Source organism: Mytilus californianus, unplaced genomic scaffold (assembly GCF_021869535.1).
Source record: "Mytilus californianus isolate M0D057914Y unplaced genomic scaffold, xbMytCali1.0.p SCAF_5, whole genome shotgun sequence".
Lineage (NCBI taxonomy): Eukaryota > Metazoa > Mollusca > Bivalvia > Mytilida > Mytilidae > Mytilus > Mytilus californianus.
The window spans coordinates 53,213,977-53,286,065 of record NW_026262701.1 but is presented as its reverse complement, the minus strand read 5'-3'; the positions used below and the strand labels follow the sequence as shown (position 1 = coordinate 53,286,065).

Genomic DNA, 72,089 nt, shown 5'->3' with positions numbered 1-72,089 from the left:
AAGATGGGCACTTTTGAAATTAAGTTACTAAGCAAATTCAGACGGACCTTATCTCGATGTAAACATTGAATGTGAATAGATCGAGAAGACCGCAAATACATGTACAAAAATCGAGACGACATTTTTTTAAATTGTATAAAAAATAGTAGAAATATACCTACTTTATAAGAATAGTTATCTTTAATTTCTTAACCCGCACAGACCGACTTTTAAATTTTTATATTCACGAAAAGACAATATTTCTTTTTTGAATGTACATGTGAAAAGAGCAGACCGGTGTGCTCGATAACTTAGGTGTAAAAAAATAAGTATACTTTAGGAAATTGTAACATGCTAAGGACTTTGTGGAACACTCCGAAAATTGGTGACCCGAAAGATCTTTAGATTTTGTATGTACAGGATTTTTTCCAATTTTTTTTATCAATATGTAGCAAAGATTGGCATTTTTTAAATTTCAGTTTCACAAGCTTCTTATGCAATTACATGTATCTCGATAAATACTGAACATAAAACATCGTGTATTTGCATGTATATTTCTAATAACACAGTTTAACAAACTTTTTTTTTAAATGTACAATTATTATTTGGAAATATATTTTGATCGGTATTGTCAACGGCATTGTTTTATTATTGACTTTATCGACTCTTTCATAAGAAGAGTGAATTTCCTTTTGTTTTCCGCTCAATAGATTTTCCACTGTTTACTGATTGATTATATTGCTATTTGATTTTCATAATAAAGTGCAAATACGGTCAGTTTTGTTTGATGCGGTCAAATAGTTTTGTTAAACGAGCCAGTCTGAGATATGAAAACTATATATACTGATGTTTTGTGACGATTCAATATTTTGAATAAAAAGAGGACATGCTGGCATTCTTAATTAATGCAGAAAAAGAAACAGTAGTTATGTGGGCACTCTGAATTAAAGCCGACCATAAATGATAGTAACTGTACACCAACATTGCTTTCATTTATCATGGTTATTTTATACAATATATGTACTCTGCGTTATTGCCATTGCTAATCCATTCTATATGAAAATCAAGTTTTTAAGATTAATGCTACATTTTAAAACAGATCAGAACTTAAACATTTTATATAAAATATAAACGACTTGAAGAATTGGATATGTATTGAAATATATATTCAATGCACGTAAGCGGTGTAACCAATATCGTTTCGATTTGCGAAAAGACAGACCACGGAGAAATTTGTATAACAAGCAAAGTGTTATGGGTACATTATTTACAAATGAATTTAATCTGTATTGTTTATATCAAGAAACAAACATGACAAAGAAATAGTTTAAACTGTATCTATGTCCTCAAATTGTGACTTTGATAAACTAATAAAAATAGAAAGAATAAAATTTCTTAAAAACTAATTTTAACAAGTTTGACAGTTCTGTATAGATCTTTTATTCAAATTTGGTGCCCAAGCACAACTGTCTATTACTCATTATATATTCGCGTATGAAATAAAGATGTCGTTTGGTGGTTTGTAAGATCGGCTGTGGTTTAACGTTCATTTTACACTTACATATTCATGTTTTGTGTTTATAGATGCCTATTTTATTTTCTTTGAACTACGGGTTCGTGTGCACTGAATCAGTATCGTACTTGTTTCCGTTCTACGAAACACCCCATGACAACGTCTGGACAAACAAAAACCACAATTTATGAAACTGAAACTTATAAACAGAACATGAAGAAGCTCTCGTATGATACCACTGTCCAATAAGACTTCTGGAACCAAACTTATATAAAGGTCACATTTTCGAACGATTCTGTTTTTAAGTGAACGGCAATGTTATTCTAATCCCAATATTAAATAAATATGACAATCCGTTCATCTTAAAAGTTATTTCCATTATACTTATAGGTATGTCGGACATTTTGTCGGCGTTCAACCAACGGGACAATAGATGTGTGATTATGGATACAACCCCTATCAAACAGATAAATAACACTAGAAATATTTTATAGCATTAGAATGACAAATCCGTCAATATTTTCACGTTCGTTTAGATAATCCATATCTCATGATGTTTGACTTTTTTCGAGCAAACTTATAAATCAAGACATGTTCACTTGAAGTTGTCGTCAACATATAAAACAATGCAATTGATAAATTTTATGTTATATACCATTTTATACAGGCACCTTCATTTTTAATTAATACACACCTTGTCGAATATTCTTCAAAAACAGTATGCAAGCAAATGTTATTCCGATAAGTAGCAGGAAAACTGCCACAGTTGTAGTCAATGCTACCACCACTGAAAAATTATCAAGATACATGTCATTGATTATTTGAAGGCCATTTAAAAATTATCATATTTCGAAAAATGATTATTGTCTTCTTTTGGTTTGATAAAACATGTAAAACAGTGTTTCAAATGATAAAACCTGACACACGCCAATGAGAGACCATCGAGGCAGTAAATAAAGGCAATAGTAGTATACCGCTGTTCAATAGTCATAAATCGATTTAACTGAAACAAATCTGGGTCACAAACAAAAACTGAGGGGAAAACATCAACTATAAGAGGAAACAAAACGGAACAACAGAAACACTGAATTGCTATAAAAACAAACGCCAACATACATAGAAACGGACTATGTGATAACGACTGCCATATTCCTGACTTGGTACAGGACATTTCAAGAAAACATGGTGGGTTGAACTTGGTTTTATGACTAGCCAAACGTCCCGCTTATATGGCAATGTTAGAAATACCGCTAAAATGACAACATTACGTGACAGGAATACAGTACAAATAAATGCAAGAACATTCAGGACAGAGACATACTGTAAACCAACTAATTTTCGCGGGCGATTTATTTTCGCGATTTCGCGAGTAGAAAAAATATCGCAAACATGAGTCGTCGTGAATATGTTAAACTTGGATTTTTCCTTACTTAACTACATCAAGTAAATCCGAGAATCGCGAAATTAAATCGCCGCGAAATGGGCTAGAAAGGGCTAAACGTGAAATAAAGTATCCGCGAAAATAACTTGGTTTACAGTACATAAATAAATAAAATAATAGTCCATTTCAACATGTAAACCACATAATAACAACGAAAACATAAAATTAATTTAAGACAGAACACCAATAAAGCACAATAGAATAATGAACTGTGCGTCACACCTAAACTACATAAGTGTCCTTACAAACAACGGTATATTGCTGGGTCTTCCAAGTGCTAAACGAAACCTCTTTCTAAATTATTAACATCTATTTTATCAGCAATCAAAGCCGGGCTCCAAAGTTATTGTGAAACTGCCTATTCTAGAGGTGGCGTGAATCAGATGTGGATACTAAAAAATTCCAAAGATCTTTTAGAGTACATACAATCTAAGACTCTCTCATCTTGCAATAGTATTAAAACATTTGACTTTTCTACACTTTACACAAGTATTCCCCATTCCAAACTAAAAGACAAATTGAAAGAGTTGGTATTACTTTGTTTCATTAAAAAGAATGGCGAACGTAGATACAAGTATCTTGTCTTGGGGAGGGATAAATCCTACTTTGTAAAGAATCACTCTGATTCAAAAAAAAATTCTCTGAAACTGACATTATCAAGATGCTTGATTTCTTGATTGACAACATATTTGTTACGTTTGGAGGACGTGTTTTTCAACAGACTGTCGGAATTCCAATGGGAACCAATTGTGCCCCTCTTCTTGCCGACTTGTTTCTTTATTATTATGAGGCTGACTTCATACAGGCCTGAGCTTCTTAGGAAGAGAGATAAGAAGTTAGCAATATCCTTAAACTCTACGTTCCGCTATATAGATGAAGTTCTCTCACTAAATAATACAAAATTTGGTGACTATGTTGAACGAATCTATCCCATCGAACTAGAGATAAAGGATACTACAGATATAGTTAAGTCTGCCTCATATCTTGACTTACATCTAGAAATTGACAATGAGGGTCGGTTGAAAACAAAACTTTACGACAAAAGAGATGATTTCAGCTTCCCAATTGTGAACTTTCCATTTCTATGTAGCAACATTCCAGCAGCGCCTGCATACGGAGTATATATCTCCCAATTGATACGATATTCCCGGGCTTGTGTTTCCTATCATGATTTCCTTGATAGAGGATTGCTGCTCACAAGGAAGCTATTAAACCAAGAGTTCCAAATGGTGAAGTTGAAGTCATCCCTTCGTAAATTTTACGGACGCCATCACGAGTTGGTTGACCGTTATGGAATAAGCGTTTCACAGATGATATCGGATATGTTCCTTATGTCGTAACTACAATACCCTTCCCTTTTCACGAATGTGACTTACCGAATTAGACTATTTACCGGATTTGTAATAACATAAGCAACTCGACGGGTGCCACATGTGGACCAGGATCTGCTTACCCTTCCGGAGCACCTGAGATCACCCCCAGTTTTTGGTGGGGTTCGTGTTGCTTAGTCTTTAGTTTTCTATGTTGTGTCATCTGTACTATTATTTGTCTGTTTGTCTTTTTATTTTTGGCCATGACGTTGTCAGTTTGTTTTCGATCTATGAGTTTGCCTGTCCCTCTGGTATCTTTCGTCCCTCTTTTCTAATGTATCAACGCCACAAAAAGTGACGTCACAGGCAAATTTCTAAAATACAATATGAAATTGGGATTAAGTTTGTAATGGTGTTATGTTGATGTATTTTCTTACCATTACAAGAATATTAATATAGAATTGTGTTAGTAATGGTGTAATTATTTGTATTTTATAACCATGTTGGTTTTACTTCTATATCAAACTGTGTAAAAACAAATAAATCCTGTGCATATAGTTGTTTTAAACTAAAAATCATATAAATGAACTAGGTAATTAATATCTTTACTTTTACATACATATAGAAAATAAAATTAGAATTAAAACCACAAACGATAAGACATAAAACAACATCCAACCATAATTACAAATGGAACATCATAACTAAAAAGTTACATGAATGTTGGATGTACAAATACCGAGACACGTAACACTTTTGTAAAAGAGAGGCGAAAAATACCAAAGGGACATTAAAAAAAGTCGAAAATAAACTGACAACGCCATGGCTAAAAAAGAAAACGACCAACAGACAAACAATAGTATACAAAACACAACATAGAAAACTAAAGACTGAGCAACACGAACCCCACCAAAAACCGAAGGTGATCTCAGGTGCTCCGGAAGGGTAAGCAGATCCTGCTCCACATGTTGCACCCGTAGTTATTCAAAAACACATTTCAGTTTGTTCTATGGGTATATATATGTAATGCACTATGTACGTCTATTTCACCCAACCAACTAACATGGTAGCGGTTAATGCATGCATAGCAGGAAACAAATATTTTGTTAATTTGATATTATATCCTGTACATTCATTAGGGGATTAAAAACGAAGGACTTATGACAAAATTATGTCCTATTTATTCAAAACACCAATCAATCACCAATAAAGGCATCAACATGAGGATTTGTACAATAAAACTCCTTAGCTAATTGAATAACAAGAACGGGGATACGAGATTGGTTTCTTTATTAGAAAAATATATTCTATTTTAATGACTGACTCAAGACACACTTCTGGTAATGAAATAGCAAATGAATTTGAAGACGACGGAAGACACAACAAAGATATTTCCTTTCATCTAAATGGTATATGTTATTGTTACAATGAAACTCAATTGAAATGGACAACATGCTATATAAAGTATTGGTATATATTGTAAATGATGTCCTTTAAGTTCTGCCTACAATGTACTGAGGTGTTTGTTGATACATAGAAACGTATAAATAATTTCGGGCACTGCAGAGAAGCACAATTGGAATTTAAGTCCTATCCAAGAGGTCTACAGTATATCCCTACCAGCAAGTTGCAGAGCCCTTTATTCATTTATCACCTGATCATGTGTAAAATCAATGTTTATAAGGAGATGGTGAGTTATCGTCAATAGAATAACTACCCAATATTTCAAGCGAACTGTACCACTTGATACAAGTATCTAATTGTTAACATACATGCTTAAATGGAAAGGTGTCCATAACATATTTCAAGTATTAAATCATAAGTTTTACAATTGATATTATAATCAAAATGATCCTTCATAGTTCTGACATTAACACTGGAATTGTAGTGAGAGAAAAAGATTTTTCGGCACTTTATCCTTTTCACTAATATACCCTTGCCACAAATACTAGAAACGCCTACGTGAATTTTCAAGGACAACAATAAATAAAACCCACATATATTTCGGTGTCAATTATTTTTGTAAGACTTCTTTGAATATGTAAAGAATACGATTTCCTACATTTTTCAAAACGTTTTGGTTTGAGATTCAATAATAAACTTGACTAATTCAAACCATAATCAATTTAAATTGTGGTTGTTAAAATAAAACATCATTGCTGCTTATAGATAATGTGTTTGTAAACACAATATTTTGGATTCAGGGTGCTAGAATGGTTGCTATGGGAACAAAGATGTATTATTTTTGCTCTTTACATAGAAATATGACCATGTTTAAAAGATCTTATTAAATGTAAAATATAGTGAATTCATATGAGGTGAAAAAAGTTGGGAATTAAACAATCCTAAGGTCGAAAGGTCATCTAGAATCATGAACTTTGGCTGGGAGTATTTTATTTTATTTTTTTGGGGAATTTTGTAATTGATAGAAGTAAATAATAAATTGGAATCATGTTCAGGTCGTTATTAAGCTTATATTTGATTCAATGGTAAGAGGTCAAGGTCATGTCTAAAAAGGCCAGCAACCAACCTTATTTGATATAAAAAAAACTGGTAAATTATTGAGTCAGAGATTTTGTTACCACAAATTAATTAAAACCTTTGTCAAATTCTTTCGTAGATACAAATATTTGGTTAGAAAGTTTGACCAAAACTGTAGAATTCATCATAAAAAATGGGATAGAACATCACCATCCAAAAAGGGAAAATTAACAATAGGGAACGAAAAATCGTCCCCTTTGTCGTAAATTTTAGTGTGGAGTTTCCCGTGTAAAACCGAAATATCTAGATTTAGGAAAGGACAGTTGTTACCGTTTAAATTTGATTTATTTAAAGTAAGTTCCTTTGGTTAAATTTCGGCAGTATATTAAGAAAACTCTTGATTATTTAACGAAAAAATATCATCAAGATAACGGTAAGTGTTGTTGAATTTATCAATTAAATGCAATTAAGACAGGTCTTTACTGAGTTTGGTCATAAACTGTGATTCATAACAGTACAAAAACAATTATGCTATTAAAGGGGCGCAATTAGTGCCCATAGGAATACCTACAACCTGTCGATAAACTTTGCTGCCGAAACGTACATTTCTTACCGATATAACATGTTACTTTTTTTATTCTTCCCTTAGTTAATTTATTTTGTATTCAAAATTATTTATTTTGTAAAAATATTTCCTTTCTCTATTGGTACTGTACAGGTATACCTAACAACAAAATTATTTTCATTTACCTGTGTTTAAAGTTATTGCAAATGGATGGTATTTTTGTTCGAGCATATTGTTTTTCTTTAATTGTTTAACATTTCTTACCGATGTAACATGTTACTTTTATTATTCTTCCCTTAGTTTATTTATTTTGTATTTACATTGTGTCATAGGTCAAATTTATTTGTTCAGTGTATGTTCAATGGTGTTAATATGTCCTTTGATTGAGTTAAGCTATTTCAGTTGATATTTTATAGTGTGTCTTTCTATGTTGTGATGTTACACTATTGTTTCAGAAAAAGGGTGAAGGTTTGGTACCATTAAAACGTTTAAACCCGCTGCATTTGTTTGCACCTGTCCTAAGTCAGGAATCTGATGTTCAGTAGTTGTCGTTTGTTGATGTGGTTCATAAGTGTTTCTCGTTTCTCGTTTTTTATATAGATTAGACCGTTGGTTTTCCCGTTTGAATGGTTTTACACTAGTAATTTTTGGGGCCCTTTATAGCTTACTGTTCGGTGTGAGCCAAGGCTCCGTGTAGAAGACCGTACTGTGACCTATAATGGTTTACTTTTTTAAATTTTTACTTGGATGGAGAGTTGTCTCATTGGCACTCATACCACATCTTCTTATATCTATAAATATTATCAAGGAGAAAATTAACAGCTTCAATCATCTCATCACACCTCAAGTAAGTATATTTAGCATATTTACCTTTCTCATTAGAGAAGAAGGCTTTAAATGAGTTGCAGCAAATATATTTGCATTCCGATTTACCAAACGACCATTTAATTAAATAGTCAAATTTTTGTTTGATAAGATTGTGTGGAAGTGTAGTGTAAAGAGTAGAAAAGTCAAAACTGTCAACAGAATCAAAAGGACCATCAAAAGCACGTAATTTATCAAAAACATCCAAAGAGTTTTTTACACTCCAAAAATAGTTAATTCCACTATTTTCATATATTTTATTGCGAAAGTTTATGATAAGCTCTTTGATAGTAGTTAAGGAACTTGTTAAAAGCACTGAAAGATTAGTTGTAGAACACTTACTAGAGGCCGAGATGAAACGATATTTTACTGGTTTTTTGTGTAGTTTAGGTAACCAATACATAGTAGGGACCTTCAAATGTTCAGAAGAAGCCTTAAGCTGTGATGTGGTAATGATATGTTTGTTAACTATATGACTTTCTGTGGGGCGCATGGACTTGAATGCAGATGAATTTAAAATTTCATTCTTAAGAACGTCCGTGTAGTATTTACGGCAAACCACCACCACATTGTTGGCTGCTTTGTCGACCGGTACAAACACAAACCGCTTTGAAAGTTCTTGAAGTTTATTTCTTATTCTAGAAATAGGCGTATTATGTACTCTATTATTTACTTCTAAATTATTTTGAAAATGTGATATTCTATTATCTACCACATTCATACATTTATTTAAATAAGAATCAAGAGATTTTTTATCAGATTTTCCCCGTTTACACCAATTTTTACAAAACGAGGAAAGAGCATCTTTGGTGACCTGACGACACTGTTTCCAATCTATTTTAGATGAAAGACGATATTTTGGTCCTTTTTTCAAAACGTTTTTAACCTCTTTGTCCTGGACGATATTGAGGTCCCCCGTAATTACATGGCTATAGGGAACATATCTAAACTTCGACGATTCACAGTTTCAAGTTAAAGGAGTATTATTTTCTACATTGACGTCTGATGTTACCGGCGTATTATAGTTAAAAATTAAACATCTGCTGGGTTTTTTGTATGTGTATGAAATAATAGGTGGTTCTGTGTTATCAAAATAGGGAGGTATGAAGTTATGAACGGTATATTCATTAAATATACTAGATAAGTTAATAAAATCAATACCTCTGCTAATATATTTATTTTTTAGAAAATGACGTTTATGATCTTCAGGTTTGTCGATACGCGGAAACAGCCTATGGTGGCAAAAAGCTGTATACGCGAATATTCATACAGCGGGCTAAAGAAAGAGATGATGTCACACTCCTTGAAAATATCATGAAATTTACTAATTGTTATTTGACCCAGTTTACATAATAATTGATGCCTACCATTGTTTTTAAATATAGATAGGAGATTACCAAGTGTATAATTTATACGATGATTAATTCGTTGATTTCGATTGATACGTTTGCCATGGGACCTATTATTTCGTTGTCTTTTATCCATAATATTCATGATATCAATAGAAGAAGTTGTAGATATGTTCCCTTGTCCAAGTATATTGTCATTTAGACCCAGGGGATAAGCCGTTTGAAGTAGTTTAATCCAAGACAGTTCGATAAATTTACAGGAATCTTCAAATTGTTTATGCAATTGCCCTTGTTGTTTCTGGGTCGTTTCGAGCGGTTGAAATCTAATAAATTTAATATTGTGGTTGTGTTTACCTAAATGTTGATAAATTATACTTTTGGATTTCTTAGGTTTTCGGAAGCGGTATAGATGTTCCTGTGTTGTTTAAAAAACTCCCGTCCTGTTTGTCTTACATATTGTATACCACACTTTGGCTTTGTTCATGTTACCAGATAAATGAGGCTTTGGGTTTTTCATGTAATGTCACAGAAAAAGGAAAGCGAAAAAGCTCTTCCATTCACTGTTGACCTTACAGTATTATCAGAAGATAATCTAGATCAGGTTTGTCATTATCTGGCATTGCACGGAAATATTTGTGGATATCCACGTGCATTTTTATTGAATAATCTGGCTGCAGCAGCATTGCCACCTTTGACACAATTATAAAAAGTGTTAAATTTAGATGGGGAATTTCGATTGACGGCGGTTGAATTAATATTTGGAATGAGGTTTTTAGAGCACGTGAATATCCTTGAAGGATTATTGTTTAATGTTTTCTTTCCATTTCGTAAAATCATGATTAATTAAAGTGTAATGAGAAGAATAAATGAAGCCGAAAATCATAACATTGAATAAGAGTTACAATAACAGAAAATATAAACAATTTATAAAACAGTCGAAGAATTCTTATAAAAACTATATTGAACAGCCCGACAGAATGACGTCAGTAAAACAAGACAGACATATAACAAACATTGGTCCGAGAAAACAGTTATGACGTAGTGAACTTATCTAAAACAGAAAACAACAAAAATATTTTAACAAAAATTAGCACCTGCTCTATCCAAAAAATATTTTTACAGTGTAGTGTATTAATATTGGGACACATTATATATCAAAATTATAGAAAAGTAAAAAAACTGTCACTCAATTTAAAGACAATTTTAGGTTATATCATGTTATATATAGTCGGACAGATTCAGATCTAGACATTCAAATTTTTGACCTTTTCTAGATCAGAACACTAATTTACCTACACGTAAAAAAAAAACTGTTTATACATGTAATTTAAACTCCATATTACTATATTATGCATAAAATATAAGGAAATAAAATTGAAATGTGTATGAACAAAAAGTAAAACACTGTCCGCATTAGGGACTATATTCGTAGACAACGAAAGAAGGACGGTCCCGGACATATTAAAAGACAAATACAGGAAAATATAAGAACTCTCAGTAAAACCATAGAAGGGGGCAGGATAAAAATACAGTAAAAGAAATAGTACAAAAATCATGATAATGGAATATGTAGACAGCTCTCTCACAAGCCATATTAAGACAGCTTGATCCTTTGAGTAAGATTTCTATAGTATACAACGATTTACATGTACCTATGTATGAAACATTAAGATTTCCACCATCAATATGTATATTCTTGTCTAAAACAGCATAAGTCTTGTTCGTTGTAATTTTCTGTTGAAATACTGCAAATAAAATAATGATATTAGAACATTGTGTAGAATAAGAAATCATTGCATTGCTTGTCATGCCCTTTTTGCCGTCGAACTTAAATAACTATTGAATATCTTATTTTCTTTGATAAAGTTGGAAAATTCAGCTATTTGAATATATTCTCTTATGATTGTAGCCTGTTATTTATTTCCGGCTCGTAGAGATATTTCTCGCATTGCACTGAACGCAGTTTTTTTATAACAAAAAAATGACAAGATAATGTATTTGTCAGTCAGTGCGGTTTTTCTTGTTTTTTGTTCAAATAGAAACGTCAACATTTTGTAAAACAATGTGAGAAGTTGTGCAATGTATGTTACTAATGTGTTGTCAATGTTAAAATTAATTTAAAAAATACTTGTTTAGGAAGCATCAAATTCGATTGTAGACATAATGATAATTTCAAAGTTCTATCGTCGAACTTCGAATATTCGAAAACAAATATATATATATATATATATATAGATTGCCTAACAATGTAATTTTAACACACTATTTAGTATGTAAATATAAGAATGTTTAAAATATTTACAAAATGATGAAAATAAACGCAATATTTCGCTAGACTAACTAGCTTTATCAAGCGTGCATCTATCCAGGTGAAATCGGATGTAGATGATAAGAAACTTTTGCAGCTCAATGTATATGTTGCACTTGAATTTAGCTGCCTTGAAAATAATACATAATTTGGATGAAGTTCAAGATTTTTACAAAATTGGTAGTTGAAGTTAGCAACGTCCATTGGCCAATATTACAGGATTAAAAGGACGATGCTGTGTACTAAATTATTCTTTATCTTTCCTGTTTCTTTTCTCATCTTTTTCGTTAAGACCATCAGGTTCTAAAGTGTGGAGTTGGTGGATCCAAAAATTTTCTCTTCTCCTTCTCGCCGTGGTGTCCCACTCGGTGTTGACTTCTATGATTTGGAAGGTAACATTATCAAAAGAATGTTTCGTTGAACGAAGATGTCTTGTGAGAGGACAGTTTTTGTTGGTTTTGTACCATGAACGATGGTTATTGAGCCGAATATTAAATTTGTCCATTGTTTCTCCCACATACTGAATGCCACATGTGTCACATGTTAATATATAAATTGAGTTCTCCGTTTTACAGTTGGAGTTTGAGTAGATGGTATAATTTTGTTTAGTAACGGAGCTGATGAAAGAACTGCTTGTATTGGCAGCTTTACAACACAAGCAGTTCCTTCGACCACATTGTTTGTAGCAACCGGGAGATGGAGTAGGCTGCTTTGCTAATACAGATGTCACTAATTTGTCACGGATGTTTTTAGGTCTTCTGAAGGCCATGACTGGTGGTGAGGAAAATATTTTTTTAAGATTTGAATCATTTTCTATAATTTTCCAATGCTTCTGAACAATGGAAGACACATTTTTAAAATCAGGATGGTAAGTGAGTACAAGGGGTGTTCTGTTAGCTGCTTTATTCTTATCTTTGTACTCTAGAAGTTCTTGGCGACTAGTTTTGTTTGCTCTTTCGAAAGCGCTATCAATGATGTTGTTATTGTATCCTCGAACAACTAGATGTTTACGTAGTTGTCCAAGTCTAGCATTTTGCGTATTTTCAGTAGAGCATATTCTCTTGATTCGCAATGCCTGGCTGAATGGGATGCCACGGGAGCAGTGTTTAGGATGGCAACTTTTAGGATAAAGGAATTGATGTTTGTCCGTTTGTTTGGTATGAAGGTCCGTTATAATGGTTCCGTTCTTGATGTAACTCGTAGTGTCGAGGAAGTTTATTTTCTCCATAGATGATTCATATGTAAATTTTATTGAATGGTGGAAAGAGTTACAGTGTCCTAGAAATTCATTAAGATGTTCTTGTGAATCTGTCCATTTGAAATCAATATCGTCAATGAATCGGAACCATGATAAGGGCTGGTATGGAGCACTAGCCAAGAGGCGTTTTTCAAGTTGGCCCATAAATATGTTGGCATATGACGGGGCCATTTTTGTGCCCATACTAGTACCGTCTATCTGGAGATAATGTTTTTCATTGAAAGAGAAGTTGTTGTTCTCTAGCACTAGTTTCAGAAGTGTAACAAGGCACTCAGTTGGAGGATTTTTTTCACTACGAGTGTTCCATACCTCTTCACACGCTGCTATTCCTTCGTCTTGTGGAATGTTGGTATATAAAGAAGACACGTCCATGGATGCAAGTATAGTATTGCTTGGTAGAGGATTGAGGCTTTCCATTTTCTTTAGATAATCAGTCGTATCTTGAATGTAAGAGGGTAGTTCTTTCACATGAGGTCTTAGATGATGGTCTAAAAATTCTGATATCTTTTCAGTTGGATGACTATTTGCTGAAACAATTGGTCGACCTGGATTGCCCGTTTTATGTATTTTAGGCAACATATAGAATCTTCCGGCCTTTGCTTCGTTCTCAAGAGGTCGGAGATAATCAAAGGTGTCATTGTCTATATGCTTTTTGTCGAACATCTCTTGAAGGATGGTGTTGATCCTTCGAATATTATTTAGTGTTGGATCTGTGGTTAATTGTTTATAAAAAATGGAGTTTGAAAGTTGGCGATTTCCCTCTGCTATGTAATCTGTTTTATTCATGACAACCACAGCGCCCCCTTTACATATGAATCATCTATGGAGAAAATAAATTTACATATGAATCATCTATGGAGAAAATAAACTTCCTCGACACTACGAGTTACATCAAGAACGGAACCATTATAACGGACCTTCATACCAAACAAACGGACAAACATCAATTCCTTTCTCCTAAAAGTTGCCATCCTAAACACTGCTCCCGTGGCATCCCATTCAGCCAGGCATTGCGAATCAAGAGAATATGCTCTACTGAAAATACGCAAAATGCTAGACTTGGACAACTACGTAAACATCTAGTTGTTCGAGGATACAATAACAACATCATTGATAGCGCTTTCGAAAGGGCAAACAAAACTAGTCGCCAAGAACTTCTAGAGTACAAAGATAAGAATAAAGCAGCTAACAGAACACCCCTTGTACTCACTTACCATCCTGATTTTAAAAATGTGTCTTCCATTGTTCAGAAGCATTGGAAAATTATAGAAAATGATTCAAATCTTAAAAAAATATTTTCCTCACCAACAGTCATGGCCTTCAGAAGACCTAAAAACATCCGTGACAAATTAGTGACATCTGTATTAGCAAAGCAGCCTACTCCATCTCCCGGTTGCTACAAACAATGTGGTCGAAGGAACTGCTTGTGTTGTAAAGCTGCCAATACAAGCAGTTCTTTCATCAGCTCCGTTACTAAACAAAATTATACCATCTACTCAAACTCCAACTGTAAAACGGAGAACTCAATTTATATATTAACATGTGACACATGTGGCATTCATATGTGGGAGAAACAATGGACAAATTTAATATTCGGCTCAATAACCATCGTTCATGGTACAAAACCAACAAAAACTGTCCTCTCACAAGACATCTTCGTTCAACGAAACATTCTTTTGATAATGTTACCTTCCAAATCATAGAAGTCAACACCGAGTGGGACACCACGGCGAGAAGGAGAAGAGAAAATTTTTGGATCCACCAACTCCACACTTTAGAACCTGATGGTCTTAACGAAAAAGATGAGAAAAGATACAGGAAAGATAAAGAATAATTTAGTACACAGCATCGTCCTTTTTATCCTGTAATATTGGCCAATGGACGTTGCTAACTTCAACTACCAATTTTGTAAAAATCTTGAACTTCATCCAAATTATGTATTATTTTCAAGGCAGCTAAATTCAAGTGCAACATATACATTGAGCTGCAAAAGTTTCTTATCATCTACATCCGATTTCACCTGGATAGATGCACGCTTGATAAAGCTAGTTAGTCTAGCGAAATATTGCGTTTATTTTCATCATTTTGTAAATATTTTAAACATTCTTATATTTACATACTAAATAGTGTGTTAAAATTACATTGTTAGGCAATCTATAATTTTATTTGTGTAATTGAATTAATCTCTGTACTGATTAATCCACACTCCCATAGATTTGTATGTCATGTGCTGCTATTTATAGGCACTTATATTATTATCTTCAGTAGCACGCATTTCACAAATGTTTGTGTAATCCATTCAAATCTATCGCTATCTTTACAACATGGATAGCGCACAGCATTTCAAGAAATTAAGATCTTTAACTAAAAAGAAACTACAAACTGAACATCATTTATCAAACTTAAAAAAATATATTCAAAGTAGAACTGTACCAAAAGGTTTAAACATCAAAGTGAGTCCCCAGGCACCGGGACATAAATCCAAAAGATTCATGAGCCGTTGGAATGAAATTCTGTTTAACTGTTCAATACAGCTACTTCAACTGTTACTTTCTTTTACAACCACAAATTACAAACAAATTGTAAATGAAATATCAGATATCATCAACAATAGTAACATTTCACGTGACGATTTACCAATAATTAAACGTCGCCTCGCAGATATTGAAAAAATTGAACTATCCAAACATAAAGAAAAACAAAGGAATAAATTTCAAAGAGATAAAATTCACACTGTCTATTTAAATCAGGATATGAATGATATCAATACAACAAACCATAAGGTCCCTAGAAAAAGAAAATTCAAAAGACGGAAACAAAAAACTGAAAGCATTGTTGTAAATTTGTCATCTAAAGAACTTACACGTGCTGAAGAATCTCTTTTAAGTAAAGGTTTAAACTTCTGTCCTATCCCATCAAATGTAAATAACTTTCAGCTAGACGAGGACTTAGACCAATTCGCTAGACGTTTACGCTTGAAAGATTTTTTCTACAATAGGGGCAAGAAAAACCTTGAAGAAGCTGGATTGACAGATTCAGATACTGACACCAATGAAGAAGTCACGCCCATCCCAAAATTTAAGAAAAAAAGTTCATGGAAACCACCTAAGAGTAAAAATGATAACTTGGAGTCATTCATTAACTACGTGAGGTCTGATATAAAGTCCTGTATAACAAATACAAGAAATTATAATTTATCCAAGTCAGAAAGCATTGCTTTGAAAGCGTTAAAAGATCAAGAGGATATCGTAATAAAACCTGCCGACAAAGGGGGCGCTGTGGTTGTCATGAATAAAACAGATTACATAGCAGAGGGAAATCGCCAACTTTCAAACTCCATTTTTTATAAACAATTAACCACAGATCCAACACTAAATAATATTCGAAGGATCAACACCATCCTTCAAGAGATGTTCGACAAAAAGCATATAGACAATGACACCTTTGATTATCTCCGACCTCTTGAGAACGAAGCAAAGGCCGGAAGATTCTATATGTTGCCTAAAATACATAAAACGGGCAATCCAGGTCGACCAATTGTTTCAGCAAATAGTCATCCAACTGAAAAGATATCAGAATTTTTAGACCATCATCTAAGACCTCATGTGAAAGAACTACCCTCTTACATTCAAGATACGACTGATTATCTAAAGAAAATGGAAAGCCTCAATCCTCTACCAAGCAATACTATACTTGCATCCATGGACGTGTCTTCTTTATATACCAACATTCCACAAGACGAAGGAATAGCAGCGTGTGAAGAGGTATGGAACACTCGTAGTGAAAAAAATCCTCCAACTGAGTGCCTTGTTACACTTCTGAAACTAGTGCTAGAGAACAACAACTTCTCTTTCAATGAAAAACATTATCTCCAGATAGACGGTACTAGTATGGGCACAAAAATGGCCCCGTCATATGCCAACATATTTATGGGCCAACTTGAAAAACGCCTCTTGGCTAGTGCTCCATACCAGCCCTTATCATGGTTCCGATTCATTGACGATATTGATTTCAAATGGACAGATTCACAAGAACATCTTAATGAATTTCTAGGACACTGTAACTCTTTCCACCATTCAATAAAATTTACATATGAATCATCTATGGAGAAAATAAACTTCCTCGACACTACGAGTTACATCAAGAACGGAACCATTATAACGGACCTTCATACCAAACAAACGGACAAACATCAATTCCTTTCTCCTAAAAGTTGCCATCCTAAACACTGCTCCCGTGGCATCCCATTCAGCCAGGCATTGCGAATCAAGAGAATATGCTCTACTGAAAATACGCAAAATGCTAGACTTGGACAACTACGTGAACATCTAGTTGTTCGAGGATACAATAACAACATCATTGATAGCGCTTTCGAAAGAGCAAACAAAACTAGTCGCCAAGAACTTCTAGAGTACAAAGATAAGAATAAAGCAGCTAACAGAACACCCCTTGTACTCACTTACCATCCTGATTTTAAAAATGTGTCTTCCATTGTTCAGAAGCATTGGAAAATTATAGAAAATGATTCAAATCTTAAAAAAATATTTTCCTCACCACCAGTCATGGCCTTCAGAAGACCTAAAAACATCCGTGACAAATTAGTCACATCTGTATTAGCAAAGCAGCCTACTCCATCTCCCGGTTGCTACAAACAATGTGGTCGAAGGAACTGCTTGTGTTGTAAAGCTGCCAATACAAGCAGTTCTTTCATCAGCTCCGTTACTAAACAAAATTATACCATCTACTCAAACTCCAACTGTAAAACGGAGAACTCAATTTATATATTAACATGTGACACATGTGGCATTCAGTATGTGGGAGAAACAATGGACAAATTTAATATTCGGCTCAATAACCATCGTTCATGGTACAAAACCAACAAAAACTGTCCTCTCACAAGACATCTTCGTTCAACGAAACATTCTTTTGATAATGTTACCTTCCAAATCATAGAAGTCAACACCGAGTGGGACACCACGGCGAGAAGGAGAAGAGAAAATTTTTGGATCCACCAACTCCACACTTTAGAACCTGATGGTCTTAACGAAAAAGATGAGAAAAGATACAGGAAAGATAAAGAATAATTTAGTACACAGCATCGTCCTTTTTATCCTGTAATATTGGCCAATGGACGTTGCTAACTTCAACTACCAATTTTGTAAAAATCTTGAACTTCATCCAAATTATGTATTATTTTCAAGGCAGCTAAATTCAAGTGCAACATATACATTGAGCTGCAAAAGTTTCTTATCATCTACATCCGATTTCACCTGGATAGATGCACGCTTGATAAAGCTAGTTAGTCTAGCGAAATATTGCGTTTATTTTCATCATTTTGTAAATATTCTAAACATTCTTATATTTACATACTAAATAGTGTGTTAAAATTACATTGTTAGGCAATCTATAATTTTATTTGTGTAATTGAATTAATCTCTGTACTGATTAATCCACACTCCCATAGATTTGTATGTCATGTGCTGCTATTTATAGGCACTTATATATATATATATATATATATATATATATATATATCGTACTTAATTCTGCTGCCGTCGTATTTCCATTACAATTTTGGAGGAGAATGTGCTATTTTTGACATTTTTACCTATTGTGTCTGTTTGTTTTGTTCATGCATCGTTGTCAATATAATGGAATTTGATGCGACTGTCATACAAGTGAGAGGTTTAGCTAGCTATAAAACTAGGTTCAATCCACCATTTTCTAAATAAGAAAATGCCTGTACCACGTCAGGAATATGACAGTTGTTATCAATTCGTTCGATGTGTTTGAGCTTTTGATTTTGCCATTTGATTAGGGACTTTCCTTTTTGAATTTTCCTCGAAGTTCAGTATTTTTGTGATTTTACTTTTTAATAGACATCGTGACATACATCATAGAAACAATAGTGTTGTCAAAAAATGTTCGATGATTAAAATGGGGAAATGTCAAATAGAATGGTTGCATTCTCAAGATTAAAAAAATATGTTACACCTATAAGACGGTGAAATTAACCAAATAGTGCCAAAGAAAGCGCGATTGGATTACTGGAAAATCTATCAAAGAAAAAAGTCAGGAATTTAATGTACCCAAACTATAATGATAAAGACAACCTTGCAGCTGAATTATCTAATAATTTTCTTATCATTAAACAGACAACAAGAAATAGGGGAAATGAGAGCAGGCCAGTTTGCTTTAACACTACAAGAAAAAGAAGATGTGCACTATAGTAGCAAATATCAACTTTAACTGACGTCTTATAATTTGGATATGCATTGAACTTCGGAAATAAACCGTTAATGAAAGTTATAGTCTAGGATTCAATCGAATTGGCGGGCCACGTCGAAGAAGTTAAACAAATAAGTCCATCACAGATGTTTTTATAGGGATAAGAGTGGGGATATACAAAGGTTCACTGGTCAAATCGAAAACTTAATCTAACTATTCTACAGTTAAATAGTAGAAGGGGAAAAGGAAGATTGCCCTTTCATTGACAGAAAAATAAATAGAATTCGTGACACTGTGAAGCGTGTCCGACATAATGATTGATGGAAATCGTAATGCGATGATAGATTATGCATGCAGGCCGAAAAAAGACCACAGGGACAGAATCAATAGGTGACAGCTCAAGTGGTAAATGATAACGGTGAAACTTTTGAAAATGTGCAAGTCAAAGTTCGATTTCAAAGTAATAGTGTCATCGAAGCACGAATATGAAGTTGGGAAGAGGATATTTTATTGTATAGAACATTAAACTCCTTTTTTTCTTATTCGAAACGGTTCAGTTAAACAAGATATATCTGTTCATTATAAAACAAAGATTTTAGATTTTAAGAAAATAAGTAACCTGATAAAAAAGAGCTAAAACAATGAGGATTCCATAAGGTTATTATTCAAAACGATATTTAGCAAAACCTTAACCTAATCAACAAGCTATAGTGAAGTGACCAAGCCAACAAATTTTCAACTTTAATGGACCACCCTAACTGCAGGCTAAATTATGAATTTTCGTTTAGAGAAATGTTTAAACTTTACATTTTGCCTGGTCGTAGAATCGTAAAATAGTGCAAATTTGTAAAATTTTAGGTCAAAGTTCGGAAGTTGAGTTTTTCATTAGTGTTAAAAAAAAATCACAAGGCGTTATAAAACGTCAGGAAATAATATCTGAATTGTGAAATAGGCAAGACATTACTCCTTTGACGAAAGAATAAACAATAGCAGTTCACTTTCGAGTCAATTTGAAAACAAAAATTAATCACCAAATGCGCATTTTTAGGGAAATTCAGGTGGGCAACAAGAAAAAAGCAAAGACAAAACAGGAAATTGATTTCAATTGATATTTTGTATATTACATGTACATTTAAAGATCTATTTCTGGTTTTCACGCGGTTTCTTAAGAAAGCATCGAAGTTTATTTTGTTTTTGTTCAATATTATACCGGTTGCAAGCGGCAAATATTTCACTAAGTAACCGAATAACATGGTTTAAATGAAGTACTGATAGGTAAACAAATATGTTTCTGTTGTGAACATTGAGATTGTATTTAACATCAGCAGCATACTTAAGACCTCTCAGAAAGAGTTGCTGCAAGGGTCTTTTAGATGCAAAGAGCACAACTTTTTCAGAAAACTGGCCTTAATTCTCATTGTTTTCCACTGAGTTTAACATTAAACATAGTCAAAGATCTAAACAACATCCATGAGTTCTACTGTGAGATGTGTATAATTTTCCAATAATTCTGACTTTACATAATTTGTTTAGACATAGTTTTCATCGTCATCTTCTTCAGAAATTGCTTCGAGAGGAAGATGATTCCTACATCGCTCAAACCCTCCGAACGATCAAATACTTGGACAAGCCGAACACTGTGTGTTGCATACACAACTTTTATTTCAAGCACTGTACCCTTGCATGTTAAAAGAAGGTCTTGAAAGAAATATTATGACATAGGTCTCTCGAAGAAAACCGGTATGTGTGCTTATTTTTTCTCACAGTATACGCACTTTTTCTCACAGTAGACGCATTTTTGCGCCTCTCCCAAGTCAGGAGCCTCTGGCCTTTGTTAGTCTTGTATCATTTTTAATTTTAGTTTCCTGTGTATAATTTGGAGTTTAGTATGACGTCCATTATCACTGAACTAGTATACTTATTTGTTTAGGGGCCAGCTGGAGGACGCCTCCGAGTGCGGGAGTTTCTCCCTGCATTGAAGACCCATTGGTTGCCTTCGGCTGTTGTCTGCTCTATGGTCGGGTTGTTGTCTCTTTGACACATTTCCTATTTCCATTCTAAATTTTATTAATTCTTCAGGCGAATGTGTGATATTTATAAACAGTAAAGAAATCGTCAATGTCTTTAGTGCTTTTGGACAAGACAAAACATGAACTTCGACAGTCAAGGATGACGGAACGCCGTCTATACTTTTGGTTCAATGCTTTTAAAATAGTTTATGTTTCTCTATCAATTGAAAAATGCTTTAAATAAAGGAGCCATGAGTGCATCATAGGGTAGTATTAATTCTGGGACACTACTATTAAACTGTTCGCAAATAAGAATACGTCTACTGTATTTCGAGCATAAACTCCAGTCAACATATATGTCATCTAGCCGAGATAAAGTTAATAACTTACTAACGGTTGCTATAAAAGAAAGACGAAAGCCCATGATATTCTCATATTATTATAATGTGGGACTACAATGTATAAAACGTCTCCCAAAGGAGATATTTCTTATTGGGCATCAGCATGCAATTGCTGGTCTAACGTTTACAAAGCATTTTGCTGAACATATCATAACATTATTTCATAGGGGTATATATAATAAACTGTTGCTATGTTTGGTGTATATGACTCGAGCATAAGGTAGAAACGTATATACAAATTTGAATTCTTATAGCCTTTTGTAAAAGCTGGTCCGAATTGGGGAAATTTTGTCAGTGTCTTCTGCAGAAATTGGTATTGGATCTAAGTTTTGTTTGAAATAAGTTGGATAAATATCAAAGACTTGTTCGAAGTATCGACTTTTTCCATAAAACATAAAAACTCTCCATAAGCATAGGGAAAATAAAGTAAATAAGTTATTTTAGCTTGTACATTGGGTATAATATCATAAGTTTGTTATTAGAATCATTAAAAGTCAAAGATCTGTCTAGTTCAAGCTTAATTTTAAAGGGACTTATCATAGCGTTTGAAGTGTTTGTTTTCTACTGAAAGAAGGCCATATAAAGTTTGGGGTGAAAAGTATTTCTACCATCAATTGTCTCAACATTGATGTCAATATAATAAGTTCCCGCTTATATTATTATATGTTTTGTAATCCCAAGTATCATGCACGAAAGTCATGCGAATTTAGGTCGCCATTTACATTATTTTTATTCAAACTCATGGTGTAGTTGTAATGCCAATTTTAGATGAAATGGTATAACAAAATAAAAGTCGCTAATTTAACTTTACATTCTGCTATTGCTGAGACTTTATACATCATGTCATCGGGAAGTTTAGAAGTCACTGTAAAGACCCTCACCATTGTAAGCTTAAACATAAACTATCCACAACAGGAACTTCTTAAGCAAACAATGAGTGTTGTATGGAATATGAAATAGATATTTCAGATGTTGTTGGGTAATCCCATTTGTTGTTTCTAGGGACTACATTTTAGTAGAAACTATTGAAGCTCCTGCATGTAATGTTTGGTCTTCATTGCAAGTTGGTGTCTGATTTTCAGACTCCATTTCTGTCAGCATTTATCTATAATTTACATGGTTAGATGCTTAATTGAAAGGCTTCCGAAAGCAGTAAAATACTGAACCCAACATTTGATTCTCCAAGCCCTTTTTGTTTCCGTATAACTATTGATTTTGCATAATGTTTTTCAAACTAAAACTATAGTTTGGCTGAATCGTACTTTGTTTTCAATGCATGAAGTAGGAAGCAGCAGTATTGATCAGTATTTTACAAAAAGAACAGACATGAGAAAGGCTTTTTGTGCACAGGACAATCTTCACGGATAACACAAAACAGGCAACGAGAAGCCTTCTCATACATGTTAAACATTCAACTCATCGTTAAATCTTCTTTCTGTGGATTGCTAAGTTGACAAAAAAAACAGAGCAAGCCCTGTAGTAAAGGGCCATGGTTGTGAACATGGAGTGACTTTATCTCTTAATGTCGTTCAGATAATTTTATTATTTGGTGGAGCCCTTCGTCAGATTCAGTGAAACGCAGATGTTTATCGCATTTCTACGATTTGTGCTTGCAGAACATACTTACAGTCCAGTCAAAAGGCATGGGCATTTATTTGGTCATAACAGACTAGGATATATAATAAAAAAAGCTAGCGAAGATGTCAGCATTAGTGGACTACAATAAGTAGATATATTCCCGGAATAACACTTATCCGATGCAATTTGACTTTTATTGTTAGAAAAAATATATTTTTAACTTTTAGAAAAAACACGATAAATATCTTTTTGGCAAATATTTATCAGTCAAAATCTTTTGAATACATTGTTAAATAAACCTGTGATACAAAAATGTTAATGCTAACATATTTCATTGGCATAAACACGAACAAGAGTATGATGAACTTCTGAAGCGATTCGTCAATAAAAAGTAAATCTACATCGTATCGGTAGGAGAAATATATCCGGAAATTCATACAATTGTAATGTATATTAAAAAATGTCAAAAAACGTGAATTTATTAGAAAAACCGAGCCGAAAAGGTCTCATAACTGTACAAATTGAAGTTTTATAACTTTTCAGCGCGATAAATTTGGAAGATATCGATGCAATGTAAGTTTACAAATGTTCTAACCACTCTATGGAAATAGAACAGAGTGCGTATTCCTAAAACTGAGTGAAAACGAACAATAAATTAGGCAAAACAGAAGAAATTATAGTCTAACAATATAAGTAAGTACTTAAACTCTTCATTAAATTCCAAATCAAGAGTTTGATGACTATAAAAAGAAACAAAAGCAAAATAGTTTGTCGAGTTGCTTTTTGAATGAAAAAATCAACAAGTCTTTTTATTTTCATTTTATGAAAAACTGCACCGTAGGAAATGGCTACGACCGGGTAAAAAAGTAAGAATAATGTATTAGCATTGCAAAGAAATCATTTCCAGCCTGCAGTTATGCCGGTCCATTAAAGTAGTAAAATAAGCACCTTTTTCTTGATTTGTCACTCCACTACTACCTGGCATGCCATTTTAAATATTATTCCAATTGCATATGATAGCACTACAAACATAAAAGCCATTCTTTGAGGGAGATTCCCCAATTGTGCTTTATTCAAAGGAGCCTAACTAAAACTTGTTCTTGATTCACCAAAATTGAATAAAGAATCTACTTTTATTAGATCCATTTTGAAAATATTGCTGTCTGGATTTTATCATACGAATACAAGAAAAGGGTACATATGTCCCCCGCGTTGCACATATTTTATCTGTCCATGGTCCAAGGGCAATAAATAAAAAAAAAAAACATCTTGTAAAAATAATTGATCGGCACTGACTTTTGAACTTGTCCGTAACATTGTTGATATAAACCTAAGATATAAGTTTCATAAACATCTGGCAAACATTTACATACGAAAGCGCTAACGATGCAATTTTCCATATAATTAATGTTTCCAATGGGCATTACTCTTTTAAAAATAATCGATCGGAACTGATTTTCGAATATGTTCGAGGCAATGTAGATATAAACCTATGATATAAGTTTCATAAAAGTCTGGCAAGAATTGTATACAGGAGAGCGCTCGCAATGCAATTTCCAATATCATTTATATTTCCAAGTGCATAACTCTTTTAAAAATAATTGATCGGCACTGATTTCGAACTCATCCAAGACATTGCTGATATAAATCTAAGATATAAGTTTTATAAAAATCTGAGGAGAATTGTACACGTGACAGCGATAACAAGAGAGGACACACAGATGGACGGACGGACACCTGGTAATTCTCTGTCTCCCACAATGCGTCGCGCGGGGACAATAAAAATGAAAAAAGGAAGGAAAACATGTAAATATTGACCTAATATTTTATTTCCTAAGTAGGTGAGTTGTGTTGTTCTATATAAAAATGATTGTAACTTTTAATATTTAGTGAATTATTTTGTTTTGTTGGTTAATGAAAGATGTTCCTTGTCATAACATCAGGAAGAATCATTGAATGAAATAAAATATTTAAAATGCATGTGATATATGTATACATGATGACAGTTCTGGAAAGTTCAAAGCGACGATATAGTATTAAAAGATATTTACCTGATTCATTGTAACTAAGATTTGCCGTCTGAATGGAAAATGTCGATGTTTTTTCATCTTTGAATCTCATTTCACATGAAAATTCGAGAAATGACAAGTCACTTAAAAAACTCCAGGTGAATTTGTTACCTTCATTCGAGCATGTACATTCTGATGGGCTACACAGCTTTCTTTTTTTATAACACTTTCCATCTTTGTAGCGAACGCTATCTTCAAGCCCACCATTAACGAAAAAATTAACACTCTCTGTAGCAGGTAACCAACATGAGTAGCAAGTAAGTGTAAACTTATTTTTCGTTGTCTTCTTCATAATTTCACCAGACAAATGTATATCAGCTGAGTAAATGGTACCTATTGAGAACAATATTATAATACGAAACGGAGTACTTATCATTTAAAAAAAAGATCACAGGGGGTTGATGACTTTTCAAAAGACCGCCATATACCATATGACCCCTTGGTGTCATTACGTTTTTGTTGAAGATCGTAATAACTAGAAAGTCAAAGTGCTTAGATAAGTCACTGAATCAGAGTTTTTTTTAACTGAAGTCAAAATAGAGAATTTTTATCAAAATAGAAAAACAAGTGAGTACACATTTAATCTTGACCAATGAAGAATCGGGAACGGATGACGTTGCCTATTATATAATAATCATCTGGTGGAGGAATGCCAAAATTGTTTTTTTCAAAGATTGTGTTCCGTTTGCGAAAATACAGCAGACAGAGTTGTAATTTTACGTGACGTCCCAATAGCAAATTTTTTCTTATAACAGAAAAAGTTATGTCATATTTCAATTGAATCAAGAAAGAATCGAGAACGAATGACCCTGGTGTTGACTATCAATTGATTACCATCGAGGAAAGATTAAATTGCTTTAAAGTGAGATAGATCCACTCTGACATCTGTCATTTGTCTGTGCTGTCTGTGTATACGAAGACACTTTCGTTATTCATTATTCAAATTTGTACCAAAAGGGGAGGGATTGAATTGATACTTAAACAAATTGTTTTACACACATAAGATAACTGTGACAGGTGTTTTTACCAGTTGGATTGTTGTTTGTTGCTTTTCATTTTTTTTTTAGTTCTTAAATATATGTACGTGTTCTGCATTTTGTGAAGTTAGGTGTTGATAGAAGTCAGTGTGTCATTTCATGTCGATTGACGTATCGAAAAATGTATCAGGCCTTATGTGTAAAATAGTTTGCGTACTCCGCCATGCATTCTCTGATTAATAACTCAAAAAGGTTTACGTCTTGTCTTTATTTTGTACTTGAATGCCTATCAATACACCATCAATGGTTCTATAAATAATTGTATCATGTCAAATTACAACATGACTTTTTCATATAAATTATACATTTATTTGATAGCCGGGGTTTACTTTTGGACATTGATATTTTACATTGTTGTCTTGTTTGGCTGTTGTCTCATAGACAAAAAACACAACTCCTTTATGCATTACACATCCTGACTTAAATTTTACACAAAACAAGTTTAGATTAACCGAATTAGAATTATCACCGGGTTTGTACCTACAGGAACAACACAACGGGAGCCATATGTTGAACAGAATCTTACCACCCTTCCTGAACACCAGATATCACTCCTGGGTTTTGGTTGAGTTCGTGTTGATCAGTCTTAAGTTTTCTATGCAGTGTTCTGTATACTGTTGTTTGTTTTTGTCTTTTTCGTTTTTTAGTCTTGGCGTTGTCAGTTTATGTTCGTGTTACGAGTTTGAATATCTCTTTAGTATTTTTTGCCTCTTTTTTTGTTTTTAGACTTGATCCAATAAGTAGCATTTGCTATATACTATACCTTTCATTAAGTGTATATTAACATTGGCTTTGTCGCTACCGTGAAAACATTTCCAATCCCCTTCTACATTCTTCTTTGCAGTCTGAAGCACAAGTGTAAAGCTATTTTCATACGATTTTTCCAAAATGATATCGTCGTGTTCCCTTGCAGTACATTTTGGTGAATCATAAATGAAGCATTTAGCCCGATTTCGATCAGACGAATCCATCAATAGTATTTCTTGTTCTATACTGAAATGACTGAATACGTGACATTTTATAAAAACATGATCTGTTGTGGCATTCCATGTCAAGCATATTCCCGTGACAGAAGAAAATTGCGCTGAAAAATGTCAAAATATATTTAATTACGAATTTGAATGTTCAAAGAAATGAATTCGTTTTAATCAGCATGCTGGTTTAAACATGTTAAAATAACATTCTCTATAAAATTTTAATTTTAATTCTTCTTGAAGAATATGGACGATGTTGTTCCTTTCGTAGCCTTTACGAACATTCTTTTCCAAACGTTTGTTTTATTATCATGAGGCTGCTGTTAATTAATAAACAAGATGTCAAATGGTATGTTTATTCAAAAGGAAGGGATTCGCAAGTTTACGAAGTAAACGGTTGATTTTTTGTTGATGAAAATATCACCGTAAGACTAATTTCCACAGACTGATACATTTATATAATAACTTCGTTAAAATTATGGCCTAGAAATCTTAATTAGCAATCAATATAAGATATTTATTTAAAAATACGATATTCGAAATTCAATATATTTACTCATTTAATTGAAAGAATTTAATCTATTAGATAGTTAAGCATATGATTTGTTTTTCATTTAAATGTAAGCGTCTTTGGTCTGAATACTTAAAAGATATTTACCTAAAATTGCGCAAATCAGCAAAAAAACATGCTTCATTCTTTCAACATAGCGACAATTGTCACCAATCTACAAAACATCCTTTCAATTCATACCTGTATATAACTAGTTGAAATTAGTTAAAAATAAGCCATTTAAAGCATCTAGAATAAACAAAATGTAAGACATCAAAAAGAATCATTTCAATGAAGTAAATAATAGCGATGACAATAACATATTCCGTTGTTTATTTTATGATGAACTGGATAAGTTATCAGTGTCTGAGCAAAAAGTTGATGAACCAGGGTTATCATGGTTATGTCAAAGAACGTCTCGTCCTTTTTCTAGAAAAGTTCATCGGAAGATACCAAGACCTTGTTGATAAATATTCCGTATCAACTTCACAAATAATACACGGTGGTTTTGAAGCATAGATTCTTGATACTGACGTTGTTTATCATCTTAATAAAGTGTTATACGTGGCTCGGTACTTATACATCCCGTCATTGTGTTATTGTGCTATGGTAATTTTTTTGTATTCTTGTCTTTCTTTTGCTTATGTGCTCTATCTATATGCCTTTCTGTATTTCTTTATTGACATATTTGTTTGTTTTACTAGTGATTAAGAAAATAACACAATGTTGACTCTTGTACCCCTATTTTTGACATTTTTACCCATTATGTCTGTTTGTTTTGTTCACACATTGTTGTCAATATAATGGAATTTTATGCGACTTTCATACAAGTGAGAGGTTTAGCTAGCTTTAAAACCAGGTTTAATCCACAAGTTTCTACATAAGAAATTCCCTGTACAAAGTCAGGAATATGACAGTTGTTATCCATTCGTTTGATGTGTTTGAGCTTTTGATTTTGCTATTTGATTAGGGACCTTCCGTTTTGAATTTTCCTCGAAGTTCGGTATTTTTGTTATTTTACTTTTTATTTCTTCGCAAACTGTGAATACAAAGACAGATTGTCTAACTTTAATTGTAAATAAGCATCAAGGCATTTAACATTACGGGTATCTTTTTAATACTTTATCTCTAGGAGCAGGTCAAAGGGAAAAGCAAAAGTTGAAGCCATTAATCCCTGTGAGCTTTTCGATGGTGTAATGATGAAAAGTTAATCGTAACTGGGGAATGGTTCCTGGTGAAAAGAGGAATGATGCATAGGATAATCAAGAATGTCGTAAAGGGATGGTGATGTGCATTTAATTGGATTAAGTTGTGGTTTGTGTTGTCTCAATTTTTCAGTTTGGAAACGAAAAAATTGTTCACGATTGAAAATCGACAGTAATTTCTTCGAAGGTGAAATGTTACTTTACATAACGATTTTGAATTTATTGTTTCAATAAAAACCAAGCCCTTTCTTGAAAAAAACCGTAGTTCCTATCACAACTTTCCTGTCTTACTTTTCCCCCAGTGACAGATTGATAACTCATTCGTTAAACATATTGATATTATAGATTAATAATACAGTTTGGAAAAAATGACATATGTGAAATAATTCAAACGAGAAAACTAACGGCCTGCGTATGTACAAAATAATGAACGAAAAAGCAACAAACGACAACCACTGAACTACAGGCTCCTGACTTGGGACAGGCACATACAGAATGTGGCGGGGTTAAACTATTTTGAAGGCGCCAACCCTCCCCTAACCTGGGAAAAACTGGGACATTGGTGTTACAGTACAACATAAGAAAAAAAAACTATTAAAATCAGATGAAAAGTGCTTAACTTATCACATGTATATAAAGCAGAAATACATCTAGCAAGAACACAATATAGACGTGGCAGGGTACTTGTACATCACCACAACAAAAAGACACTAAGTACAGTTCTGAGAGTGCTTGCAATAACTGACAGCTAGTACAAAGCCAATAACAACTAATAAAACAAATCAATCATCTAAGACTAAAAAATCAATCAGTACACATCCAACATCCTATGGATTTAGTCTAAAGACGTCATTAACAGTCAGAGAAAAGACATGACCTTGTGCAATGCCAAGATACAGATTGTAGAGCCATGAATGTGCATATGTATATGAAAATAATATTTAGTTTGATTTTAATTTACTGATAACAAAATCAATATCAATACCAATGAAACCAATAATCAAAGATCTAATTATAGTGTTGAATTAGTAACCTTTTAGAATAAGTTTATTTAAAGGATCGACAAGTTTACCCGAATCGTATTTGAATTTCCGGGCTCGATAAACAACGTTTCCGTGATAATTATGATGTGCTATCCCGTTTGAAATAAGTTTCCTACAGCTACAACCAAACTTCCGAACCAAATCTTCCTTCCATGCGATACATTATTTGGTGCAAACCATTCTCGAAAAACAAATTTTTATACTTTTACTTACTTGATCGCTTTTCCCCGCTTCAAAACCCGCCACCCCGTGTCAAACATATCCAACACTCCGCATGTGGCTTTCTACACGGTGATATTTGCATTCAGATTTACCAAACGACCATTTAATCAAATAGGAAAACTTTTGTTTGATAAGATTGTGTTGAAGTGTAGTGTAAAGAGTTCAAAAGTCAAAACTGTCAATAGAATCAAAAGGACCATCCAAAGAATTTTTTACACTCCAACAATAGTTAATTCCACTATTTTTCATATGTTTTATTACAAAAGTTAATGATAAGTTCTTTGATAGTAGTTAAAGAACTAGTTAAAAGTTGTAGAACACTTACTAGAGGCCGAGATGAAACGATATTTCACTGTTGTTTTGTGAAATTTAGGTAAGTAATACATAGTAGGGACCTTCAAATGTTCAGAAGAGGCCTTACCCTGCGATGTGGTTATGATATGATTGTTTACTATATGACTGTCTGTGGAGTGCACGGACTTGAATGTAGGAGAATTAAAAATTTCATTCTTTAGAACATGAAGAACGTCCGTGTAATATTTTCGGCATACTACCACCACATTGTTGGCTTTTTTTTCGGCCAATACAAACACAAACCGCTTTGCCAGTACTTGAAGTTTGTTTCTTATTTTAAAAATAGGCGTATTATGTACTCTTTTATTTATTTCAAAATTATTTTCAAAATGTGATATTCGAATATCCACAACATTCATACATTTATTTAAATAAGAATCAAGAGATTTTTTTTATCATTTTTTCCCCGATTACAAGAATTTTTACAATACGATGAAAGAGCGTCGTTTTTTACCTGATGACACTATTTCCAATCTATTTTAGATGGAGGACGATATTTTGATCCTTTTTCAAAAAGTTTTTAACCTCTCGGTCTTGAACGATATTGAGATCCCCCGTAATAACATGGCCATAGGGATCATAAAATTCGACGATTCACACTCTCAAGTTACAGGAGTTCTTCAGTCCACTCTATGAATATTCGCGTATAATTACAGCTTTTTGCCACCATAGGCTATTCCCGCGTATCGATAAACCTGAAAATCATAAACGGCATTTTCTGAAAATTAAATATATTACCAGAGAACTTATCAAGTATATTTAATGACTTTACCTTTCAAAATTTTATACCTCTTTTTTGATAACACAGAACCACCTATTATTTTGTATACATACAAAAAAACCAGCAGAAGTTTAATTTTTAATCACACGTCAGTAAATCAGACGTCAGTGTAGAAAATAATACTCCTCCCATTTTAGATTATGAATCGTCGAATTTTAATTATGATCCCTACGGCCACGTTATTACGGGGGACCTTAATATCGTTCAGGACCGGGAGACCAAAATATTGTCCTGCATCTAAAATAGATTTGAAACAGTGTTATCAGGTCATAAAAGATGCTCTTTCATCGTAATGAAACAATTGGTGTAATCTAGAAAAAATCTCTTGATTCTTATTTATATATGTATGAATGTTGTGGATATTCGAATATCGCATTTTGAAAAAAAATTTGAAATATATAAAAGAGAAAATAATACGCCTATTTCTGGAATAAGAAACTTCAAGTACTCGCACAGCGGTTTTTTGTTTCTACCGGCCGACAAAGCAGTCAGTAATGTGGTGGTGGTATGCCGTAAATACTAAACGGTAGGTCTTAAGAATGAAGTTTTAAATTCTTCTACATTGAAAAAGTTAAATCACACAAATACTGAACTCCGATGAAAATTCAAAATGGAAAGTCCCTAATCAAATGGTAAAATCAAGAGCACAAACACATCAAACGAATGGACAACAATTGTCATATTCCTGACTTGGTACAGGCATTTTTTTATGTAGAAAATGATGGATTGAACCTGGTTTTATAGCGCTAAACCTCTCACTTGTATGACAGATGCATCAAACTCCATTATATTGACAACGATGCGTGATTTAAACAAACAGACATAAACAAATATTTCATAAAGAAGCACAAAAAAGCATATACCTCATTTGACAACCTCGTTCATTGCTTACTTATTTTTGTATTTTATTTATGTATGCCAAATCAACCCACAAAGGATCGAGGGATTTTAAGCATTGGGACCGAATCGTAATTTTAACATTAACTGCGCCCGAGCCCAAGTCCGTGCTCTCCACAAAGAGTCATATATCATCAGAATGGCAATATTTCTCTTTCAATCGAAAATCGTATATAGATACGGAAATCAGTTTACTTCGTACTTTAGAATACATTATTTGTCATTAAAATGTAGATAATATCAATTTTTCAATTACCAACATGTTTATCAGCTTTAATTGGGTACGCCAATATAATGAAGGCATTAAACGTAGTTGTGCACTGTTTTCCTGACATTTTTAAAAAGATGCCATTAGTCTTTTTCATTTCAAAACCATGCATCGAACTCAGGATGGAATGTACTACGGAAAATGTAAATATTATCGTAGAAAATTAATTTAATAAGGGGCGATGTGTTTTGTTTTCATTTAACATTAGAAAACTGAATTGATAATCAGTATTCTTGATGGTGAATTTTTTATATTAGATAGGTCCAAACTACATTAGCTGTTTATATCGTATGGCGTAAGCAATTAATCCTAAATTAAAGTTAATGATTTGATTTGGCCTTTCATCTGTTTTTATTCCAGTGCCACTGATGAATCTTACATAGAAAACGCTCTCATCTGGCGTACCAAATTATACAACCACCGGGTCGATGCAACTGCTGGCGGACGTTTCATTCTCGAGATTATCACAAGTCCAGTCTTTGTTGAGTAATTAAAAGCATTTAGGTTTTTCTACCCTCAGGCATAGAACGCCTAAGCCGTATTTGGCAAAATTTTCAAAATTTTCGATTTTAATGCTCATCAATTCAACTTCAAATAGATTTGGCCTTTCAACTGGAACGATTCGCGCGCCACTGATGAGTACCAAATTAAAAGCCTGTATCTTTGTTGAGTTTTTAATTCTTTGCACATTTTTTTTATTTCATGCACAAGTTTACGAAATCAGTCAACGTGTTACCTAATATGATGTTTCTTTGACATACTATTATATATATATAAATAAAAAAAACTAAACGTCGCAAACATGCTTATCTATATTAAGAAAAGTGTGCCAGTAATTAGGTTTTGTTGAATAGCGTGTAGTACCTGTCTCTAAAATATAGTCTTGGTATCTCAGGATGGATGCTATAGCATACATTTTAGCGAAATACTTGGCTAGTTACTAAAATTTTTGTACATGTAAACATATGTTTAGAATGCCAATATGTTTTTTTAATTCTTAACCGGTATCGGAATTTGTTTCACATAAATGTGAACAATAATTGTATACAAATACTACAATAACATGAATAATACATTGTTTACACTCTCTCTGTCTGTCTATCTTTATGTGTGTCTGTTAGTCTACCCGTCTGTCAGCAGTTCTATGTTGGTTGTTAATATAAAAATATGTACAAAATAATGAAATAAAATCAAATATGATACACAGCAACAAACAACAACCACTAAATTACAGGCTTCTGACTTGGGACAGGCACATACAGAATGTGGCGGGGTTAAACTAGTTTGAAAGCGCCAACCCTACCCCTAACCTGGGACAGTGGTGCAACAGTACAACATAAGAACAAAAGATTAAAAATCAGTTGAAAAAGGCTTAACTCATCAGAGGGATACAAATAGAAATACATCTAACAAAAACACAGAGTGTACGTGGCAGGGTACTTATACATACCCACAACAAAAAGACACTAAGTACTGATCTGAAAGTACTCGCAGTCACTGACAGCTAGTTTAGAGCCAATAACAACTGATAAAAAAATTCAGGCATCTGAGACTAACGTCCAGATTGCCCCAACAGATTTCCATAATTTGTACATGTTGTATGCATAATTAAAATAACTATAATTTTGGGAAATTTTGATATACATTGAGGTTTTAAAAAAATTCTAATGTTAAAAATAACAAATTTGAGAGCACCATTTTAGGCCAGAATTTCATCATGTTCATGATGTACACGTATGTACCATATTTGTTATAATATGGTATTTAAAATTTATTGCGATGTCAAAACTAAATGTTTGGGTTACTTTTAGGGGATTATGATGGGGTATGTGGAAAAAGAGGTAAAAACATGCTTTTTGTTAAAAATTCACAATTTAGCAACATCGTTTTTATGTACGTCTGAACTTTTATTTAGCATGATCAATGAAGATCTTTTTCGAAATTTCCAATAAATCTTTTTTGTGTGCAAAAAAAACCAAATTTAAAGAAGAACCATGTAAATTATGTGGTAGAATTTCAACAAAAACAGATATCGATTGTGTAGGTTACGATTTGCTCTCTGAAAACGTATTCCCAAAGTGTGCAAACTTAATTTTGAGATCATTCGGGGAGTAGAATTAACCGTAAAACCTTACTTTTAAAAGAATTCACAACGTTTTTCTAAATATTATTTTGATATAGATTATAAATTTAAATTTATATATAGGCGACGTCTAAAACAATTTCCAAATTGATTGCAGATTCATAAATTTACTTCTTGTTAAAAAGTCTAAAGTTTTGCACGATAATATAAAAATAAGGAATTGTATTCAAAAGAGACACTAACTACCATAGATCAAACGACACTGATACAAGCAATAATAGGTCAACATACAGCCGTAAACCATTGGAAAACCCATAGGGTATTATAGTCTGTTATAAAAAGCCCCGGCATGAAAAATGTAAAACAACTCAAACGAGAAACTAACGGTCAAATTCAAAACAATACAATTTGAACCACCAACAAGTTTTTTTTATGGCAATGATTTCGATGTTGATACATAAGTACTATATGCTATTCAAAATGAATTCGCTAGTGAAAATACCAAATTCATGTCTAACTTTCTCCAGAACTCGAGTGAAGTTCAAACGCTTCATAATGACATTTAATTTGGTAAGGAGTTTCTTAAATTGATTGCATATACGTTGAACATGTTGAATGTATTATTTGATAAAGTCCTTGATGATGTCCAACGCTTGATTAAGTAACGCAAACATTAAAAAAATAGGAAATATTAATCTTAAAAGCGACTACAGAGTTATTGCCGTTAAACATAGTTATATAAATATATACATACAGTATCCACGGGAAAACAGCCCCCCGACAGAGATATATTCCTATATTTCTTTAATAATCCGATGGTTGACTGCATATGAATAAAATCTAATATTCATTAAAGTGTAACCATGAACCTTTAATAACTATCACATAATATTTTGTTTATTGAAATGATAGTTAAAGCATGACAGACTAGAACTATATCAAATATCTAAACTGTTCGAAAAAGATATCCAGCCCTCTATATCGCTAGCACGTATAAACATGTACTAATTTCTATGTATATATCTATATATAGTTTAGGTATTTAACTCGATAAATATGGACATGTGGTTTTTTTAAGTTAGTGGAGTGGATTTGTCAGAACCAATGTCTTCAAAGGAAAGATTTTACAAGATATGGTAAGTAGATTAGATTATCTTATACAGAGAATTTTCATTAAAAAAGCAATGTTCTTCCGTAATGAAAAGTCATGGTAACTTGTTATATTTGTACGTTTTATTTATAACACGAATATGTAAATGTCGCTTAATGCGCATATTATTACTCTGAGAAATAGTCATTTCTTGATTGATCTATTGTGTACAAAGAATTAAAAACAAAGGGAACTGTCTTTTTGAGACCTGAAAATTTTTTTTTCAGAAAAACTATACTCTTTGCGCATCCGGACTATTGGTACAGACAGATATTTTCTTGTTTATAATTTTTCTTTTGTTATATTTTATGACTCTCGTATTTTTAATATACTACATTATGTGTTTTTTAACAAATGAGGTAAGAAATTCACATATAGACAAAAAATCAATAAAAATATTCATCGGTGTGTGTAAGGATGATTTCAACTTCGCCACCTGAAACTCTTGGTTTAAGTAGGAACCCACTTTCAAGGAAATCATTATAGAAAATGAAAACTCTGGAATGAACAACTGGGAGATACATACTCCATATGCACATAATGCATGCACTGCTGGATGTTGCTACATAAAACAGGACTGTCTATTTTTTTTTGTTAAAATGCTATCATGCGCAATTAATTCTAATAATAAGTATCTCTTAATTTTTCCTAAGAAGAGTAAGTATGAAGTTTGTCTCATCTGAAACAAGTCGGCAAGAATAACAACATTAATAGGAAAAAATATACTTCGCAAGAGGAGCACAGTTGGTTCAAATAAGAATGTTTATTGTTCATGTTGATGGTTGAAAAATCCGTCCTCAAAATTTTAGAGATATGATTCCAAAGCAAGAAACCAATTATATTGATAATGTCAATTTGAGTGAAATTTTGGTTTGAATCATAGTGTTTTTTTTTACAAAGTACGATTTGTCACTCCCAAAGACAGAAAACTTGTATCTATGGTAACCATTTTGTAATGAAACAAAGCATCTTCAATTCTTTTATTTTGTCTTTTTGTTTGGAATGGGAAAAAAATATGTCAAAAAATTTAGAAAGAGGTTTAGTGAAGCACTTGGAAGATCCAGCAATACAAAGTTGATTGTATTGACATTTATGTAATTAAGGTATCCAATACATTTAAGGAAGATCCAGTTCTTCCTCTGTGATTGAAATTTCTTGGAACATAGAACAGACCTATGATAATTCAGTGTATCCTCTTTTGGTAATTTTCGTTTGGCTATATGTTGAGTTTGCAAGTGAATTGTTGCTACCTAATTCCTAACTTTCTCTTCCAATGCTACCCACCATTGGTTGTCTGATTATTTTATTCAAAATAGATCCTGTGTACATGTGTACAAAAAAAGCTCTGTTGACTCCTTGATACTTATCTTTGTACTCCGTTTTGTGTAATGGTTATTTTGTTAATTTTCAAAGGTTTATCTCTTTGTGGTTTTTTATTGCATCTTTGTATTTTAATTTAAAACGTACTATTTTATTATCTTCATTCTGCAATTCTAGCTTAAAGGGGAGCATATTTTGGGCGGCTCAGAAAAACAATTAGTTTGATTCTAGATCTATTTTTGGGGGCTAGGATGGGGTGGGTGAGTGGTGGTGGTTGTGGGGTCACCAAGTTCCGTTCTGGAACTCAAAGTATCAAGGAACATAACTCCTTTACATTGGTTTCTCCTCTGCTTGTCTGTAAAATTGAAATAAATGGTTCAGTATTCCAATATAAAACATCCACAATGATTAAGGATATCAACTTTTGAATTCTTATATGTATATAAGATAAAGTATCATGTATTCAAAATATTGTTTATTTGTCATCAAATAAGAAAATGTCAAAATTAAACGTACCAAATAAAACATTCACAAAGACGAAGAATTTCAACTTTTGAAGTCTTATATGTATACAAGATAAAGTTATCATGTATTCAAAATATTGTTTATTTGACTTCAAATATGAAAATGTCAAAGTTAAACATGCAAAAATGAAACATTCAGTACGGTTAAGATTAATAAATTTTGAAGTCTAACATGTATACAAGATATAGTTATAACAAAGATTAAGAATATCAACTTTTGACGTCATACATGTATACAAAATATATTTTCATAAGGTTTAAAGGTTTGTTTTTGCTCGTTTCAAATAGACAATGTAAATTTTCATATCTTAATTTATGAACTTGAATTATAAATAAATGTTTTCAAAACATGTAGATCGCCAAATGTCACTAGACTATGACTGCTTTTGGTAAATGTATTTTGTCCCCTAAACATGACGAGACGTAAACATCCTTTTATCTCAATATATAAATAGCTACACCAGCAGCTGCCATTCTTGAGTTAAGGGTCTTTTGAAATTAACAATTTTCATATTTGATTAACAAATAAACCTTCAAGGTTCCAATCTGTGTGTGCTGCATTTTTAATTAAATATTGTACAAATTGCACAAACATGACAGCTAAGGAACTAATGAATATATGTTTCATAATGCAAGTAAATCTAAGTTAATGAAATATTTACCCATGAACTAAATACCTTCGTTTTCATTGACTAACCGTAAAATAATCTCCCGTACTTGACAACACGTTAAATGTCACAATAATTACATTGTAAATGATTCAAATATACATAATAGATGTCAATAAGCTTCGTTGGGTATCTATTCAGTTGTATTCACTGGTAACTGAGTAAACATTGAATTCAATTACACTAATGTATAGTGTCTTCCTTATTACACTAATACACGAAAAAAGGCTTGTCTTAATTCTGTGTAATAAAAAGTAAAATAGAAAAAATACCGAACTCCAAGGAAAATTCAAAACGGACAGTTCCTTATCACTTAAAAACGTTCAGTTTAAAGCACAAAATCAGAGCATTTATAAAAAATAAAAATAGCGGTTTATAATGTGTACCATGGTTATAAATATATCTGCATTGAAAATAAAGAAAAAAACACATGATAAAGAAAAAAAATAAACTTGTAATGAATGAATTCAAATATTGAATATATCAAGATAGAATAAGGCGGCAGTAGTTCAATCCAGTCTTGTAAATAAATTTAAAAAAAAACAAACAAATAATATGTCACTTACTGATAATGTTATTAGTATAGTATTCCGTGTAAGGATTAATGACACGATATACTTTCAATGTTCGTATAAGGTTACTCTCATGTAGATTTTTTTTCAGAATCTAACATCACGATGAAGGCATTTTCGATACTGTTAGCAGTGCTACTTCTTACAGGAATGGTTAGAACCGGTAAGTCTGTCCAGGATTGTTTTTTTGTCTATAAGTCACTTTTAAATGGTGCTATCGGTCTTTGAGTAGACCCTAGTTTATTTGAACTACTACTGTAATGACGTCATTTCATGTTTGACGTTTTGTCCCACAGGCAATCAACCGCTTCGTAACATATTCATGCATGATTTTTTGAAAATCAAAACGAATAACGCTTCGCCCGTCACTTTGCATTGTAAGGTACGACCCTGCTGTTCATGCTATCATCTGAATTCGCACGTGTCAAGTTAATTCTAGGTTTTACAAATAACTAGCTATTAATTCTTATTACAATTATGTAGACTCCAATTTTCTCTAAATATTGGTTATTCTTTAAAGTTCTCTTTCATTCTGTGTACACCCTGAAATAGTTACTTCATCTCGTAACACCTCAAGTACTAAATGTGTAGCATAGGGTATGAATGTTTGGCCTGTTAAAGTGTGAGTGGTTTTTATGTATTATAACTTTCTGTCAATATTTGTACGAATAATAAACTAGATATATTAATTTTAAGATGTATTTAAAAATATGATAAATAACTTAACAGCGTAACTCTAAAATGCTACTAATTGTGCATTTTAATAAACCTATCGCGTAAATGCAAAAAAATAAATTGAGGAAAAGTAAGTTGAACTTATTTTCTAATCGAATTTATTTATTGGTAAATGGTAAAATTCAATATTAAAAGATTATATTAAATTTAAATAATGGAAATTTTTCAATGGATAACTTGATAAGTATCGGAACGATTTCAAATTATCTGACCCTAACATGAGATGTTATGTATATTGACGATGATAATGGCTGCTTCTTCGTCGAAAAAAAGAGTGGAAAATATTCATTAAATTCACCAAACTGCAAAATACCTATGATACCAAAAAAATAGGCGGGAGCTACCAGGAGGAATTTGATAGTTCATACGTAGAAAATATACTGACAACGACATGGCAAAAAAAAGACGACGAGAGGACAAAAAACACTACATTAAAACTAACCAGTGGGCAACACGCATCTCACTTAAATAACTGGCGGACTTTGCAACCATAGGGTTTGGTAGTTCCCATTTTCTTAATCGAGTAGTCGTCCCCTTTTCTACGAAAAGTTGAAGCAATCTAATGTTAACTGTCATAGAAAGGGTTGAATGATCAGTTGATCACTGGAACAAAGAAAATAGTAAGTAACGTTTTGATAGAAATGAAATGTCAAAACCATATTATGTAAAGACAAAATATCATCAAGTAATAATAATACAACATAACGTAATATCAGAGTACCACATAAGACAGCTGTGGCGTTCTATAAAAGTTGTTTTCCATTTGTTTGATGTAAGGAACTTTCTGTTTTGAATTTTCCTTAGAGCTCGGTATTTTTGTTAATTTATTTTTTATGCAATACACAAATCTATAGGTCACGTAAGTGCACACAATACGTCATGAGCAAGCAGTACACAAACGTAATTCGGTAGTAGGCGGAGACTAAAGCATATAGTATGCAATTACAGCAGAGCAATAACTGCTCGGTTGTTAATGTATGATAGGACATCCTATTGCAGGGTTAATATAATGTAGTCATCGACCACTGATTCGAAACACAATTCGTCAGTTGTGTCTGATTCGACGATATGATTACTTAATGCTATTTCGATTTTACGTGATATGGTTTCGTATTGACTTGATATGGTTTTTTCATTACATAATATGGTTTTGTCATAACTCGATGTGATTTCATCATTATTTAATGTGGTTGTGTCATTAGGCAATGTGGTTTTAACATTACTTGATGTGTATGTGGTTTAACGTTATGCATTTGTTTCATTCCATGATGTGGTTTTGTTATTTCGTAATGACGATTTGCCAATTCATCATATGGCTTTAACATAACATAATGATGGTTCAAAATTTGACGATTTTACACAACACGATGTGTTTGTTCCGATATTTGATGGTCCTGTCATTCTTTGATGTGGTTATCACATTACTTGATGAGGTAAAGCCACGGCACCACTTTGTAAAAAACATAGTTCTATTTTTAGCCTGATTTCCATAATTATGTCGTTTGTTTAATGTGCTTCGGATGAGCGTCGCTATCCTTTGAGTTCAAGTTCAAATTAAAGTTTGAGTTGTTGCTCAGAGTTATTTGGTATGAAAAAGGGGAACGGCAGGAAAATATAAGAAAAAAAGTACAAAAAAAATATCAATATTTCGGACATACGGGGGATATCCCGGTCCTGCCGTTTTTTTCCCTTAGTTCTCAAATGGAAGCAGTATTACAATAAATTCGTGAAGAATACCACGGAACCCTGTGTCTCGCCTGAGATTGCTGCTGTCATTGTAAAAGTGTAGTGTTGACTGTAAAACGTCCATTTATCGGTAAAAAAAAAAATTTAAAAAAAAAAATGTTTTTCTGTACATGCTTTATCTCGATATAGAAGATGAACTCCTATACAATTTTTATAACAATTCATGTAGGTTTAAAAATATATCATGACAAAATAGTTTAATTTGGTAATATTTAATGCAACTCAAACTTATATAAAAATAAGCAGATGTGGTATGGTTGCCAATGAGACAACTCTCCACCACATACCAAATGACGTAGCAGTTAACAACTATATGTCACTGTATGGTCTTCAACAATGAGCAAAACCCATACCGCATAGTAAGCTATAACAGGTCCAGAAATGACAAATGTAAAAACAATTTAAACGAGTAACCTAACGATCTAAATGATGAAGACGCCGACGACGGAATATAGGTTTGTTGTGTCTCACTTCCGCGACATTAATATCGCAGGCTGGACACACATCAAATGACATGTACTTTATTGTCAACAAATGAGACACTTTAAATCAACTATCACACTAAAGTTACAGGGAAATGGGGGAATCGGACTAAGCGACAAAGCATCAATTATGAAATAAGAATTCTCCGATTTTTTTTAGCGTTTATTATCATTTGGACATATACGAATATCAATATTTTAATATATATTTTTATAAATTTCATTCTCTGATATACCTCGCACTAAATTGAAAGAAAACTAAACTTTTTGGAATATCTGTTTCACAGGTGAAGACGAATATGTTCCAGTTGTCGTAACCACAATCCGGTCCTCTTTTCCTCGAATGTAACCTACCGAATAAGACCAAATCACTGGGTTTGTACTTTCACGAATAACACGACGGGTGCCACACGTTGAACAGGATCTGCTTACTCTTCCGGAGCACCCGAGATCACCCCAGGATTTTGATGGGTTTATATTGCCCAGTCATACCGATCTATAGAGTTAAGCCAATTGCATCTGATTTTTGTACGCCCGTTTACGAGACGTATTATGGTATACCGTTGTCCGTCCGTCCGTCCGTCCGTCTGTCCGTCCGTCCATCTGTCCGTCCGTCCGTCCGTCTGTTCGTCCGTCTGTCCGTCCGTCGACAACATATCGGACAATAACTCAAAAGCACTTTAACCAATTTGCATGAACTTTGGTGAAGTGTTAATATTTATTGACGTGAGCTCCCTTTCGTTTTATATAAATTTTAGATTTTACGTTTTCGAGATATTGGGTTTTATTCACTAAAAAAGGGGGATTTTCCAGTTTTCGCACAATAACTCGAAAACACTTTCACCAATTTGCAAGACACTTTGGTGAATTGTTTATATCTATTGACGTGAGCTCCCTTTCGATTTTTATAAAATTTTGTTTTTACGTTTCCAAGTTATGGGGTTTTATTCAATTTATTTAAGGGAAGACCACATTAAAAAAGGGGGATTTTCCAGTTTTTGGACAATAACTCAAAAATGCTTTCAGCAGTTTTCATGAACCTTTGGTGATTTGTTTATACCTATTGACGCAAGCTTCCTTTTAATTTTTATAAATTTTAGATTTTACATTTCCGAGTTATGGGATATTATTCATAAAAAATGGGTTTCGGACAATATCTTCAAAGTGCTTTGGTGACTGGTTCATGTCTATAAAGATACCCTCCCTTTAGTTTTTCATAAGTTTCTGATATAACATTGAGAAGTTATTGAACTTTATTCTTTGAAAAAGCGACGGGCGTATCATGCGCTCATGGCGCAGCTGTTTCTTACAGTTTATTCTTGTGTTGTGCTGTTACACTATTCACTCATAGTAGGGTTCGGGTTTAGCGTTCACATACCTGTTTAATTCCACCACGTGCACATTCTTTATGTGCCTGTGCCAAGTCAGGAGCCTGTAATTCGATGGTTGTCGTTGATTCATGTGTGTCATATTTGTTTTTCGTAAGTTGTTTAGTTATTAGTTACGGGTGCCTTTAACTGCTTACATCCACTGTATTTAAACTCTGGTGGATAGTTGTCTCATTGGCAATCATACCACATCTAACTTTATTTCGATTTCTATGTGGTGGTTTGTATACTGTAACATTGTTTATCTTTTGTACGCATACCCCTAACCCTTTTTTCGGAAGCCCTAGCAAAAGCTCTTGATCCGCGATAGAAAATTTAAATATGAACTCATATTAAATAACTCCAATTTCAAAATCTTAATCTAGATGAGACTCAAATTCGAAGTCTAACTCGAACTCTACCTCAAAAGGTAACTCAAACTCAAAGTTCAACTCGAAACTCAATGCTAACTCGAACTTTAATTCTAATTATGACTTGAATTCTAACTCGAAATCGAAAATTACTCGAAGTTTAAATCGAAGACCAACTCGAACTTTAATTCGAACAGTAACCCGAACTTTAATTTGAATTCTAACTCGATGAATTGCCACACTCATTCGAGGCAAATAAAACATGGAAATCGGTTTTAAAAATAGAACTAGTTTTTCCAAAATAGTCACGTGGTTTTACCTCATCAAGTAATGCGATAACCACATCAAAAAAATGACAGAACCACATCAAATACTGGAACGAACACATCATGTAGTGTAAAATCGTGAAATTTTGAAACATCATTATGTAATTTTAAAGCCATATAAGGAATTGACAAATCATCATTACGAAATCACAAAACCACATCATGTAATAAAACAACTACATTACGTTAAGCCACATACACATCAAGTAATGTTAAAACCACATTGCCTAATAACACAACCACATTAAATATTGATGAAACCACATCGAGTAATGACAAAACCACATTAAGTAATGACAAAACAATATCAAGTCCATACGAAACCATATCATGTAATATCGAAATATCATTAAGTAACGACTATTCCATATTGAGTAATATCAAAACATCATTACGTAATGTCACAACCATATTACGTAAAGACAAAATATCATCAAGTAATAATAAAACAACATAACGTAATATCAGAGTACCACATCAGACAGCTGTGGCGTTCCATAAACTTTCATATTCCTGGTTTGGTACGGGCATTTCCTTATGTAGAAATGGCATTCCAATGACGTATTGCTTGGCCTTACGTGAACTATCGTTTTTTTTAGATTTATGTTGTGGTGAACTATTTCTTCTTAAAGCTGGGACATAATATATTGTCAGTATACTATCTCCAGGTGTATGTAACTGGTGTAGCACACGAACCGATCCGTGAAGTTCTGTGCCCTGTATATTTCTGAAGTGGATGAAAAATCAGACATCTTCGTCCAAGGCAGGACAATGTTATACATGTTATAAATAGTAACTGTTTAAATTACTTATAATGTTAAAATAAATAATTATTCAACTAAATCATAGTATTTTGTACTTGCCCATGTGTGATTCTTTTTGGCGTAATGAATTCTAAAATTGAGGGCATATATTGCCTGTTTCTGAGAAATGAAGTACCTGGTTTTGTGTATTGAAATTCCGGTAACCAGTACGGTCTGATGTGTAAATAGCGGTATATTGATCCCGCCCCTATAAATGTTAGAAAGTGAAAAATTTGAAGTGGACAGGAAAGGGGGCCAAAAATAGGTGGTGAGCGTCTTATTAAAATTTTAGTACACAAACTGGCCATAAATTGAGTGAATGATGTGGCACACATAAGCTAAGAAAAGTTATCTCAAGAATACACCATAACTTTAGAAATGCAGAAGAGCATACACCTCAAGCACGGGGAAACTTTCTGCTGCCTCATCACATATGCACGCTCCAGCTGATTCATTTAAAAAAGATATTCGGTTCTGGCTATGTTGTAACAATTATGTTCAAGCTATTTGGAGATGCAATTGTATACAAACTACAGCTTTTTGATCGTTTATAGAAACTAAAGGATAATGTTATTGCAAATAAGAATAAGAATGCTACTTTACACAAATTCGCTTTACCTCTTAGCTTTTTTCGTATAATTGTAGTCAACATTAACTAAACTTTTTCCTATTGGTAATTATTTTATACACTTTTCAAATTCCTTGAATAAAGCATATGTTTTCTTAATTCGCATAATATTCTTGATGGCATATGCAATTTTTCTTCTTTTTTGGGGGGACACCTTAGCGTTTCAATGCCTTTGAGCATTCATCAAATTATTTAGTAAAAATCCAAATGGTTTTTCAGCAACTGTCAATCATCTTGTGTGTGGAACTATTATTAATAGGAAATTCATTTACACTTCTCTGTCATCTTAATTTGGTTTGGTTTTGTAAGTAGCTGATTCATGAAGCATCTCACAAATTGGTTATATCCTTTCACAATTCCATCTGTACAAGCTTTTAACTGTCCAATTGTTCAAATTTTAACCAATTGAGACCCTCTTCATTAATTATTTATCTTTTTGTTTTCATTTGGCTAGAAACTCTTAAATATTTGGAGAGAAAAAAATGAAAATCAAAATGGACTAAAAGTATATCATAAAGATTACCAAATGGGTGAAAACAGAGAAATGCAGAGAAAATCGCAATCCTTGCTGAAACAATAAATAAGCTTAAATTTCTATATTTGTATTACTGATCAGATTATTAACTGCACCTGCTGTAAAAATAATTCAAGGAATTTGGTGAATATTAATAACAAAAAAACAACGACATAGTGGACTTTATTTATGGGCATATATAGGTTTAACAGTTCTCATAATGCCATTTTGAAAACTATATAATCATTTATAGCAATAATTTTATGTATTTATGAGAATTTCTATTAATGAAATAAAATTGAACGATAAAAATGAAAACAATTATGTTTGTGTACGAGCTTAGTCACAGACAAGTGATATGTTTAATCGCAAATAGATGAAACCATGTTGATAGTAAAATAGTATGCTTATTTGCAGGAGTGTTGTCTTGTTCTATTAAGATGTGTCTCCAATTGAATGTAGATAGTAATCAAATAACATTCATCTGCAAGATTGATGATTTACATTTACCAGTACGTTTCTATAACAACCACGGAGTTGAGATTGCATATTGTATTGTTCCTAATCCATCTCCAGAGTGTAAGCCTATACACGATTATGCACAAATAGAACAGTACCCTCATAAAAATGAAACCGTTATGATAGTAACAGGGACAATAGATAAACAATTTAATGGAAATTGGTCATGTCACCACGGCGGTAACTTGCATGAGGCAAATGTCAACATACTGAAAACAAAAGGTAGTATGTTAGTTATGTTAGTTTTTTAATTTAGAAATTTAGAGTATACTTCTGTGTGGACGTAAAGTTTCAAAACTTTTTAATTATTATTAAAATTGTGTCTTTTAATACAATTGATCGGAGACAGCTGATATGATGGAAAAGTATTAGTTCTATAAGATTTGTTCTGATTAAACACTTTATCTAATTGTCTTTTCAATTAGCAGCCTATACGAATGAATTATTTCATAATTCAATTTAATCTTGAACAATGTGTATTATGAAAGCATATATGCACAGTTGAAAGGTTTGTTTTCATAAACAGCAAGGTTCCTGGTTCTTTCAAAAAAAAATTATATTTGGCGTTTAAAGGATCATAAAAGACGAGTTTTGCTTCAATCAAACACACATCTTCAAAAAGATGAAAGAAAAAAAAAAAGACAAAAACAAAGATACCATGGTTATATTTTGCGTTTCTAAACTTATGATACTCAAAATTTTTTATCAAATAGCTTTGAAATCCATAGATTTCTTATTTCCAATACACTTGATACATGTAAACAATATTTGCATTACTTTCTTTATTAGCTCATAAGATGAGCATATTAAACTTAAAACGTTAGACTTGCAACCCATTTTAAACAGGTTACAGGATAGATATATGGTCTTATCTAAAGCGCACAACATCTTTGAGGCATGTCAGTACTATCCCATTTATAATGCCTTCGGTTTTTCATTTACTTTCGATGTGGTTCTGTTCACTATGTGCTATGTTGATGGCAATTCAAATATTATAATAATAATTGTTTTAATTGTTCATTGAATTGCTAGAAAAAATTCGCTGTCAAAGTTATTCATCTAAAACATATCTGTAGCTCTCTTTATGTTCAAACTCGTTCCAATCCTTACAACTTAAACGTTGAATATTGACTTGTACGGCTTCATAAATTTGTATTTTAAGGCGAGCGTGCCTCCTGAACGTTATTGACCAGGTAACACATTTAATTTGTAGTGCATTCGCTGTCAAATGTATGTCCATCGAATTTATGCTAGTTCTCAAATGTTATTAATATATACTAAAACGTAATCTAGAACTGATATATTCTCATTAAAAGCAATACACTTTGTCTGGAAACGTTAGTGGTCATTTGACATCCATTTCAACCACTGTACTTGCTGATCGCAACGTAACTCATCTCCAACAAAGATTTAATCATTGATCGCATTAACACTTATTCAAATGAAGCTGAAATATTTATTTACAAGCCAATAATACACCAGCGATGATTTTAAATTCATTGTGAACAAATTGTTCTGTGTATAGCGAAATATTATTTGAACATTCAGTGTATTAACTATACAACAAATACTTTTTTTTCTATATTTTCCAGATAAAGATGACGAAAAAGACGGTATGTCTCTAGCAGAAGATTAAGTATAATAATTTCATGATAAATATCTTATAAACATTCAGCGAAGACTAAACAGATTTGTTTCTGATAATGTTATGAAGTATGACTGTGTTTTGCATATTAAGGCCCTGTATGACCCTTTACTATGAGCAAAATCTATACCAAATAGTAAGCTATAAACAGGATCGACGTGACAAAGTGTAAACCAAGCGGAAAAACCAACGACCTTATTTATTCATTGACAAATTAACCAAAAACTATTTTGTTTTATGACAGACTTCAAACAACAACCACTTAATTTCAGGCTATGACTTTGGGTAGGCACGTACAGAATTTGACTGGGTTTCACAAGTTTCGAGCGCGCAACCCTGTCATACGTAGTACAACGGTCATTAAAACAAAAGTCGGAAAATCATTCGTGTATGGCTTTAATCATCAGATCTGCAGAAACTGCAGAAAAAATATTATAGAAAAACAAAATGACATAATATACAAATAACCCGGTTAGGAAAACTCACAGTAACTGTTAACTAGTTCACACTAAATTATAACTTGACTTTAATCATGTTTTTAAATGTTGTATTAAGCAGTGATTCATCACAAATTTCAGATTCAAGATACATTCTTTTAACATCAGGAACTTTTATAGCGACTTTGGCGTTAGTTTGCTGCGTATGCCTTTGCTGGAAATATAGAAAAGGTAAATATCTTATTGTCAATATATATGATCTTACTGTTTTCGATTTCTCGATCAAAAGACAGTTGTAAAATTTAACATCTCCTGTTTATTCTGTAGATTCTAAAATAAAAAAAAAACTGGAGTGACAGGACTGCTCCTTTTAAAATGTATATTAAATTAATTTCTTTAATTTTATTCTACCCGGGAATCATAAAAGGCTTTCTTGTTGTCCTGAACTTGAAATGGAATACGTTTTCAAACATCAAAATTAATTTTATCGTAATGTGCTTTGCTTTACCAATCATATTCCATATTATCAATACTTATTAAGAATATTCGAGAAACCCTCCAACTATAGAAAAACCCAGATGTTAAACAAAAATATTCAAAAACCTATAACATATGGTAGTGGAGTTAATCAAATTTACGTTCGCACAACCTTCATTATTGTCTATCAATATCATACAAATGTATGTCAAAAAAATGAATCATACTATATAAATATGTATTATTTTTTTTCGACATTTAGATTTTGGTGCAAATTAGCCAACAATCAGCAACACACATTTATAGGTGAAATTAAAGTATAAAGGAAACATCTATAAAATCATCGCCCGTTGACAACTGTTCAAAATAGGTGTTTAAACTGACAAGTTCATTGAAAACTAATACCGAGTGGGTATATTAACCTAAAAAAATCATCAGCTAGGATTCAAATGAGTTTCCGTCTGACATGTTATAAAAACCTTACCAAAAATATCTCAAATAATACAAATCAAACATACTATATATGCCCTTGAATTTTTACTAGATAACATTTTTGTTCGCTTTGGAGATTCCGTATATCGTCAGGTTATCGGAATTCCAATGGGGACTAACTGTGCACCACTTATTGCGGACCTTTTTTTGTATTGCTATGAGTTACAATTTATGACAAAAATCGAAACAACATCTGATACACAAATTTAATAATACTTTTAGATATTTGGATGATATTTTGGCTCTCAATAATGACGACTTCAGTATGTATACTAAAGAAATTTATCCTGTTGAACTTACTTTAAATAAAGCTAATACTAACAATGACCACTGCCCTTTCCTCGATCTTGATATCTATATCATTAATGGAAAGCTTAATACTAAAATATATGATAAAAGAGATGATTTTTCATTTCCTATCGTTAATTATCTATTTTTAGATAGTGACGTTCCCTTGTCACCATCTTACGGTGTTTATATATCTCAACTTGTACGATTCGCTCGTGTATGTAACAATGTTTTAGATTTTAACGAGAGAAATTTATGTATTACTGAAAAATTATTACACCAGGGTTTTCGATATCACAAACTAGTCAAAATATTTACTAAATTTTATCATCGGTGTAGGGACATCATTCGTAAATATAGCTCAACATGCAGACTTCTTATACGTTCAGGTATTTCACATCCAATTTTTTATGGAAATATTCTTTATAAAGCACAAAAATGTCAGTATTCACCTCTGAAGCTAACAAAACCTTTAAATAGACTTATTAAGAAGGGATATAGTTACGATACTGTTGTCAGGTCACTAAAGATTGCATATTTTGGCGTTAATATTGATTCACTTATAGGGTCTTTGCATCGGCACTAAACACAATTATTTAAAAACCAGTTGTTGGCATGACACGGGTTATGTTCTTCTCATATATGTTATGATGGTATGATACTAAACCCCTAACGGGAAGGATTGTGCCTGATATTGATATGATGAAGACATAATCTTTCAATCAGTTTAATTGAAGTCTGGAGCTGGCATGTCAGTTAACTGCTAGTAGTCTGTTGTTATTTATGTATTATTGTCATTTTGTTTATTTTCTTTGGTTACATCTTCTGACATCAGACTCGGACTTCTCTTGAACTGAATTTTAATGTGCGTATTGTTATGCGTTTACTTTTCTACATTGGCTAGAGGTATAGGGGGAGGGTTGAGATCTCATAAACATGTTTAACCCCGCCGCATTTTTGCGCCTGTCCCAAGTCAGGAGCCTCTAGCCTTTGTTAGTCTTGTATTATTTTTAATTTTATTTTCTTGTGTACAATTTGGAGTTTAGTATGGCGTTCATTATCACTGAACTAGTATATATATTTGTTAAGGGGCCAGCTGAAGGACGCCTCCGGGTGCGGGAATTTCTCGCTGCATTGAAGACCTGTTGGTGACCTTCTGCTGTTGTCTGTTCTATGGTCGGGTTGTTGTCTCTTTGACACATTCCCCATTTCCATTCTCAATTTTATTGTACTACAGTCAAGTTCCATAATTGATGCCTTGATTGTGGTTTCGTAAATTGCGAAAAGCCAACCAATAAAAATAACATGAATAAGGCCACCAATGGAAATATTTTGAGATGCGTTTTTAATGAAGAAAAATAATAATGACAATCACTATTCAATGTTAGTTCCACAAATAATGGATGGTCTGACTAATATTTTACATAGTTTGTTAGTTTTCAATAATTTCCAATTCAGTAACTCAATTGTACTTTAACCTTTTTTTTTAAATTCGAGTAAAACTTATTCGCTACTGAAATGATAATTCATGATACTTAATAGTCGGACCGAACACTTGATATCATTTTACAGGTTTTTGTATATACGTCATTTCACATTGTCTTTCAAGAAGTCTGTCGACACTAAAACATCAGTACACTTCTTTTCTGATGTCAAATATGTGATATTTTTTTTCGACTTTTAGATTTTTGTGCAAATTGGCCAACAATCAGCAACACACATTTATAGGTGAAAATAAAGTCTAAAGGAAACACCTATAAAATCATCGCCCGTTGTCAACTGTTCCAAAAAGGTGTTTAAACTGATAAGTTCATTGAAAACTAATACCGAGTGGGTATATTAACCTAAAAAAATCATCAGCTAGGATTCAAATGAGTTTCCGTCTGACATGTTATAAAAGCCTTACCAAAAATATCTCAAATAATACAAGTCAAACATTGTACTACAGTCAAGTTCCATAATTGATGCCTTGATTGTGGTTTCGTAAATTGCAAAAAGCCAACCAATAACAATAACATGAATAAGGCCAACAATGGAAATATTTTGAGATGCGTATGTAATGAAGAAAAATAATAATGACAACCAATATTCAATGTTAGTTCAACAAATAATGGATGGCCTGACTAATATTTTACATAGTTCGTTGGTTTTCAATAATTTCCAATTCAGTAACTCAATTGTACTTTAACCTTTTTTTAAATTCGAGTAAAACTTATTCGCTACTGAAATGACAATTCATGATACTTAATAATCAGACCGAACACTTGATAACATTTTAAAGGTTTTTGTATATATGTCATTTCACATTGTCTTTCAAGAAGTCTGTCGACACTAAAACATCGGTACACTTCTTTTCTGCTGTCACTCTCCGCAGAGTTCAACAGGTTAGAAGTCAATACTCTATTATTTACAGGATTAACTTTAAAAGTAAAATAGTAAATTGTTAACCTTAAATTCTTATTCATAAGGGTTGCTTGTGATGCTAAAAATCCTTCAAAACATTCAAAGGTTACATGTACATACAGATATCAAGCTGTTCTAAGAACAAATTTCCTTTATCCCTCCAAAATAATCAAGTCGTTCGGTTGTGAGTTGTGCTTTATCATATGCTGTTATTGTATACGACAAAAGTGATATATTCTGAAATGAATGTATTCATCAAAATATTAATCATTTGACGACCCATGCCTCCGTGCCTGCACAGCACAATTACGTAGCTTAACTTCAATTTTGACCTTTTAAATGTTGTAAAATTCAAAAGGTAATGCATATTATGCAAGTAAAAAAATAAAAAAACAAATTGTAAATTTTTCTCGTAATAATGAATTGATTTCGATTCATTTTATCAGGCATATAAATTATAAAAACATACTTACAGAATGAAAAGATGTAAACATATCAATCATGAATGCATTTCATCTAATTCTAGTGTGCAGCAGACAAAGACATTTAAACGAAAATGATACTGAAGGTTTGTTTCTTTATTTGCACTTGAATGATAGGACATGATGGTATGGAAGCTTTTCAAAACGGAGACAATGTAGCCATGTTAACAATCAGTTCAAAATAATCAAAAATGGTTGTTTAAGTGCCAATCTTTGTAAGGATCAGGCAATTGAGAAAAAAATCAAAACTTGTCCGAAAAAAACCCACGACCTAACCACCCTATTTTGAAGGTACCCTCATCCTGAGTTAGAAATGGTAGGTTTTTCAATTCTGTGTGTCTGGTAATTCGAGAAATATCCAGATACATTTTGGTTAGAATGATTGCAAATTACAGAGTTATCTCCCCTTAATTGTTAATTTCTAGTGCATTTCAACCAAATTATATCTTGAATTACCAGAACAGGGAAAGGAAACTAATGTTATATTCATGCACCATTATACATTCTAAACTTAAATCAATGTAAAGCTCAGTGGGTTTTTGTTTGTCATGTTTTCACCACTGCCTGATTCTTAGACAGATTGGCCATTAATAACAGAGTATTGAACATTCTAATAAGACGACCTATACATCGTCAACCAGCATAATCGCAGTATATCTACTATAAGCGCAAACGCGTTACAACACAAAATCGGCTGTTCCGCGTTACGCCAACCTTATTTTTATACGACCAGGTAAACTTAATTTGCAACAGCAAAATGTTTTACGTAGGCCAAGCTTCAAATACAATACGGTTTCTCATGTAAAATAAACAAATCAATCCTTTTCAGCTATTATTTAGTGTAAAATGTATTTAAATGTTTTTGTCGATCTGATGAGTCAATATATAAAGAAGAAGATGTGGTATGATTGCCAATGAGGCAACTCTCCACCATAGACCACATGACGTGGAAATTAACCAATATAGGTCACCGTTCGGTCTTAAACAATGAGCAAAATCCCGCACAGTAAGTTAAACTATTCCAACGAGAACACTTATGGCCTGTTTCAACTGATTTCTATAGTTTTTTCTTATGTTTGCTGTTACACCACGGTATGAAATCATGGTAAGGGTCGGCGCCGCAAACATGTTTTACTCTTAAAACTCTGTATGTGACTGTTCAAAGAAAAGAGCCTGTAATTCACAGGTTGTCGTTTGTTGTTGTATATCAAATGTGTTTTTGTACATACATAATGCCCTTAGTTTACTCGTTTGAATTATTTTAAAATTGTCATGTCGGTGCCTTTTGAAGCTTGTTATGCGGTATGGTTTTTCCTATTGTTAAAGGTCCTACGTAGATCTATAATTGAAAACTTCTATATTATTTGATCTCTGGAGGATCAAAAAGTATTAACACTAATACAGAGCTCCTGGTAGGATAATTGAGATCCAGCAGTCAACACTGTGCAAACAAACATACATGCATGATATCGATTTAAACAAAACTCTATGACCATAAAAGGGAATCAACGATTTATATCAAAATATTTTGCTAGAAGAGAGGCGAAAAATACCAAAAGGATATTCAAACTCATAAATCGAAAAAAAATGACATTGCCATAGCAATAAACGAAAAGAACGAAAACACAAGTCAATTAATGTATTAGTTTATAAATAATACAATTATTCAAAACTATTTTAGCGATAAAACTGTGATATTCAGTTCTAAAACAGACCGTCCAAAACAATGCTAGGATAGATCATATTCTGCCAGTAACTGTTTTAAAGTGCTAGTTAAACTGTTCTAAAGACTGTTCTCGAACATTTTCTGACTGTTATAGGAGAGGTTAAAACAGCAGAGCCAATAGCGACATGGGTAGAAACAACACATACACAGATAAAGAAAACACTGGAACATAAAGTAAAAACCGCGCACCTTTAAAAAGTAACAATTACCCGTTCCGATGAGGATGATGATAATGATGATGATGTTGATGTGTAAGTTCATTTATGTTTTAACTTGTATGTTATGTTTCAATTATAGGACGTCCCTTTAATATCGCAAATACAGTTATCGAAAGTACAGATATGGACGAAACATCTATTTGAATAATGGAAACTGGGATAAAGACTGTTTGTATTTGTGAAAGATTGAGCCTAAGTGATGAAACTGCATCGTATGGACAATATATTGGTTGAAGGAATACAGCAAGATTGAATGAAGACTATTGTAACGAAACGACGAGTCAAATAATGTGAAAAAAGTAAAGAGAATCAAACCACAATTGAAACTTCTGGTTTATAATGATACCGATTAATTAATAAAAAAGGTGTTTTACATTTTTTTTTACTTGTACAAATATTTTGTTTTCTCTTTCAAACCACATCGGTCATTTTTTCTTCCTAGCTTACAGTTAAAATTGGTTGACTTATTACTTGATTTATCTTCTAATCTTGTGCAACTATGACAATTTATATGAGTATTCAAAGTTGATATCTATCGTATCACAAGCTTAACTTTAATTCCACTGTTTCGTTTTTGCTAATGGTTAGCAAATCAGGGTGCTAAACGATGAAATAATGTTTTTTTTTATTTACATGTTTACAAACCGAGCGTCTCCACCACACCAGTTGTAAAACATCTCAGTATTCGGTCATTTAAGATTTGCTTGAACTGCTTACTAAGTATAAACATCTTTAAAATTATATTATAACACGTGTATCAAAAGCGATGCATTGTACAACGACGTTGCAACTCTAATTTACACAAGCCAGCGTTTCGTACTGTCAAATAAGAATATCACTTTATACTTTTGTGCGTCCAAATTGCTGTTCTGGATTAACCTTTATGGGGTACGTTCAACTAGAACCTTTTGCAACCAATGATTTATAAGTACTTGAATATACCTTATCCGCCTCTTTTTTATACCTTTACTTCGAATGTGACATCAGTGCTCATCTCAGTACCAGAATCTATGACAAACCAGACAATTTTTTTTAATTTGAAATTACAAATTTTCCCCACCTAAGCAGCAATATACCAACTTCACCTGCATATAGGAAAGACATTTTCCAACTTATTGGGTATTCAAGAGCTTGTAGCTGCTATTCAGACTTTATCAAACGTCACTAGTGTCTTGCCAGAAAGTTGATGAATCGGGTATTATAAAAGAACGTCTCGTTTTGTTTTATTAAAAAAGTTCATCGGAAGATACCAAGACCTTGTTGATAAATAATACATGATAGTCTTGAAGTATAGGTACTGACGTTGTTTATCATCCTCAAATGATCCTTATTACGTGTTATAGTGATCTTTTTAAATGTCTAGGTATATTTTTAATCTTTACTGTTTAGTCCAATTTTGGTAATGTCCTTTTGGCGTGGCTCGGTATTAATACGTACCTCCATTTTGTTATTATGCTATGGTCATTTTTTATATTCTTCTCTTTTCATTTTTGCTTATGTGCTTTGTCTATAGAGTGTTTTTGTGCCATTTTATTTTTCTTTGTTGACATAGTTGTTTTTATAGTGATTAAGATTATAACACAATGTTGACTGCTGTACCCCAATTTCTGACATTATTACCTATTATGTGTGTTTTGTTTGCTCACACATTATTGTTAATATAATGAAACTTTTATGCAACTGTCATATAATTGAGGGGTTTGGGTAGCTATAAAACCAGGTTTAATCCACCAATTTCTACACAAGGAAATGCATGTACTAAGACAGGAAAATGAAAGTTGTTTTCCATTCGTTTGATGTGTTTTTGCCATTTGATAAAGGACTTTCCATTTTGAATTTTCCTTAGAGTTCGGTATTTTTGCTATTTTACTTTTTATACACGAGACACTATATGACCAAACATAACCTATAAAGATTAGAAAATTCACATCATCAAAAGTTCAACTTTACATTAATTAATTGTAACCTTTTTTGTTGTTTTAAATTGATAGCACAATTAATGATGAAAGGTTAAAAATATTGTAAACGATCCTAGTTTGATTTGACGGTTATGTTAAATGCAAACAGCCATCGTTGACAAAACATGTAAACGAACCTAGCGCATAACACGTGTTACAGAATCTGATTTTATATTGTTTTTTTTTATGTACGCCCCTTTATATCTTGGATATTCTTACCCTTTTCCCCAAGTAGAAATCATTAGAATAGACTGAGCCCAATACACATATACATGTAAATGTGGAGATTCAAGCAGTTAAAACGATGGAAGACTAAAGAGATGTTATTCGTAACAGTAGAGTTATTTTATTTAGTGCTGTATGGTAAGGTGACGTTATAAATATAAAACAACACACGAGTCTGACATTATTTATCTATATACAAATTATTTTTCTTTATTCATGTTTTATAAACTTTTTAATTTTTGATGTTCAGTAGAACAGGATACTCGATAATTACATATACCATGTATAATGAACAGATATGTGGTGTGCTCCTGGCATATGTATACTTATCTTCTATTTTGACAATACCCTAGGCCTTTGTTAAAAATATTTTACATGTACAAGTATAATGAGTAATCTGTCATTGTGAACAAGTTGTAAGTTTCAGTATACTAGGTTATTTCTGTTTTATTCCTTTTTCTGATTTGTGTATTTAGTTTTCCAAAATAATCTTTTAGCGCACATAATTATTGCTAAAACAAAAAAAAAATTGGTTTCTAAAATTTGTATCATATTTACTTCAATACGAACATAAAGTGATCAACAAGTCAAACATTCTTGAGAACAATATATGAAATCAATAGTTACCTGTAGACCCATTTAGATAAATGAAAAAAAAATGAAAAAAGTGAGATAAAATGCCAAGGAGACAATACACAGTCAATTCTTATAAAACTCAAAATACCAGGAAAAAAAAAAAAAAACAACAACAAAAAAACTACAGAGAAAACTAAAATTATTACGGAAGAACAGCACCAAAATCCGGGGGTAATCTCGACTGAAACGCAAGGCAAAGAAGTTATTGTGTCACAAGTATCATCCGTCGTGTAACTAAAAAAAATAGACCACTTTCAATTTATGTCCTTCATCGAACAAGTTTGTCAATTATGTGCACCTTTATGACGTCATTTACCAGATAGAGGGGGATGCCATGTATCCCTGCACTATTAAAGTTCATCAAGCATCTCCGTGATTGTCATTATGCAGGATAAACTAGAACGAATGTTTGTTTCGTAGGTACTTAATCACAATTCTATGATAGCAGCAGTGTTGATTATCAATTATAAGAATTTAATTTGCCGAATTATTCGTGCAATATGCCTGTAGAATCATATTTTTCGGAGATTTAACACCAACATTACCGTTGCCACAGTTTATATGTAAACAGTAGCCTTTTATAAAGAAAATCATTATAGGAAGCTACATCACTAGAATATCATTGTATCTGCAAGAAACAGGCGCCGAAATGTTGGTACACAGTAACGAAAGTTCACACAAGGAACATGGAAATCGGAATCTTCTCCTTTGTCGTAAAACTTAGTATTAAACCCGTAATTGTCAAATTCTAGACATGTGTCAATTTATAAGGCAGACTTAGTGCGTCTTTGCTATCCTTTATTTCTAGCTCGTGTGATACATAAGAAAATCTTCTAAACTTAGACACGTGCAGTTATAGTTAATGCAAGTTCTTTTTTGTTGTTGAAAAAAATGAACAAATAAAGAAAATGTCTACAAACAGAGGGTCATCATTGGTTTGGATAGTAATGTTTAAAAAAATGTCTTTCAAATGTAAAAAGTATGTGGTCAATGAACATGAACAAGCATCTTAAAGTTGATGGCTTATGTGTTTGTGAACTTTATTTTTTGAATCACATTGGGTTTTTTAACACAATATTTGTATCTACGCTGTGAGTTTGTTATGAAGCAAATTTGGACTAATAATTTAAAGATTTTCGTAAGCTTAGCATCAGTAATACTTGTGTAAAATGTAGAGAAGTCAATTTCTATTATTGCAGAAGGAAAGGAATTTGGATTGTTTAACAAATAAATTTATTAAACGTCACAGAATGTAACGAAACCAACATTGTATAACGACGAAACCAACATTGTATAACAACGTTGCATGCAGGGAGGATTTTACTTTATCATTATCAACGCCCCCAAATATTGGAAATACAACATCCCAAACAAGAAAACAGATCTGTTTTATCAGTATGCTCGGCAGTTATCCGTTACCGGTGCCATCAATTGTTATGGAATATGAAATTCGTTATAACGGTTTCAATTTTATTTGCATACAGTCATCATTTTGCATTCTTACTAGCCCAGCTTTTCAACGAACTTGACTTTTGCATGCATGTGATGCATTTGGGAAGAGTTTTCGTATGATAAGATTGTTTTACAGCAAAATGCAGCAATTATCGTCTACATAATTCAATTATACTTGTTTTTTCATTTGTTTTGTCATTTGATGTTTCGACAAAGCAGACATAACGACAAAATAAAACAGGTCGGTCTTATAAAAGCAGGCAACTGAAATTCTTCAAATATAGATGGTCAAATTTTAAAGATCTGAAGTATTTTGAAAGAAGACGGTTAATATGTTATTGCGTTCTACAGATTTGTCTCTTTTCCAAAAGTGGAATGCAGATATAATTTGTCAAGTCATTTAAATGTATGCCGATAATGAGCACCAAAGAATGGATACTTTTCTAGAGATAAAACTTAGTATATTTCCTATGAATACAATTTAAAAAACTTTATATATCCGATTCTAAGTACAAATTTCACCTTTATTTTGTACAATACACCTCCAAATGACTTTTCAGTTTTATATTCAAAGTTTATCCAAATAAATAATGCTAGTCGATAATTCAAGGTTCGATAAATTTAATAGTTGAAATATAAATCATTAGTAAAATAACCACAGATAATGTTTATTCAATACGAAAGTAATATATGATTCTGTCTCTGTGTCTCTTTGAACAATTATCATAAACATCCTGTTTTAAATAGAATAAATGTTAAAAATTATTTTATGATGGAAATACGATACTTTTATAAATTCTATAACTATTTTCATTGTATATCATACACATGTGTCATGTTTGTTATTGTTAAGAGTGACATCGTAGTGTGTATATTTGTATGTAGGCAAAATCGGTCGAGCATGACCAATTGGTTGTTTATTAATATTGATAAACATGATATAAAATACATCATTAAACACAAATAGGTATATAACAAAAGGTTTGTTCTGTAACAGGTATTTTGAAATTCTAAATCCAAATCATGCATAGTTGTACCACCACTTGAGTAGGTTCTCTCTAATTGTCGATAAATGTAATGTTGATTATTCGGAAAGAAGTTCAGATCAGTTGGCAGATCGTGCAATAAGAAATTAAAATTGAATTAAATATGTCTTGAAATCATTCTAGAATTGTCATTGAAACTGTTCAATCACCAGCTAAGAAGAGATTAACGGAACCTCTCGGTACCGACTATTGACACCGACTTTGACGGATAAAATAAAAGGGGTCGTCTCAAATGTGGTTTTTAAAGGCGCTCTTGATTCATACGGTATTTTTGTGCAAATAAAACCAGAGTCCCATGGACGAAGCATATTATCATTCCACCGACAATAAGCAGCACTATTTGAGTCCAGATATTCAGTAACAGAACATTTAAATTGGATATGTCGTTAAGTTCGTACACATGTATATGAAGCCAGACAATGATTTTTTTCTACACATACAACATGTACAATACCATTGTGTACAAATAAAAAATCCAGTTTTCTGTTAGAAATTTTTTCTTTTTCCACACATACGAAAATAGAGAGATTGGCTGTTATCCCAAAAAGAAAGGGAGGTTTGGGGAGAAGCGAGACCAGATAATCCGTGCTGACAAAGATTACCTAGAAATCTGTGCACATCAGTTCATGGGATGGGCCATATAACACAATTTGGAAATACGGAAACACAGGGAAATTTCTATCAAGTAATTTAGTGTTTGACGAAAATCTGTCAACCAATCGCAGGTCATGGTAGCTATGTTTAAAAATTTGTCGGAATAATCAGTCGCAGTTTTTGTGGATGATAATCCCAGGATCATTTCTACTATCTAATGTCGAACGTACATTTTGTAGTTTATAGTAGAGAAGTCGACCGCTCAAAGGCTGCGATGGCCAGTTTGAAAACTGGATAGGGCTGTCAGACATAGTTTTTATAGTGGACAAAGAGCATTTCTATATACCATTTTGGGTTCAAATACTTTTTAAGACTAAATAATAATGATAATAAAGTTCTTTACTTAACGAAGGTAACTCATTTACCAATTTTCCTGAGGCCTTCAAAAACTATTATTACAGATAGAAAGGACAAAAAATACAAACAAAATAAAATACATACATAATACAGTTATACAAAGCAGCTTAAATATTGAATAAGCACATATGCATTCAATAGAAGAAGACAAAATACATTAGATTCAGGTATCTTCATTCTGTACAGTTAAAGAATAGTTTGATCTTAAATGTATCTAGATTATTTATTTCTATAATATTATTTGGCAAATTATTCCAGTTAATAAGACCAGAACGTTTAAATGTTCTTTTAAAAAAAATCAGAATTGTGTCTTGGTACATGAAGAAGTCCTGATGTTGTCGACCTGAGACAATAATTATAAAGATCAGTACAAGCAGTAAATTTATTAGATAGATAATCAGGTGCTAAACCATTCATACATTTAAACCTGAAGACAGATTGAAAATAGTGTATACGCGTAAATATATTCACCTTTTCAAGCTGTTTAAACATTAAAGTTGATGGAAAATCATAAGAAGCAGATAAAACTAATCTTGCAGCACGTTTTTGGAGCTTATGTATCCTTTCTAGATTACAGTTTTTGGTAAGACCCCATACTGTACAACAGTAGTCAATAATGAGTAATATATAGCTATTGTAAAAAAAAAAAAAATAAGACCCTTTAATGGTAAACACTGTTTCAACCTTTTTAACAGGTATATTCTGGTTGAAATAATTTCCCATATTTTATCAAATTGAATTTGATTTGACCATGACAGATTTTTATCAATAAGGATTCCAAGAAGTTTTTCAACTTCAACATTATCTAAAGCGATATAATCTTGTGTTTTCTGTCTGATCCAAAAAGCATACATTTTGATTTCTTGCTATTTATCATCATATCATTTTCTTTACACCATTTAATATTTTATTCAAATATATATTTAAATTTACAATAGATTTAGTTGACACATGCAAAGTTTTATCATCAGCATATAGATCAGATTCTGTATATTCTTAAGTTAATAGTAAGTCATTGATATAAACAAGGAACAATAAGGTCCAAGTATAGAACATTGAGGAACTCCAAAAGGTACCATTTTATATTCCGATTCAGTAGTTCCTGAATTAACTTTTTGCATTCTCTGAGATAGGTATGGTGAAAACCATTTTACAGAGTGGTCATCACATTTGTATAATTTTTGTTTTGAAAAAAGGATATTGTGATTATGTGTATCAAATTCTTTCTTAAAATCTAAAAAAATAATAGCGGTAAAATTTCCATTGTCCAATTCTTCTAACTATTTATTAAATATTTTAATGAGTGCTGTATGACACGACTGCTTTTCTCTAAATCTGTAATCTAATGCTGTTGTATTAATAATTTGTATGTGGTTCAAAATAAATATAGTTGTTAAAGACAGTTTTGTTTCAAATAGCTTCGACACAGTGGGTAAAATTGAAATGGGTCGAAAATTGTTTGGATCTGTTTTATCCCCTCCTTTAAATATGGGGGAAACTTTAACAAATTTTAATATATTAGGATATATTCCTGTACATAAACTATGGTTTATTATGTGAGTAAGGGGGCCTGCTACAATCTTGATAATTTTAAAATTCGTGGTTCAACTCCATCAGTTCCAGTTGAATTAGTTATGTCTAGATTTTTCAGACCTTGTAAAACCTCATTATTTGTGACAGTATATAATGAAAATTTAGCATCATTATTTATTTTTGATTTGACATAGTTATTAATTTTCTCAGATTTAAAACTTGTGTGGGGATTTGGTATAAGCTTCTCACCTACTGTGCTAAAATGGTCATTTAAGCAGTTAGCAATATCATTTCTGTTTATAAGTACTTTTCCTTCGTGTGTTAAAATGTCAATTTCCTGTTTTGTTATGGAATTCATATCCTTCAAATGCCTCCAAAGAATTTAAAAGTTTTTATCATTATCTATTGCATCCATAAAATATTTTGCTTTTACTGAACGAGTTAATTGACTAGTTTTATTCCTATATTTTTTATAATTCTTAGTGTCTTTCTTTTTGTGAAAATAATCTCTTTGGAATTTTGATTTACCAATTTCATTACTATACCATTCTGGTTGATATTTATTTTTTACACGTTTAGTAACAACAGGTGCATGTTTTTCTAAAACATTGAGAAGTAATTAATACCACATGTCCATTGTTTCATTTGGATCATTGATATCATGTATTATATCGAATGGTTGATTGGACAAATCTTCATTAAATGTTTTGAAGTTTCTGTATTTGATCTCAAAATGTGAATCTGATTTGTCTTTAATAAGCTTTGCAAATTTGTTCAAAGACCGTACTTTGACCTATAATGGTTTACTTTTATAAATTTGGACTTAGATGGAGAGTTGTCTCATTGGAATTCATACCACATCTTCTTATATCTATTTACAGTACAGCTAATAGGATAATGATCACCTGGGGCGTATGCTGGTACTGTAACATTGATACGACTTGTTGGATTAGTACTATAAATATGATCAATTAAAGTGACACTAGTAGAAGTAACTCTAGTAGGGTCAACTACCATTTGATGAAGACCATATGTTGTAATAAAGGTTGACCATTAAGAAGGAAGAGGCTTCAAAAAATCAATATTAAAGTCGCCCAACAACAAAATATTATCATGTATAGATAAGCCATTTACAACCACATTTTCAAAATAAGTATACCAGGAGGTTTGGCTATTAGGTGGTCAGTATACAAAACTTAATAAAACTGCTTCTTTGTGTTTTGGAAAAATCTCGAACCAGACAGTATCGATGTTTTCACTCTCTAATAATGCCATCATTTAATATTTAATATCATTATCAAGGTAAACTATCCATCTCCCATCTTGTTTATTTTCCCTATCTATTCTTTCATTGATATACCCTGGGATATTAATCTCATTAGAATCCCGCTTACATTTGTTAGCATTTAAAAATGTTTCAAACATGCCAATGATATCTGGTCTTTGAGTTCTGCCTAGACTTTCAAAATTAGCTCTGATTTCATCAATCTTAGGTAAAATATGTTGTATATTATGACATGTTAATTGTATCCCCTTTTCTGAATTACAAAACACATTGCATGTATTTATGTTCTCGTGATCTGAAGCATTTGATCATTCTTGATAATGGATACTTTACTTTGATTTTCATTACCATTTGTTCAAGATTTACTATCATTTGTAGAAGGCCTCAGATTACAAATACAATCTAAATAATCATTTTGACAGAAATCACACAAAACATAAAATAGAATAGAGTATATCGAAATTATTTTGTACATTTATATCATTGGCTTGATGTTCTTTGCCACCATTTCACATAAAAGTTTTATTCCAGCAGTTACGTTCTTTATGTCCTAGACCATCACACCAGAAGCATTTGATCGATATCCTTTTATCAAATTTGCAGTTTGATAGTGTTTGTTTTTTTTTTTTTCCTCCACAGTTATAGCAGTAGGGTTCCCACGCATCTACATCATTTGTTTGATAAGACCTACTTGACAGATTGACACTAACGCTCGTAATTTGTATCACTCTATTGATGGTATCAATTAGTTTTTCTGTCCCAGCCTGTGTGAGATGAACACCATCAGTACTTTTAAATCCTGGTACAATTTCTCCATTTCTCAAGACAAAATTATCCATATGGCTGATAAATTTTAAGTTTTCTTCTTTACTAATTTCAATTAATGCTTTATTTATAGTTTAAATTTGTTTTGACCTGGGTAAGCCACCTATAATGATATTACTTATTCCATTTAATCGCGCACTTCAATAACATTTCTGTATTTGCTTTTTAGTACTTCTTCTCTCATTTTTGCATCATTTCCCCCAAACTGTAGCACAATTGTTGAAAAAGATAACAAATCAATCTCCTCAATCTTTTTTCTACTAGACATTTTACGTTATATCTTATTTTTGATATGAAATGCATTCTTCGATCTAAATCTGTCCATCATAGAGTTTTACAAATTCTTATATTTATATTTATCTACTTATATAATTATATTGAGTAAATGACGGCAGCAAAAATATTCAATAGACACATATCTTGCAACCGGCGAAGCCTCTGAAACATGCTAGATATTCTTCAGATTGTCAATGACTAGTTTTCACAAGATACTAGGAGACCTTACAAATTATCTCAGAAAAATCAGGTTATATTGTATATAATGTGGTTTCAGTCGGATCCATCATACCATGTTCTCTCGTTGATTTTCGACGCTAGTGTTGCCACAATTAAAGCAGAAATTAAAACATGAAAACCAATATCGCAAAGAGCTTTGGAATTGCTTTTGCAGTAGCCTGCTCGGAACGAATTCAGTGGAAAACGCGATATTTGGAATTATATCCTTGCTACCGTCGGTGGAATAGAATATCACAGGCCACAAGATTAGCCGCGAGAACTGTATTTTTCTAGTCATTGTCACTCCCATGCCATGCAAACTTCTTTTGGGTTAACTCAAGTGCAACTGTTTTTTACAGTCCCAGGTTAATTAGGGAAGGGTTCGGCGTTTACAAACTTGATCAACCCCGTCACATTCTTTATGTGTCTGTCCAAAGTCATGAGCTTGCAGTACAGTGGTTGTCGTTGATTCATGTCTGTCATATCAATTTTTCGTAAATTGTCTTATTATAAATTAGGCCGTTGGTTTTCTCGTTTGAACTGTTTCACATTTTTCCTATCGGGGATTCTTTATTTCAGACTATACAGTATGGGGTTTTTCATTATTGAACGCCGTACGGTGTCCTATAATGGCTTACTACCATTTTACTTTAACTATGGTGGAGAGTTGTCTCATTATCAAGCATACCACTTCTCCTCATGTTTATATCAATAGAAAAGCTTTATGGAGGCTGACAAGACAAAAGCTCAGAAATATTGTGTAAAATCTTGCTAAATAGATTTTTGCAAAGAGTTAAATAAAAAAATTCAAAATATACCTTGAAATGCTAATTGCTGTGTACTTTTTTAATTTGAGACGACCCCCTTCATTTTACCTGTCAAAGTTGGTGTAAAAGTCGTACCGAGACTTTCCGTAAATCTCTAGTAGTCAATACTTTTATGTAGACATGGCCTATCATTTATATATATACATGTATATATAAATAAGTGGTATGATTGTCAATGAGACATATATCCACCAAAGTCCGGAGGAAGTAAATGTAAACAATTGTAGGCAACCGTTCGGCCTTCAACAATGAGGGAAAACATATCGTATTGTCGGCTATAAAAGACCCGACATAAAAATATGAAACAATTCAAATGAGAAAACTAATGGCATAATTTATAGCATAAATAAAGGCAACAGTAGTATACCGGTGTTCAATAGTCATTAATCGATACAGAGAAAATCCGGGTTACAAACCAAAACCGAGGGAAACACATCAACTATAAGAGGAGAACAAAGGAACAACAGGAACACCGAAGTGCAACAAAAACAAAAGCAAACACACATTGAAACGAACTATTTGATAACAACTGCCATATTCCTGATTTCTTGGTACAGGACATTTAAAAAAAAATGGTGGGTTGAACCTGGTTTCATGGCATGCCAAACCTCCCGCTATGTGACAATGTTAAAAAATATCGCTAAAACACTACGTGACAGAAATACAGCACAAACACAAGCAAGAACATTCATAACAGAGAAACGCACAAGAAATATAATAGTCGACACAACAATCATGTAAACCACAGAAAAACAACAAACACATTCATCACCGAAAAACACCACATGATATCAAAAACAGTGACGCGCTTACGTAAATAACATGCAATTATTTTCACAATATTCGTCCAAACAAATTTCATGACAAAGTATGGAAAGGCAATTTTATAATTATTTGGACTACAAACGTTAAGACATAACAGATTATCCAACCGAAACCATAACAGAAACATTAAAATAAATCCATTAATGTTGGATGTACAAAACATCGAGACATGCCGCACAGCAATGCAAATTCACATTCAGTATAACAGTCATATTCGGGAATATGACAAAGATGGTATTGAAAGGCAATTTTATAATAATTTGGACAACAAACGATACGACATAACACAATATTCAACAGAAACCATAACAAATACATCAAAAAAATAAATACATGAATGTTGGATGTAAAATATACCGAGACACGTCGTATAGCAATGTAAATTCACTCTCGGTATAACAGTCATATTTAGATATAGGTCACGTTCGGTACTTAGCAGACAGACGACATAGATGTTAAACCACAATCTAAGACGTGGCAAAAATGTCATTATTTAGTTTAGACACAGACACATCGTATAGATCATCCAATTCGTGATGGTGTCCATTAAATTTAAGGAGTGTCATTTTTAATCTTTCCTCCTCATAACTTTTTTGGAGAAGTTTCTGCGTAAGGAGCACACTCCTTTATATGAAGTCAGTATAGTGTGAACATGCACGAGCATAACATATCAATTAAGATATGTACACATTATACAACGAAGAAGAGGGTATGTTACTGCAGAGAAATAGGAAATTGATAATTGGGAAGTTGAAGTCATCCCGTTTGTCATAGATTTTAGTGTGAAGTCGTTCATCTGTGTTAATATTTAGTAAAAGATCACGGTATGAAGCAGTCCTTTCTTGTATCAGTAGTATCCTTAATTTCAAGTTCATTGGGATATATGAGATGCAAGTACTGACTGAAATATGGGTTATTCAGTGATAGGACATCATCAATATATCTGAAAGTAAGATAAGGGGAACTTTGCAAGGTGCTTTTTCTTTTTGTCTTTTAGAAGGTTTGAATGAATTCTGATTCATACGAGTACAAAAACAAGTCGGCGAGAAGGGGTGCACAATAAGTACCCATTGGAATACCGACTGTCTATCAATACTCCAAATTCAACAAATATATTGTCGATTAAAAAGTCCAGTATTTTGATAATATCATCTTCACTGTATTTTCTGATAGAATCAGTGTGATCTTCACAAAATAAGAATTATTATAACCCAAAAACAAGAAATTTATATCTACGATTCCCATTTTTATAGAAAAAGCTCTGTTTAATGAGATGGTGAAGTCGATCTTTCAATTGAGCATGGGGAATAGTAGTGTAAAGCGTAGAAAAATCAAAGGTCTTAATGTTGCTGCAAAATTGCAGTGATGGTGATCTGAGATTTAGCAGTAGATCTTTAGAATGTATGAGAATCCACATCTGATTGACACCACTGGTTGAATATATCTTATCACAATATTTTTGAAGGCCATCTTTTACTGTAGAAAGAATAGTAGTCAACACTTAAGAAAGATGTTTAGTCGAACATCTTGATGATCCAGCTATGTATTGTTCTTTATACGGAGTTTAATGACGTTTTGATATCCAGTATAATGACGGTAGATTTCTTCGTTTTCTTTGATGTTAATACCAAATGAAAGAAGGACAGAAATGTGATTTTGTAAAATTTTATCCTTAGTAAATGATGTTAAAGAATATGTAGGATTATCAGTTGTGCTGTTTATTCCAATCTCTTCTGTAAGGCATTGCAAATAATGGTTTTGACATACCAAGACAATATTATTGGAGGCTTTATCTTGAAAATTTACGAAAAATAAATATGATAGACATGAAAACCACTGAAATACAGGCTCCTGACTAGGGACAGGCACAGACATAATATGGCGGAGTTAAACATGTATGAAGGCGCCAACCCTCTTCTAACCGTGTAACAGTACAACATAAGAGCAAACACTACAAATCAGTTGAAAAGGGCTCAACTTTTCAGATTGATACAAAGCAGAAAAACATCTATCAAAAACACAGACCGGACGTAATGGTGCATTTACACATCCATCACAACACAAAAGACACAAAGAACAGATCTGAGAGTACTCGCAGTTACTAACAGCTAGTTCAAAGCCAATAATAACTAATTAATAAGATAACGTATCCAATCTGAAATATCAATCAGTACACACCCAACATCCAACGGATTTAGTGTAAAAGACGTCATTCACAGTCGGGAAAAAGTAAGCCAAACTATAGGTATCGAGAGGTTGTTATACAGTGAATCTGCATAAGTGTCTTACAATAATATTTAGTATGGTTTAAGTTTACTGATGACAAAATACAGTGTTCAATTGGTAACCTTTTAGAATAACTTTATGCACAGGATTGATAAGTTTACCCGAACCGTATCTAAATTTCCGGGGTCGGTTAACAACATCACCGTAAAGTTATGATGTGCTATTTCGTTTGAATTAAGTTTTCTACAGGTACAGCAAAACTTTCAAACCAATTCTTTGTATCTATTGAAGAATTAAAAAAAGTTTGTTTAGTAATTTGTGGTAACGAAATCCCTGACTTAATAATTTACCAGTAATACATAGTTTACGCTCATTGAAATAAAAATTGTCAATACAGACACGGGCATAGTTTGTTAACTATAAACACCGTAAGATGGTGCCAAAGGAACATCACCGTTCAAAAAAGGAAAGCTGATGATAAGGAAAGAAAAATCGTCCATTTGTAGTAAACATTTTTGTAGAGTTTCCCGTGTAAAACTGAAATATTTAAATCTAGCAAATGAAAGATATTATTGTAAATACAATGTATTTGATTTATTTAATGTATGTTCCTTTGGGTAAATTTCAGCAGTATGTTTAGGGAACTCTTGGTTATTTAACGAAAACAAAATATCATCAAGATAACGGTAAGTGTTGTTGAGTTTATCAATTAAATGCAAAATAGACGGGTCTTTACTGAGTTTGGTCATAAACTGTGAATCATAACAGTACAGGAACAAGTCTGCTATTAAAGGGGCACAATCAGTGCCCATAGAAACAACTACAACATGTCGACAATCGTTACTGCCGAGAAGTACTTAAATGTTGTCAAGGAAAAAAGTTACAGCTTTAATCATCTCATCAAACCTCCAGTAAGTATATCTAGAATATATGATTTTCACATTAGAGAAAAAGGCTAAATATGAGTTGCAGCAAATACGTTTGTAATCCAATTTTTCAAACGACTTCTTAATTAGATAGGAAAATGTATTTGATAAGATTGTGTGGAAGTGTAACATGACGAGTGGAAAAGTCAAACTGTCGACCGAATCAAAAGGACCATCAAAAGCACTGAAAGACTAGCAGTAGAACACTGACTAGAGGCCAAGATGAAAAGATATGATATGTTGTTTTTGTTGTGTAGTTTAGGTAACCAATACATAATTCTCTGAAACTGACATTATCAAGATGCTTGATTTCTTGATTGACAACATATTTGTTACGTTTGGAGGACGAGTTTTTCAACAGACTGCCGAAATTCCTATGGGAACCAATTGTGCCCGTCTTCTTGCCGACTTGTTTCTTTATTATTATGAGGCTGACTTCATACAGGAACTTCTTAGGAAGAAAGATAAGAAGTTAGCAATATCATTTAACTTTACGTTCCGCTATATAGATGATGTTCTCTCACTAAATGATACAAAATTTGGTGACTATGTTGAACGAATCTATCCCATCAAACTAGTGATAAAGGATACTACAGATATAGTTGAGGCTGCCTCATATCTTGACTTACATCTAGAAATTGACAATGAGGGTCGGTTGAAAACAAAACTTTACGACAAAAAAGGTGGTTTCAGCTTCCCAATTGTGAACTTTCAAATTCTATGTAGCAACATTCCAGCAGCGCCTGCATACGGAGTATATATCTCCCAATTGATACGATATTCCCGGGCTTGTATTTCCTATCATGATTTCCTTGATAGAGGATTGCTGCTCACAAGGAAGCTATTAAACCAAGAGTTCCAAATGGTGAAGTTGAAATCATCCCTTCGTAAATTTTACGGACGCCATCACGAATTGGTTGACCGTTATGGAATAACCGTTTCACAGATAAAATCGGATATGTTCCTTATGTCGTAACTACAATACCCTTCCCTTTTCACGAATGTGACCTACCGAATTAGACTATTTACCGGATTTGTAATAACATAAGCAACACGACGGGTGCCACATGTGGAGCAGGATCTGCTTACCCTTCCGGAGCACCTGAGATCACCCCCAGTTTTTGGTGGGGTTCGTGTTGCTTAGTCTTTAGTTTTCTATGTTGTGTCATCTGTACTATTATTTGTCTGTTTTTTTTTAATTTTTGGCCATGGCGTTGTCAGTTTGTTTTCGATCTATGAGTTTGACTGTCCCGCTGGTATCTTCCGTCCCACTTTTGGGACCTTCAAATGTTCCGAGAATGTCTTAAGTAGAGCTATGATAGTGACATGATTATTTAATGTTTGACTCTCTGTGGAACGTACGGTCTTAAAAGCAATTGAATGTATAATTTCATTCCTAAGGACATCCGTGTACAGTATTTACGTCATACCACTGCCACATTGTTGGCTGCTTTGTCGGCCGTAACGAACACAAAATAATTTGCGAATAACTTGAATTTTGTTTTTAATCATAGAAATGGGCGCATAACTTACTCTTTTATTTATTTCTAAATCATTTTCGCAATTTGATATGAGAATATCAACAATATTTAGAAATCTATTCAAACAGGAATTAAGTGACTTTTTGTCAGATTTCGCCCGTTTACACCAATTTATACAATAGGACGAAAGAGCATCTTTAATGACCTAACGACACTCATTTAAATTTGTGTTCGACGTTGGATGATATTTTGTTCCCTTTTTTTCAAAAAGTTTATAACCTCTCGGTCTTAAACAATGTTGAGGTCCCCTGTAATTACATGGACATAAGAATCATATCTAAACTTCGATGTTTCACAGTCTCATGTCGAAGGAGTATTGTTTTCTATACTGGCATCCAATGTAACTAACGTTTAATAAAACAATACACTTCTACTGGTTTTTTTTATACGAATAAGAAATCATAAGAGGGTTCTATGCTATACAAATATGGAGGTATAAAGTTTTGAACGGTAGATCTGAGTTTTCTTTTTACAAACAAGTCTCTAAAAACTCTCCTTTTACCTTTAAGACAGTTTCTTTCAGAAACACATCTAATCTACAACTCTTTTAGACAGTTCTATCCTTCACTGTTCCTGGACTTTTTTTCCATAGAACTGGTTCTGACAGACTACCTAGAA

General features: G+C 32.7%; 2 protein-coding genes across 2 annotated transcripts; one reads left to right on the top strand and one right to left on the bottom strand.

Moving 5' to 3' along the window:
- Positions 1–10,533: 10,533 nt before the first annotated feature.
- Positions 10,534–27,458, bottom strand: LOC127702043 (uncharacterized). The gene is made up of 4 exons (XM_052206043.1): positions 27,154–27,458; positions 25,336–25,686; positions 11,155–11,247; positions 10,534–10,553 (listed from the first exon to the last, which is right to left on the bottom strand). The coding sequence occupies exons 1-4, from the start codon at positions 27,359–27,361 to the stop codon at positions 10,534–10,536; spliced, it is 672 nt and encodes a 223-aa protein (XP_052062003.1). The 5' UTR covers positions 27,362–27,458.
- Positions 27,459–35,821: 8,363 nt separating this feature from the next.
- LOC127701413 (uncharacterized) lies at positions 35,822–55,003 on the top strand. Its single transcript, XM_052205275.1, has 7 exons — positions 35,822–35,903; positions 39,093–39,164; positions 46,391–46,714; positions 48,085–48,105; positions 48,716–48,805; positions 52,761–52,802; positions 54,740–55,003. The coding sequence occupies exons 2-7, from the start codon at positions 39,107–39,109 to the stop codon at positions 54,802–54,804; spliced, it is 600 nt and encodes a 199-aa protein (XP_052061235.1). The 5' UTR covers positions 35,822–35,903; positions 39,093–39,106; the 3' UTR covers positions 54,805–55,003.
- The last annotated feature ends 17,086 nt before the right edge of the window (positions 55,004–72,089 follow it).

Coding starts and splice junctions, on each gene's coding strand:
- LOC127702043 (XM_052206043.1), bottom strand. CDS start 27,361: ATGGATTCGTCTGATCGAAATCGGGCTAAATGCTTCATTTATGATTCA. Junction 11,248..25,335: donor TCTTAGTTACAATGAATCAG/GTAAATATCTTT, acceptor TTTTATTTGCAG/TATTTCAACAGAAAATTACA. Junction 10,554..11,154: donor TCTTAATGTTTCATACATAG/GTACATGTAAAT, acceptor TTTCTGTTTTAG/ATAAGTTCACTACGTCATAA.
- LOC127701413 (XM_052205275.1), top strand. CDS start 39,107: ATGAAGGCATTTTCGATACTGTTAGCAGTGCTACTTCTTACAGGAATG. Junction 46,715..48,084: donor CAACATACTGAAAACAAAAG/GTAGTATGTTAG, acceptor TATATTTTCCAG/ATAAAGATGACGAAAAAGAC. Junction 48,106..48,715: donor TAAAGATGACGAAAAAGACG/GTATGTCTCTAG, acceptor CACAAATTTCAG/ATTCAAGATACATTCTTTTA.